Below are 72,089 nucleotides of genomic sequence, written 5' to 3' on the forward strand. Positions count from 1 at the left end.
TTGACGAGCAGATTTTTCGAAGTGCATAGCTACATGGTGTAGCTTGGAGGACTCCGTGAAGCCCTCGTCCCCAAAGGCCGCATCAAATTGTTGGATGAAGGCCAATACTTTGTTTGTGGCACCAAAGGTGCCATCATAGGTGAGAAAAGAGATACTCTTTCCTCCCTCTTTGAACTTCTTGAGATTTTGTGATTTTCGCCATGCAGGGTATGATTTGCGATGTCCTCCCCTCTTATATTCTCTAGGAGAATAGCCATAGCTTTCGTCGGAAGAGGAGGAATGTGAAGAAGAAGGAGAAGAGGGTGACCTCTTTCTTGCCTTTTTCTTCCTTTGTTTCCTCTCTTCCCTTTCGTAGTGACGAGGAGAAGGACTATGAGTTGACCGTTTCCTCTTAAGGAAGTTGGCCATAGTCTAGACTGCCGTCTTCATGGAGCCACATCTTTAGAGGAACTTAGCGATTCACTTCTTTCTCGTTCTTTGGATTCCTTCTCTCTTATGGGAGAGAGTCTTCTTTTGGGAGTCTTATCAAGAGGCCTCCTAAACTCTCTCTCCTCTTGGAGAGGAAGGGAAATCCCATAAGCACGAAGTTGTTGGGTAACTTCGGCTTGCAAAGTAGGGTTGCCCATAGCTTGATGCAACCTAGTAACAAGATAATTGATAAACATGGGGGCATCATCATTAGCACCTTCATGTGCAATATCAAAGTTATCAATGTTCATTCTACTCTCTTGGTTATTTGTCAGCCATGCTAATTATACTTATGTGTTTACTTAGTGTATCCTTTGACAATTCAAAACCTTAGTTTCCACTCCTCTCTTAGCCTTTGAAAATAAGCACTTAAGTATCTACACCCACGGTTCAAATTGGTTAATTATAGAGAGTAGTGGGGTGGGTCTAACATAGTAGAATTGCCGAGGGCTAGCTCTTTTCGGACTTCTTATTGCTCAATAATAGTAAAGCCGTAGACAAGTCTTAAAAGACCCCATTATTAAGACGAAAGCTCCCGAGGTGTGCACCATATCCCACATAGTGGACCCAACAAAACCAATAATAGATCTCATTCCCACTTACCCTAATATAATTAAGAAAATCAACCATTAATAGGCTACTTAAGGACCTCTCTTCTTAAGCAAGAAAAGAGAAACCATATGCTGTGATACCAATGTAATGAAAATGGCCTATGAACTTTGAGAATAACGAAATTAAGAGAATTAAAGTCATAATTTTTGTGAGATCACTTTGAGAACATAGAGGGTGAAGTTAATCGATGGTAGCAACATAAACATAGTACTTAATTAACTTGGCATGAACAATACTTTTGCAAGAGAGAGAGTATTAGAGATCATGACAATAGTTGATGACTGGATTTACTTGGAGCCGGTCCCCCCTCCAAAAGGCGTTTGTATTATAGATTCTCCCATCAAGAGAGACTTGGTACAATACAATCTTTGTGTTCCTTGTGACCTTGGTGATGCTATGAAGATGGAAAGCTTCATGCATCACAAGCATAACATAAACTTTACAAAAAGCATTAACTATCCCAAGGCCTCAAACACCTTCGAAGGTGTTTGCAGTAGATTTTCTTTAGTTTGCAGTTTGGCCTCACAAATTGGCATAATCACAATGCTAAGACCATCAATGGCTCTATTGATCAACAATTATTCACCTCCGGTGAGATTGTACTAGGCCGCCAACCGATCTGCTTTTTTCTATCTTGTGTTGTCCTAGTCTTAGAATTGGGTCAAGTGGACGAGACATTTGTTATTGACTTTTCTCAAAACTTATCTCTAGAATGGATTCATTACTTCACTTCCAATGGGTTATGGAGTTTTAAAAATACCTGTCTATCTCTCACCATTATACTGTCTTTAAGGCTTTGGCACATTTATGTACCAACTCACATGTGTTGCCACATAGTTTCAATTTGGCCCATTGAGGTGCTGGCAATTTTTCTTGAACCCCGACCTCTTTCCACAAACGCCCTTGGGAGATTAGCCCATGAAATGATGGCCCATGCTTAGTATCGTTTGGTGATTGTGACCATGAATTTAGCACATTGGTTTTCGGTATACAAGTAGGGTTGAGGATTCCAATACCATCTTGCTCCTTGGGTTTAGCAACACATTCCCATTTAGCTCACCACCAAGGTATTGTATCTTTGGTGTTATTTTTCTTTATGAAAATTTCCACGAGTTTCAACATTTCCTTCAATTCCACTTGGCTATCTTGAGGAGGGGCCCGACAAAGGACAGATACGGGATCATAAATGAGTTGATCGCCTTTACCTTGCTATGGAATGGGAGGAGCACCTTTGCATCTTGCTCCAAACTTTGTGGCCACTCGAAAATTCTATTGTGAGAGGTTCCCACCTTCGATGGGGCTCCAAGATGGTGGAAAACCTTTCCTTTTGAGATGATCTCACATGACCATTAGAAAGGTCAAAAGAGTCAATTTCTGACAGAGAAATCAATCTTGATTCCTCCACATTGCACTTAGATCCAGAGGTTGTAGCAAACGTATGAACAATCTCCAGAGCCTTCCTCAACACCTCACAACTGGATTTCAAGAACAATGGTGAGTCAACAACAAATAGCTTTGCCAAGAGTTGTTTGTTACCACATAGATCCAACCCTTGAATTGCCCCTCTTGCAACACTTTGTCTCCAACATTGTGGCCAAGGGATGAAAATCGATTGCGAACAATAGTGGGGCTAGTGGGAAACCTTGTTTGATTGATCTTTTAACTTCAAAGGTGCCCACAATTCTGTTATTAAACATCAGCTCCGAGTGACTGCCTACTCCTAATGTGTGTATTAGCTAATAGAGCCAAGGAACAAAGCCCAAAGCCTTCATGACATTGTCAATGTATGACTAAACAATTTGGTTGTACGCTTTGTCTAGGTTAATCTATAAGAGGATACATTCTTGATCATTGAAGTTTGCATACTCAATGTAGATCATTGCTGCCATAATGTTATCATATGTTGACCTTCCTTTGATAAAGCCATGTTGGTGGGGGGTGATAGCTTTATCCAAGAGAGGAGACAACATAAAGGCAACTACTTTGATGATGATTTTGTATGCTATATTCATTGTTGTGATGGGTCGTCGAGGTTTCACATGAGTGCAACGAACAAACTTTGGGATAGGTTTGATGAGACCTCTTTTCACACTTTTATTTAGCACCTTTGCTACAAGAGCTTTGTTTGCCAACTGTGTAATGGGGGCCTTCAGGTCCTCCCAAAATTCCTTGAAGAACTCGGTTGTCCTACCATCCCATCCTGGAGACTTCTCCTAGCCAAGTGAATGCAGTTTAAAGCATTCATCTTCTATAAAGGCCTTCTCTAGTGGGTTGGCTTTTGAGAGTGTTATAGTTTTGTTAACAGTGTTGGGAAGTGCACTCTTGCATCATTCACTTCTTTGGATCGTGCCTAGTATCTGAGGCCTTTAACACACATACTCTGCCCTTGTGGAATAAGTAGCTATCGTCAATGGAAAAATTCTTCCATCGCTTAAGCTCGTCTTGAGTAGGGGTGGAGCTCTGTGTGTTGGAGTTTTTATCTGTGCATGCAGAAACATGTTGATCTGGCTGTGCAGAGACATGTGAGTGTGAGGGATCCCTTCTTAAAACTGCACTCCACACTTTAGCATATGATTGATCTTGTGCACACTTGCCACGTAATGACTTCAAAAATTCACTCTTTATTTTCATGAAAGTAAGTGAATTAGTCTGAGGCATTCGGCTTAGTGCATCCATTGCTACATTATATCGCCCCTTGCGATATCGTAGCTTACAATCATAATCTTGAAGGATCTCCACCCATCTAGCTTTACGACCTTCGAGTTCATTTGAGTAGTAAACCATTTTATACTCACGGTCAAAAACCACTTCAAACTCGATACCATATAAATAAGTGTCGCCACTTTCATAAAGCGTGAAATATGGCATAGAGCTCCCTCTCATAGACATAATAATTTTGTCGAGCTCTATCCAACTTTTTACTTTCAAAGGCTATAGGTCTTCCCTCCTGGAGAAGTACCCAAGGAAGTACCGCACCAATTGCTTTATCACTAGCATCAGTCTCTACCCGTAGGACTCGTGTCCTTACAATTAGTGTATAATAAGAAAGGCTGGTTGAGTGTTTGAGTAATTTATTGCTTGTATGGAAGCTAGTCTATCCGTTGTGGATCCATCTTTGAATGCAATAACTATTTAAGGGAGTATATTTTCCCTTAACTCCATTGGTTTTTTTGCTCATGATCCTTTGCTATGCTTTCTTGGTTTAAGAGCCTAGGGACTAGCACATGCACATCTCCACCCAACCATACCATATATTGGCCCTTGGCCTGCTAAATATAGCCCCCTTAACTGCATGTAGTCTTGGCCCTTGGCTTGACATTACTCTCCCCTTGGAAAAGCATTTTCGACCTCAAAAACACAAGCGGTGATATTTTCATAAGAATCCTTGGCCCTTGGGCACCTGACATTACTCTCCCTTTGGAGGAGTTTTCTCCCTAAAAACCACAAGTGGTGATATCTTTGTAAGAACATTAATGTTTTTCGCATTCCACAGTGGCATCCCTCACTGATCCAACTGTGCATTTGATCAATACACATTCCACTAGGAGGTTTAATGAAACCAAAACATCTTGATTTTCTACATTGTCATCCCTTTGCAATTGTTTGTATAACCAGCTTATATTCAAAATAGTGTGTAGACTTGATTTGTAACTCACTTGAGTACTTTAAAAAAGGAGTTACCACAACTAAGAGGTCTAAATAAATGATCACATTTTAGACATTCTTAAAATACTAGAACATGCAAGAATACCTCTGCTCAACTTTCCATGAGAGTGACATTAAGTCCCTGACTTGCTATCATTTCTCATTAGTAAACAACTCCACCATAACTAGTAATCGAGGTTGACAACCTAACCTAATAATAACCTTTCCAATCAAATTGCTTTACTGCAAATGTACAATCTTACCATATCCCCTAGCATGAGATTAACACTTGTAGTGCCTATCCGCCTCTAAATGACTGCAATAGTAAGGTGTGTTTTCCAACCATTTACAGGCAGTCCTCCAATGATGACTCATAAACTTGGTCATAATTCCTTGCAAAATTGTCGAGTAATCAACAATGTTACGAACAACCAACTTGGTCAACTTTAGAGATTGAATAGGAAATTGAATTAATTTTACAAAGTTTACTCAATTTGTCTATAAGCACCCAAACCGAGCCATGACCTCTTACGGCGATTGGTAGACCTACAATAAATCTTATAGAGATACTACAGCTACAATGCAAAATGCTTCATAAGCTATCAATTTCATGCTGCTCCAAATCTCCTCCAAATCTGCCTTTGCTAAACACTAGGGCCCATTACACGTAGTGTACATGCATCTAGCAAAAATGTATCTGAGCTTGCATTTTCATGACTGTAGTTGCCAATGCTTAGGGCAGATGGTATGCTCATAGCACACATGGAACAAGAGGGTAAATAGCTCTACGAAAAAAATAAAAACTTTCCACGACAATCACTTGAAAGCATTGCTAAAATGTTTGAACCATAATAGAATGTGAAACATAAATCACATCTAGCTACAAACAATGAAACATTTTCATTAAAAATACATAGCCTTGCTATATGCGTAAACAACCATCCGTGAATGTTGATGCAAACAACAGAGCAAAGCTTGAGCCTTAGACAACATCTAATTGCATGTCAGTCTTTGATTTCACTTCTCCTATTTTGCAAGTATTATTATTTGCTCAATGAAATGGAGATCAATGACAATTAATTTACTACAACCCTTGAGTCTCGGCTCGTGAAAGGGAACATTGCATGGTGGAGATTGTGGAGAGCGAGACTACAAAGATTTGAGCTGTACCATGTGATGGCAAGGGTAATGAGGAGAAGGAATTCTCTAGAATTGGAAATTGAGAAATATGTTGTGTGAAAACGCAAAACCGTGCTACACTTCTATTAGTACTTTGAAAAAGTGACATATTAGGCTATATCTATGGAGGAGATCATCTCTCCTTATTTTAAGCACAATTTCCCCAATGAAAAGCCATGAAGCGCATGAGTTTCTCTCCATTAAATTGGAAATTGAGAAATATGTTGTGTGAAAACAAAAACCTTGCTACACTGCTATTAGTACTTTGAAAAAGTGACGTATTAGGCTATATCTATGGAGGAGATCTTCTCTCCTTATTTTGAGCACAATCTCCCCAATGAAAATCCATGAAGCCCATGAATTTCTCTCCATTAAGTTAAAATCTCTTCTTCCAAGCGCCAGTGAGGGAGGACCCCCCCCCTCCGCCCATACGACTCAGGTCTAACTTATGACCATTTGAGTCCAATCTTGGGAAAAATGATTCGTGAGAGACGAATGTCCGGTGAGAAGAAATACAGGTGTGAAGCCAGTGTCTTCAGACCAAAAGGCAATGGCATAACAGGGTTTGGGGTTTTGCTTGACGGCGGGACCTGCGTACACCACAGTCACGCTCTCTAGGGTTTTGGCCATCGTGTCTGATCTCATCGTCATCTCTAACCCGTCAAGATCGTTATCAAGTCACCACGATTTCGATCTTCGCCTGCACTTGTGAGTTTCTGTGCTTTTGCGAGCTACATTGTGCAGCTACGCAGAGTTTGAATTCCGATCGTCTGTAACATACAGTATCCATACATTTTTTACAGGTCGACGCTTTGACGGCATGCTTTTTGATGTGGGTGAGCTCGAAATAGCTGTACATGCAGGTCCTATTCTTTCAGCAGCTTGACTTTTGCTCGTCAGAATCTCTAGCTTTGTATCTGAATGTTTTTTGTTGTCTCAGACATGATATGCAATTGACTCCTGACTAAGTCCGGACGAACAGTGTTTCTATTCAGCAAGCATCTAAAATGGGAGGAACTATCAGCTTTGCTGCTGCACCTCCTCCTCCGATTCCTGCCAATGCTCCTCCTCCTCCTTTACAGGCTACACCAACACCAGAGGAAAGTGAAAAGCCAGAGAAGCCATCTGGAGAAGTAGATTGGCTCAATCTTCCATGTCCCATTAGTTATGATGAATTGCAGCGAGAAGCAATGAGTAAGGTTTTGTTGTTGTTTTGGATTTCTGCCTACAGATCTTCTTGCTTACATTGTCAGCTCAAATTTCTAGGTAGTTTTAAGTTCGGGGTTACCATTTCTCATCTTTTCTACTCATATTGTGATACTAAGCTCAAGCATGGAAGTTGTTAATTTGGACCTAGCTTTGTACGTAAACTTTATTTTATGTGAAATGTCATGTGTGTAAGGAGGTAACTTGAAGGGGAATGTGTAGTGTGACAGGGTTGTTTATTTTCATTGGATCCCTTGGATGGAAATGAACTTTATATTGTTATAACATGATTAGGAATTGAGTTTTTCACCTCATGATCCCGCTTGATGTCCTAAATTTATATTTGTGAATTGCAGTCATTATGATTTTTTCCATATCTATATTACCTTTTTTTAAATGGCATGGGAGTCTTGCTTACAGTGACCTGATTTTTCTGATAGAGGAGTTCAAAATTGTTGTTGGTGGAAGAAATTTTTATTAACGTATGCTATAACATACAGTATTTTAGCCTTGAGTTCATATAAGGCAAGTGAGCTTCAACCTTACTCATTATCTTTGCTGCATCTACGAGCTGTAATTGTCTTCTTTGCTATTCACAAGCTACTTAGATCTTTTGTGACTGTTCCCTTTTGCCAAGCGAAGATGCGTTTTAGAGCTGTTTGATTGTTTCCTTTTTGTTGATTATGGATGGAGCAAGTTCAGTGGATGATGGAGGCTCACTTACACTTTTGGATTGTTCAGAGACATCACAAACTCTTTCTATTCAATGTTCTCATTGATTGTGAGGCTTCATATGGCTAAGTTCATAATTACATGTATCTTAAAAAACCATGACAGTTTGGTCATTTGATTCTATACTTACATAAAAAATAATGATTTTTATCTAATTTTGTGATTAAGTTCTCTGGTCTTTCTATCGGCAAAGATATGATAAGTGGGTTTACATTGAGTAAGATTGTTTGGTTCGAGGGAGTCACTTTCATAGTTTATTATAACACGTTCATGCTCTTTGTTGATCTAATCCAAGTGAGTGTGCCCAAGGGAGATTGTAGAATCTTGCCTGTTTGTGGAAATGCTAGAAGGTGATTTGCTGTCCGAGAGATCATTAAATTTATGGGAACATTTTCAAAGCATTGGGGTGACATTCAAAGGCTGGTATGGCCTCTTGTCTAGCCATAAGATGGGTACCCAAGTGGTGCAGTTTTGTGAAAGAAAGGAACCACATCATGGTAAGGAGGTTAAGAGGGATTCTTGAAGGTTCCACTACTCTCACTATGGTCCCTTCGCGCGATCGGTCAATGAAACACAAAAAGCGTGCGAGACGAGTGACCAGCCCGGAGCTATCCTAAAGAAGGTGAGAAAATGTTATCCTTGCTGATCATGCTTGTTGTGTTGTCCCATCGACATAGCGTCTTGCCATAAAGATGGACGCCCATGACTATAAAGATGTCTTGTAGTGTATTGAAAGAGAAATTTCAAGATTGGTAGGGACGGTAGAGAGACCTTACTATTGTCATTTCCCAAGGTTCCATGGGTAGCCTTGCTAGTGGTTGTGCCTCAAAGGCGCACAACCTCCACCCCTCAGTATTACTAAATGCGAGTCACCCTTCCTCTTGCACCGAAATGGCAAAACAGTCTTCCTCCATGATACATGTTGCGATTGCATTCAATACCTCTAGATGCATGAAAACAACCATCCACACCGAGATGTGAAGCTCATAAGGAATGTGCCAAACTAATTTAAGGGCACATCATGAATGTCCCATAGTATGCCCATCACTCATACCTTGCTCATGTATCCCAAGGTCCCTCTAGTAGCCTTGCTAGTGGTTGTGCTTGACAGGCTCACAACCTCCACCACCCTCTTGATTGCTAAGTGCGAGTCATCTTTCCTTTTGCACCACAAAGAAAAAATAGTCTTCCTTTGCGATACATGTTGTGATTGAATTTTAACACCTCTAGATATAGGAAAGCATTCATTCACACTGAGATGGTAAGCTCAGAAGGAATGTGCCATTCTGATGTGAGGGCGTTGTGTCACAAGACGAGCACCACGTGCCAATAGAAAAGAATTGACTAAACAAACTTTTAGTACTTCAATAACAACTGAACTGAGAGAGAGACGACACGCGACACGAAGTGGCGGAATTCCATCCCAGAGAGTATTGGCCCCAAACCTTGGTGTCCCTTTCGGTATTTCTTTATAATGCATCAACACAGTACAAGCCGGTACTCCAGACTCTGCACCTTCTCCAGGAAGCATGCCCGAGAATGAGCCCATGGCCTCATATTTAAAGGCCCTAGGCCCTAAAAGCAGTTTACATGAAAAGCCTTCAAACTCAAAAGCTTCTGGTCCAAAAGCAATGCCAAAAAGCTGCCATCATAAATCACAAAAATCCGTACAACTGCCACGTCAACAATCAGCGCAAAACGTGGAAATCCGTACAGTGCCAAGTCATCACGTTAGCAGAAAATCCGGAGCATTCATACAACTGCCACCTTATCAGCTTTTGCGTAATTCTTGGTGTGTGTGTGTGGATCTTGCATCATTCTTGTCATGCCAAGGCATGCCCAAGAGAACTTTCCCAACTTCATAATGTGGAAATCGGCTTCTCTATGATAATCTTGAATAGTCACTGGAAGAGCACCAATCAGCGGTACCACTTTCTGAGTTTGCCCTGTGGCTAGCTCAGCTTCAATTTCTCCACCCTCTGCATCATAATCAAAGTGCATTTGCTTCAAGAATTGTGGATGGATGAAGTTCTTTGTAGCTCCTGGGTCATAGAAAATTACGGCTTTCAAACTGTTGACTTTGCCGTATGCTCGACACAATTCGTTTGTACTTTCAAGGTGTATGCCACAGATGTCAAGTACTAATCCAATGGCCGGTTTAGCTCATTTGGCTGGAGATGGTTCTTGGTTTCTGTCGACTGTCGGCGTGGGCGTCGGCTTCGTTGGTCTGTCAGTGCGTTGCAGACAACCAAAATAGTCATGTCCTATTTGAAAGCATCCAAAACATCGGCCTTCTTGTAGTAAGGTATGTCGTTGTTGAGGTGGCAAACGGCGCCTTTGCGGTTGGCTTTCACGAGACTCGAGAATTTGTTCTTTGTTGGCGAGAGTTGTGGTTAGTGGCCGGAGGTTCTTTTGTGGTAAACTCTAGCTTTCCCTTCATCAGTTTGTAGCCAACCGCAGCATGGTCCATAAGCTCTTGCATGGTAGAGACTTGCTTGGAAAGACAATATTCCTGCAATGGTGATGGTAGTCCAATGGTGTAGCGCCCGCACTGGTCCTCCAAGGAAATGAACTTCAAGGACACTAGAAGGTACACGTCGAGAAACCTTTGGTTATAGTCGTCCATGCTTTCGATGGCAAGTATTTTCAAGTTGCCCCACTCTGCCAAAAATTCGGACTTCAAACATAGAAGTCATGTAACTGCGTGCGAAAACTGTTTTGAAAGCTTGCCAAGTCCTTGGAGCATGAGGTTGTGTCGCGATTGAACTCCACCATTGCATAGCATTATCTATGAGAAATTATTCTGCTCGAGAACTCTTGGGTTCTTCTGTATAGTTTCCCAAAGCATAGATGTTGTTGAATTGCTGTAGGAACTGCAATGCTTTCTTTCGATCTTTCACCTCGAAAAAAGTGAAAAATTTGACTCTCGTGCCGCCATTGCATAGCATTATCTTTAAGAAATCCTGTTGCTCGAGAAATCTTGGGTTCTTTTGTATAATTCACCAAAGCATAGATGATGTTGAATTGTTGTAGGAACTGCAATGCTTTCTTCCGATCTTTCATCCCGAAAAAACTTAAAAGTGAAAAATTTGACTGTCTTTGGAGTGGTTAGGCACATATCCTGGGTATGGATAATAAGGGTATCCATATGGGCTCCAACCGTTGTAGCCTAGTGGCAGTGGTGGTGGGGGCAATGGCGGAAGGTTGCTGGTTGGAAGCTCTCCTACTTTCTGGTGCCGGAGGAGGAGGTACCACCTGTGGCATTAGAGGGGGTAACATGTAATTTAAAAATTGTTGAAAACTTTGCAGCATCGGAAGATTTTGCTGAGGATGCTGCGAAAGAATATCGTGAAGCTCGTTGATAAGAAACTGCAAATATTCTACCTAATCCATGAACGCTATGTCTTGGGTTCTTTATGGCTTATGCCCTAGAAGACTTGAGCGGTGAAGATGGGAGCGCGCCCGATGCGCGATGAAGTAAGGATGGGAGTGGCTAATAACTATGGGATCGGAGCACGAAGTTAAAATTTCCAATGAGCTTTGGAAGTGCGATCTTGCTCTGTTTGCTCTTTGGTAGGACCGATATGCTTTCAGAAAAGCACACGCTTGATGCTCTGATACCACTGTCACAAGACGGGCACCACGTGCCAATAGAAAAGAACAGACTTTTAGCACTTCAATAACAACTGAACCGAGAGAGAGAGACGACAAGCGACACGGAGTGGCGGAATTCCACCCCAGAGAGTATTGGCCCCAAACCTTGGCGCCCCTTTCGGTATTTCTTTATATTTCATCAACACAGTACAAGCTGGTACTCTAGACTCTGCACCTTCTCCAGGAAGCATGCCCGAGAATGAGCCCACGGCCTCATATTTAAAGGCCCTAGGCCCCAAAAGTAGTTTACATGAAAAGCCTTCAAACTCAAAAGCTTTTGGTCCAAAAGCAATGTCAAAAAGCTACCAGCGTAAATCACGGAATTCTGTACAACTGCCATGTAAGAGTCAACGCAAAATCCAGAAATCCGTACAGTGCCACGTCATCATGCCAGCGAAAATCCGGAGCGTCCGTACAGCTGCCACATCATTAGCTTTTGCGTAATTCTTGGTGTGCGTGTGTAAGGTGCAACGGAAGTGAATGTTGAACTTTGCTCAAGATGAGTGCTGCGAACTGTGCTGAAGGGTTCCTTTTACTTACGGAAGGGAGAGCCTTCAGTTCCCTTAGTGAGAGAGTGCAATGGACACAAACAAAGTGGTGAACACTGTGAATGAAGGTGCTGAGATCGAGAGATAGAGAGAGAAGAATACGACACCAGAATGTTGTCAAACCCTCCTCCGAAGGCCCCACTCTCTATGGCGAGAGATTGCACAAATCTCTACAATGCTTAGACTTGCTGATGATGTCGACGACGATGAGGACGACGACGAGATGGGCTGAAATCTGAAAATGCTAAGGAAGAGGCTTCAGTTCCCTTAGTGAGAGAGTGCAATGGACACAAACAAAGCGGTGAACACTGTGAATCAAGGTGCTGAGACCGAGAGATAGAGAGAGAAGAATACGACACCAGAATGTTGTCAAACCCTCCTCCGAAGGCCCCACTCTCTATGGCGAGAGTGGTCTACTATTGATTGCACAAATCTCTACAATGCTTGGACTTGCCGATGATGTCGATGACGATGAGGACGACGACGAGATGGGCTGAAATCTGAAAATGCTAAGGGCTGAAATCTGCAAATCTTCATTTGCTGAATTCTGACTCTATGTCAGCGACACTGTCGCTGGCGACGATGCGACGAGGACGCGCTGAAAACGCAGATGCTGAAATCTGCGTTTTCTGGGCTGAATCTGCAAAGTACGTTGGATCTGATTGTGCGGCCGAGAACTGTTGCGGGAAGGTGAGATCTGCGATGTTCGGGACTTCTTCTGCGATGTTTGATTGCTGAAAATTGAAAACGCTGACGCTTCTTGGTGTTCCGTCACGGTGAATTTGCAAAACGCTATGCTGATGCAAAAACGCTAGGGCTGAAAACTGTAAGTGTTAGGTGTAGCGGAATGAATGTTGTATTTTCTCAAGATTATTGATCTTTATTGCTCAAGGTTCCTTTTAGTTCTTAGTGAAAGAGAGAGCTTTCCGTCTTGTAGAGTGCTGTGGTCATGAACAAAGTGGGTGGATACTGTGCGTGCAAGTGAATGAGACTGAGAGAAGGAGAGAGAAGAGATACGACACCGAGAGGTTGTAAAACCCTCCTCCGAAGGCCCCACTCTCGTCGGCGAGAGTGGTCTACTTTGATTGCACAAAGGTGTACAATGCGAATGCAATGGACTGATGCAATGGAACTATGCCGATGACGATGACGGTGACGACGACGACTTGATGGCTGAAATCTGAGGTCTTCTAATTGCTGATTTCGGGACTGTTTCGGTGGCTGAAAATGATTGTTTTCTTTCTGTGGTTATGGCTGAAAATGATCTCTTCCTTCGGGGTTTATGCTGCAGATGAAAACGCTGATGCTTTGTACCTACTGAGCTGCGTTTTAGGGCAGATCTGCACCTGCTGAAAACGCTGTCAATGATGAGGAACACCTGCTGAAAAACGCTGGTCTAGAGGGCTGAAATCGTTGATGATCTGCTGGAAAAAACGTTGGGATGGGCAGCAAGGTCTAGCGTTAGTGCTTGATGAGAAAACGCTTAAGTGACTTGCTATGATGGGGCTGATCTGCATGTGGTAAAAACGCCAGGCAAGGTTGGTTGTTGGCGATGCTGGATCTAGGGACTGGGGGAGGAAACGCCAGGCATGGGAGGTGGATGGCGATGGGTCATAAGGGGGGGTCCTGCGGAGAAGTTGCCTGTTGAGCGGGAAGCTCCTGCTGCCTCTTCTGCCATTTAGTGCTAACTTGGGTTTGCTTATATAGAAACTTAGCAAAATTGCCCTACCTACTTTTGTAGGAAAGTCACTTAAAAATAATAAGTGAAAATCTGAATAAATAGGAAAATAGGCTAAATGCATTGGAAAATTCCCCTAACTGATACGAATGGATTCTGACGGGAATTCCGATGATCATGCTGTGTTCAACCGGAGGATATGCATCTATGCTAAGTGACTGGACATGCACGGTCTGCAAATAGACTCACAAAAGTGCCCGATCACTGCTAATCTAGACTTGACTTGGCTGACGGGAACCCTGCTATGGTGTAGCTTGTCCACGGACACATAGGGTTGGGATGTGTCACGTGACAGTAATAGACTTGGACACTCCAAGTTAAGAATCTACCGCAATAGCACAAATAACCACTTCAAAACAATTCACAGTTCACAGTTGATTCGACTCTGGCCCGATGGAGTTTCGTGCCTAGAGATATTGGCCCCAAAGTCTCGCGCCCTTTCGGTATTTCGTTTTATATTCATCCGTGTTCAAAGTACAAGAGTGCAGACAGGTGCTTACACATAGATTCTGCGTCCAGACGCACTGAGTTGTGAGTGGCCTACCCACTTATTTAAAGATTAGAAGGGGTGCTAAAAGCAGAGCCCCAAAAGCTTCAAAAGCTGTCCCAAAGCTGAAAATCAAAAGCTTAAGAAATAAAGCAGTTTGAACTGTCATATGCTTCATAAAATAGCAATTCTTTTAAAAAGCTTTTCCCAACTTGTGTATGCTTTTTTTAAGCCAGAAGTTACGTAGCCAAAATCTGTCCCAGCTTTTCATAAATTGCGAGGGTCCGTACAGGCTGCCACGTGGCATCTGTTAGGGTTTCCTACTGACACGTCAACCCTTAGGGTTTCCCGCCAGCATACCGATCTGCTACCCACTGGATGGGGTGTGTCTAGGGTTGTGCCACGTTTCACAAAGTGATGACGAGGCTATTGATAGCAGAAATCCTAATTTTTGCCAAAAACCGTAATTTCTACCAGAAACCCTAAAATTTTTGCAATTCCTAATTTTTGCTAGAAACCCTAATTTTTGGAAATCGCGGAGGTGGAAAAAAAATTAAAATAAAAAAAATTTTGTTTTTTTTTGGACGACGCAAATCCTTGCTTTTTGGCTTTGCAAGGAAATTGGAAGAGAGATAAAGAGAGAATATGCTTTAGTTTTTTACTCTCATTGAGAGAGAGAATCTGCTTTTGCTTTCAAGCTTTTGGGGCTCTGCTTTTGGGCATCCCTTGTAACATTTAAATATGCGGTGAGGGCCTCACTTCTCAGAGCATCTGGATGCAGAGTCTGAGAGTGAAACCCTAACCGCTCTTTGTATTCTGACATTGATTTTAATATATAAAGAAATACCGAAAGAGGCGCCAGTCTTTGGGGCCAATATCTCTAGGCACGGAACTCCGTCGGGCCAGTGTAAATCTATTGTGATATGTGAATTGTTTTGAAGTGGTTATTTGGTGCTGTCGTGATTGATTCTTGACTTGGAGTGTTCAAGTCTGTTACACCACGTCACTGATTTGTGACATACCCCCCTCTTGAAAGCATTGTTATCGCCCTCGATTATGCCTGCAAAACAGACAGAAGCCATAAGTTGTCTTAGCAGGCACTAATTGTTAGTATCTGCGCACTAGAAACACACATCTAGCACATGTACCAATCGACAGTCACATCACAGGACATCACTAGACATCACATGACAACACATGACATTCAACATTCATTCGGATCTTAGACCATGATTTATCGGCAATGCAGTTAGCAATCGCATCTAGATCCACTCAAGACCTCATAGATGCCCGATTGACTAACCCCTATTGCAACCATGTCTATTCGAGATCAATTAGATCGAAATGCTGCAGCCATTTTGTTTATCAGTTCCTGCACTTAAAAGCAAGTCAAGAACAAATCAGTTTCATATTCCGGAATTCCATTTTATAAAGTCATTCAACAGAATACTGTCAGTTGTTAGTGTCCCTGAAGCTCAAAGAGACATCCGTGACTCTAGTATTTAAAAATCGATTCATCTGTTGACAAAGGAGCGGAGTAACTTCCCTCTTGTGCAAACCCACTGCACCAGATCTCAGACCAAGCTGAATGTCGGGTTCCATTTGGAGTAGACTATGCTAAACCATAAGTTTCAAGGTAAAGATTCACATTCCGAGGAATATCTGCTAGGTCTTCCTCCTCCATTCGCTTGCATCCATTCCGAAGTAGGTTTTGAATTTAACCAAGAATTGTCAGTTCGCTTTACCTTCTTTCTTTCTTTCTGTGCCAATTTTTGTTTTGGAACGAGTATCTGCTCGTTTTCGTCCAATTCAGATTGCATATCTAGCTTCCCATCATCGGGCACATCACCTTCAAAAGGCTTTAAGAGACTCACATGAAAAACATTGTGAATCCGGCAAGTATTCTGGCAGCTTCAGTTTAAAGGAGATATCATTTATCTTTTCGGAAAAATCAGTTAAGGTCCACACTATCTCATGCTAAGCTTTCAAAGAAGCCGCTCCTTTCCCTTTTTTTCTTTCTCGGATGAGCCTTCCCATATTGTAAGAGCACCCAATCCTTCTCCTTCAATTTCAAATCGCGACAATGGCGATCTGCTGCCTTTTTGTCTTTCTTGAAATTTCTGCAAAGCCTTCCGGACCAAGTCCCTCGTGAACTGGTCGGCTTCAAGGAAAAATCTTATCTTTCCTGCTAAGGAAGGATGGAACCTTCGTAGCAAATTCAAGAATCTCAAATGGACGGTCCCCATCAAAGAGCTAATCGTCTTTCTGTAGGCATATTCCACCAAAGGTAAAAACCTTTCCCAAGTAGTCTTTTGATCCAACATGAGAACAATTGGCTCTCGTAGGCAATGACATTGGCCTTCTTGCATTAAGACCGCATCCAGACTACGACCACAAGTATCACAATATACTTCAAACGACTTCTGCAAGTCCGACAAAGTCAAAAACTGGTCCCGTAGTCAATCTCTCTTTCAAAGTCTGAAAAGCAGTTACCTTTGTGGGTCCCCACGAGAAAGGGACTCCTTTCTGTGTTAAGATATGCAAAGGGGAAGCAGCCTCTGCAAACTTTCGAATGAACCGCCTATAGTACGAACACAATCCCAAGAAGCTTCTAACTTCATGGACATTCTTCAAATCGGGCCAATCACGGATAGTCTCTATCTTGGCCAGTTCCATCTGCACTCTTATTGCTGGCACAATGTGTCCCAAAAAGTGTATCTCTGGTAGGAAAAATTCACTTTTCTTCGCATTAATCATTAACTTGTGATCTCGAAATATCTGAAAGACTTGAAGCAGATGATCTCTATGTTCTGTCTCATTCTTGGAGGAGAAAATGATATCGTCAAAGAAAGTGTCAACAAATAGTCTGTACTCTCGAAAAATCCTGTCCATCATGCGGTTAAATGTGGGAGGAGCATTGGTTAAGCCAAAAGGCATCACCAAAAACTCAAATAATCCAAAAGTCGTCCGAAAGGCTGTCTTGTAGACGTCTCCCGGTGCGATTCGGATCTGATGATATCCACTCTTCAAATCAATCCTGCTAAAACACGAGGATCCTTGCAATCTGTCGAGTATCTCATCGATTCTAGGAATCGGAAATCTCTTCTTGGTGGTGATTTTGTTGAGAGCATAATCGATATACATTCTCCCAGATCCGTCTTTTTTTCAAAATCAACAACACAGGAGAGCAATACGGTGAAGTACTAGGTTGGACAAGACCCTTTTCCAAGAGGTCTTTGGTTCATAATCTCTTCGTTCTGGGCTCGGCTCACACGGTAAGGTGGCCGGTTCGGTGGTGTGCTTCTTGGTATCAAATCAATAGTATGATGTTCAAGACAAGCGGGTGGTAAACCGTAACTCACCTTGCGGGCCCTCGGAAAAGCAAACGGCATGAGTGTGAAGAAAATCTTGGCGTTCTTTTGTTCAGGTCAAAAACATATTCGACCTTTATCCATCGTTCAATTCTCTCCCAAATAGTGAGTAAAGAAACTAAAGTTCATCAAGTACAATCTCTGAGCCCCTGAGCCCTTCATTTGTCAAAGTCGCTTTCTCATCCGGTAGTCAGCCACGGCGTTGTTGTTGTGGTACCAAGAGATTTCAAGTAGAACGTCATAACCTTTGAAGGCAAATACGTAAAACTCCTCGTGTCCTAAACACCCCTGTCATTGCAAACGAAGTTTACCAATGCTCGGTGTAATGGCAACATCCCGTCCGGGTGCCACTCGATCTACCTCCGCCTGTGGCCTCAGCTTATCGGACGTAATTCCAAATCGAGCCCAAATCCAAAAGAAGTTGGCCTTGGCTCCTTCAAAAGAGCTTCCTGTTCTTTCCTTTTGCCCAAAAAGCGGCAAAGTGTGTACTTTCATTCATTTGATTCGGTTCAGGCCCCATGCAATGTGGAACCAGTTCTGCTTTTTATCTGCCTTTTTTGCCACGTCTCTCAGCTGCTTTGGAACTTCGTGGCCTTTCTTCATCCTGTTCATTCAGTGCCTTGTTAGGGCACTTCGCGGAGATATGCCCAATTTCCCCGCATTTAAAGCACTTTCCCTCCTTTATGTAGAGAGCCCTCTCTTGAGGAGTAAGCTTGGGTCGTGCATCCTTATCTTTCTGTTCTGGGTTGCTCTTTCTCTTTCTTCATTTTTCGAAGTCTGTTCGACTCTTTGTGTCATGATCTCATCTGTTTGGTAGGTTAGATTGCCAGAGTGAATGGCAAAACCCCGTTTCGCATGACTCATCAACTCCTAAATGGAAGTTGACTTCTGTTTTAAGCAGCGATCTCTGATCTCTGTAGGAAGACCCAAGGTAAACCGCTCAATCTGTTCCTTGAACGAGGTCTTCTTAAATGAAGAGGCGGGTAGAAAAGAGCTGCAGAATCTCTCGCAATAAGCGTCCACTGTATCTTTCTTGGTCATCCGAAGATAGTTCGAAGCAGTTCGTATATCACGTTCATACTCTCGAGTCCACCAAGAAGAAATAAAAAGCCTCTTGAATTTCAGCCATTTAACTGGAGCAGTCTTGCTTAATAGAAGCGTGGACAACCAAGTTCGAGCATTCTCCTTAAATTAAGAGGCAACTCTTCGAATCTTAGAGTGCTCTGAGTAACGCCCTCCCGCGAAATCGATGTCAAACTGTTGTACAAAAGACAAAGCCTTCGAAGCATCTCTAGAAAACGTGTCAAATTTAATTGACTGTCTACCTTCCTTAAACTCTCGGACTTTCTTGCTTTTATCTTCCAGAAAGTCATACTGGTTGGCTTTATAAAAATTCTTCTTCTTTGCATAAAAGTTGCTGTCATCAGAGTCTGAACTGTCTGTGGACAAGTCCTCTGTAGAACTGTCACTCACGGGGCGAGATTTAGACTTCTTTGCCTTTTTCTTGCCCTTTCTGAAGCTTTGCTTTTTGCCTTTTTGGTCTTCCTTCGCTCGAGTCATATGAGCTAGGAGAACTGTAAGAAGAAGAAGAAGAAGAAGAAGAAGAACTGGGTACTCCTTCAAATCGAACACGCTTCTTTAGTTTCTTTGCCTTTCCAAATGTTGACTGAGGACCCAAATAGTCAGTGCCTTTCTTCTGCTTTTTGCCGTGCTTTTTAGCTTTGTTCTGCGTGTCAAAAAGCTATGCATTTGCGCATCAACCACCTCTTCTAATTCTTTCTCTGTATACTTCTTGGGAGTAGGAGGTTTCTTGAGAGCGGGTTTTCGGGGTGGTTCTGTGGTCTTCTGCCACTGCATGTGCACCTCCTCCAAAGAGGTCTTGCTCATATATTTTGCCATTTTCGGGTACTTGGCAAAATTAAGCCTTTGTTGCTTCGCCGATCAATCGTTAGCGCTCCATCTCTCAACGCTCCGCCTGAGTAGGCCGAGGCGGGCCATACTCCTTGCCTGAATCTTCGTTGTGATCCCTTCCTGCATCTCTGGATGCAGAGGGAGTCGACTGACCTTTGCCTATAGCCATAGGTGCCGCAGAAAAAAAATTAGGGATCGGCTTTCTCGTAGAAGAGAAATGGGCGTGCTCTGATACCACTGTAACAGACTTGGACACTCCAAGTCAAGAATCTACCGCGACAACACAATTAACCACTTCAAAACAGTTCACAATTCATAATTGATTCGACACTGGCCCGACGGAGTTCCATGCCTAGAGATATTGGCCCCAAAGTCTGGCGCCCCTTTCGTATTTCTTTTTATAATAATTTGTGTTCAAAGTACAAGAGTGCAGGCAAGCACTCGCACTCAAACTCTGCGAAAGGACTCTCTCTGAGTTGTGAGTGGCCTACCCACTTATTTAAAGATTACAAGGGGTGCTAAAAGCAGAGCCCCAAAAGCTTCAAAACATGTCCCAAAAGCTGAAAATCAAAAGCTTAAGAAATAAAGCAGTTTGAACTTTCATATGCTTCATAAAATAAAGCAATTCTTTTAAAAAGCTTTTCCCAACTTGTGTATGCTTTTTTTCAGCCAGAAATTGCGTAGCCAAAATCTGTCTCAGTTTTTCGTAAATCGCAGGGGTCCGTACAGGCTACCACGTAGGGCATCTTTTAGGGTTTCCTGTTGACACGTCAGCCCTTAGGGTTTCTTGCCAGCATACTGGTCTGCTACCCACTGGATGGGGTGTGTCTAGGGTTGTGCCACGTCACTGATTTGTGACAAAAACTGTCTTGCGGCGGAAATCTGCTAACGCTAGGATTTATCTGCCGTGTTGTTGTGGAAATTGCTAACGCTAGGGCTGATCTGTTGCTTCCGCTAATGACGGTTCGGATCTGCAATGCAAAAACGTTGGAGGTTTTGTTGCAAGTGAAAACGCTAGCTGATCTTGGTCCTTGGTTGAAAACGCTAGGTTTACCGCCGGTGGGGGGTCTTGTTGAGAAGGTGCCTATTGAAGTGAAGCTCCTGCTGCTTCTTCTGCCAGAAAGTGCTAGCGCTATGTTCTTTATATACTTGCTTGTCAAATTTGCCCTACCTATTTTCCAACAAAAGTCACTTAAAAATAATAAGTGAAAAATATCAAAAAAAGGGAAAATAGGTCTATGCACTGTAAAAATGCTCCTGACGGGTTCTAATGGAAATCTGATGATCATGCCGTGTGCAACCAGAGGATATGCATCTACTCTAAGTGTCTGACCATGCACGGTTTGCGAACAGACTCACAAAAGTGCGAGAATACTTCCTAATCTAACTGAACTGAACCCATGTCATGAAGTAGCTTAAGCACACATAGGGTTAGATGTGTCACGTGACAGTGTGTGTGGTTCCTCTTTTAAATTCCTTTATGTCACTTGGGCCCCATTGGACGGGGTCCCCATAAGTTGGTAGGACTTCTTCTTCTGCTGTTGCTTACTCTTCTTAGGGTTTAGGCCTTTCGGCCGTGATCTGCAAGTTGGCTCCATTCTCTAGGGCTTGACACGTCAGCAGTTTGTGACACGTTGCATGAATGTCCCATAGTATGCGCAACACTCACACCCCTAGTAACTTTGTCTCTTTGCCTCTTTGGTCATGTATGTGATCGGGAGTGTGCGCCTTGTTCAATCATTGGTCTCAATGAATTACATCGCCCTTTGCAATACAAAGAGTTTGTGCATAATAGCTCAGTTATTACAAAGGCCCTTGCCTTGTAATTTCGATTTTTGGGAAGCAATTCATTAGGGTTATTGTGGATGGAGGCTCTGATATCAATCTGTTGGTGGGGTTCACACATGCTTGTCAAGTGTCACACATGGTTTCTAGTTTGTTTTACTTCTTTCTATTTTGCTTTTCTTCCTTTTCCCTCGAAGCTCTTAAAACTAGTAAGCAGACAAGAGCTGAAGGTTCAAGTCGATGTATGCCAGTGTGAAATGGGCCAAGGCGGTTTATGCTGAAGTAAGTTGGTAATGAAATCCGAGGTATGTGTCAAGTCAATTATAAGTTTATGTGTAAAGGGATTCAATGAGAACAAGAATTGTCCTAGGCATTTAAAATTAATGCCGAATAATTAGAGGCCTTTAAGTGGGAATTGGGACACATGAAAATAGATTATAGAAGACTTGCTTGCTTAGTCACCATTTTGGAAGCAGGGGTCCAATCGTTGATTTGATGGTTGGTTTTTGCAGAATGTGTAGGTTTATGTAGTCACGAAGCTTCTCTTAGTCATACTACAAGTCTTGGTGTCACGACCCTAACCTATAGATATAGTTGAGAGGCAACCCCTCCCAACTTATCAAAAGGTGGTCAAGAAATACCGAGAGGGGTGCCAAGGTTTGGGGCCCATACCCTTTGGGGTGGAATTCCGCCACTCCTTGTTGCGTGTCGTCTCTCTCTCTCTCTCTCTCTCTCTCAGTTCAGTTGTTATTGAAGTGCTAAAAGTCTGTTCAGTCTGTTCTTTTCTATTGGCACGTGGTGCCCATCTTGTGACAGTGGTATTAGAGCATTAGGCGCATGCTTTTCTAAAAGCATACCGGTCCTATCAAAGAGCAGACATAGCAAACTGGCGCTTTCAAAAGTCTATTGGAATTTTAGTATCTTCGGGTCTCGACCCTTGACTTATTAGCCACTCCCACCCTTCATACATCGTGCATCGGGCGCGCTCCCGTCTTCATGGCTCATGTCTTACAGGGCATAAGCCAAAAAGATCACTTGCAAGAGAAGGATCCAAGATTTGTTTCGAGTCACTGTTTTTCTCAAATGCAGTGCCATGCAGATGTTGATGTCTATAGCCACCAATCTGCACACTCCAAGGACTTGGCAAGCTTTCAAGAAAATTTTTGCCCGAAGTTGTATGGTTTTTGACATCTTCCTTCGAAGTGCAACTTCTGGCAGTTTGGGGTATCTTGAAATGCCTGCCATGGAAAACCTAGCAGATTGTAACTTGAAATTTCTCGACATCTCTCAGTAGGCGTCTCTTTTCGAGTTGATAACCTTGGAGGTCTGGTGTAACTGCTATGTCTTGGGACGACCACCAACGCCACAAGAACACTGTCTGTCCAAGAGCTGTGGACCATGCTATAGTCGGCTACGACCTTATGAAAGGAATCTTACCCTAATTTTTGGTGCAGGTTTCATGATGGAAATTCAGTCAACTTTTCGAGCTCGGCTAATGTCGAGATTGCTTTTTAAGTTTGAATTTTGTTTGAGAACTTGTTTGGTGATTCTGTTTGAAATGGATGGTATCTGTTTTAAACTTGTCTTGGTGCCGATTTGAATTGTCTGACTTTGGTTTTATTACCGGTTTCAATGAATGGTGATTTTTACTCTCGGCCGGAGTAGTGAGAAATAATGTTTGAGAATGCTTGTTCATACTCGTGGCCCGGACCCTTGTGGTTATTTGTGGGGTGAGTATTGAATGATTAAAAAGTGTTGTTTTTACTCATGGTCGGACCCTTGTGGTTATTTGCCATAGGGGGGGGGGTGTCACAAAGTGATGACGTGGCAGACAGCAGAAACCCTAATTTCTGCCAGAAACCCTGAAATTCCTGCAAACCCTAATTTTTGCCAAAAACCCTAAATTCCGGAAATCGCGGAGGCGGATTATTATTATTATTATTTTTTTTTTGGAAAATGATGAGCGACGCGAATTTTGCTTTTTCTTTTTTTTTATAAAAAAAAGAGAAAAGACTCTCTAAGAGAGAGAGAGAACTGATGCTTTTGATTTTAAAAGCTTTTGGGGCTCTGCTTTTGGGCATCCCTTGTAACCTTTAAATTAGTGGTGAGGGCCTCACTTCTCAGAGCATTTGGACGCAGAGTCTGAGAGTGAAACCCTAACCGCTCTCTTGTACTTTGATGATTGATTAATATAAAAAGAAATACCGAAAGGGGCGCCAGTCTTTGGGGCCAATATCTCCAGGCACGGAACTCCGCCGGGCCAGTGCAAATCTATTGTGATCTTGAATTGTTTTGAAGTGGTTATTTGGTGCTGTCGCGGTTGATTCTTGACTTGGAGTGTCCAAGTCTGTTACAGTGGTATCAGAGCCCGGCCGATTTCTCTTCTACGGGAAATCCGATCCCCGAATTTTTTTTTTCCGCGGCACCTATGGCTTCAGGCAATGATCAGTCGACTCCTTCTGCATCTGGAGATGCGGGCTGGGATCACAACGAAGATTCAGGCGGAGAGTATGGCCCGCCTTGGCCTACTTAGGCGGAGCGGCGAGAGAGAGCAAAATATATGAACCAAACCTCTTTGAAAGAGGTACAGATGGAGTGGCAGAGAATCACAACACCACTCCCGAAACCCGCTCTCAAGAAACCTTCTGCCTCCAAGAAATATACGGAGAAGGAACTAGAGAATGTGGTTGATGCACTGATTGCTCAGCTATTTGACACGCAAAAGAAAGCCAAAAAGCACGGCAAAAAGCAGAAGAAAGGAACTGACTTCCCGGGATATTTGGGTCGTCAGTCGACATTTGACAAGGCAAAGAAATTGAAGAAGCGCGTCAAGTTTGAAGACCTACCCAGTTCTTCTTCTTCTTCTTCTGACAGTTCTTCTAGCTCCTCGGATTCGAGCGAAGAAGACAGAAAAGGTAAAAAGCGAAGCTAGAAGCAACGCTTTGGAAAGGGCAAGAGAAAGGCAAAAAAGGCTGAATCTCGCCGAGAGACTGACAGTTCTACAGAGGCTCGTCTACAGACAGCTCAGATTCTGATGACGGAAAGTTTTATGCGAACAAGAAGAATTTTTACAAAGCCAACGAGTATGACTTTCTCGAAGATAAAAGCAAGAAAGTCCGAGAGTTTAAGGAAGGTGGCCACTCGATCAAGTTTGATACTTACATCTTGTCACAGTTCCACTTCGAGATTGTCCATGTGCAGGGACAGAAGAATGTGGTGGCAGATGCTCTCGGAAACCGTTGGTTCTGGCTATTTCCGCGATACATCATAGGAGCTTCGAGGATATGGTCGATCAGTGCGCCACAGATACAAATTTTGCAGATATTTTCACACGGATACGGGATGGGGAGACAGTAGCTGGATACTCCCTTCGGGAAGGCTACTTGATGAAAAAGACTATGTTGTGCGTTACACAGCCGTTGAGGGAAAAGGTTATGACTGATTGCCACTGTCCACCTTTTACGGGTCACCGCGGCATTGCTACCACCATGAAAGGGGTAGAGAGAGATTTCTTTTGGCGGAGACTTAAGAAGGATGTGGAAGAGTTTGTGCGTAGTTGCTTGGTATGCCAGAAGGTCAAGTTTGACAGGCATAAGGCACAGGGATTGTTACAGCCTTTACCCATACCCACCCGCCCCTGGGAAAATATTGAAATGGATTTCATTTTTTTTGATCTCCCGAGAATACAGAATGATCACGATGATTTTCCGATTACATGGCACGATTGTCTCCGACAAAGACCCCAGATTTATGAGTTTGTTTTGGAAGGCAATTTGGGAGAACATTGGCACGCGGTTGCAGTTCTCGTCATCGTTCCACTTGTAGACTGACGGGCAATTTGAGATTGCCAATTCAGTGATTTTAGATTTATTGAAGTCTAGTATCTCGCATCAGAAGACTCAATGGGAAAAGAACTTACCTTTGGTGGAATTTGCCTACAATAACACGATACACTCTTCGACGGGGAAGACGCCATGTGAGATTGTTGAAAGTGCTGCGAAGGTTTCATCCTTCATGAGCACGAAAGATTAGAAATTTGAAGCGGATGAATATTCGCGAGATTTGGATACGGCTTTTGCCAAGGTTCGCGAGACTTTGCAGGAGTCTCAAGAACGACAGAAAAAGGCAGCGGATCGCCATCGTCGCGACTGGAAATTGAAGGAGGATGATTGGGTGCTCTTACTTCTGAGAAGGCACGCCTAAGAAAGAAAAAGGGAAAGGAGAGGCTTTTTCCAAAGCTTAGTATGTGATACTACGGACCTTTCCAGATTACTGACAAGATAAATGATGTCTCCTTCCGATTGAAACTGCCAGATACTTGGAGGATTCACAATGCATTGCATGTGAGTCTCTTGAAACCTGTTAAGGGTAATGTGTTTGATGATGGGGAGCCTGATGAGCAACCCGCAGTGGAAGAAAACGAGGAGATCCTTGTTCTTGAACAGATTTTGGCACATAATGATACGAAGAAAGGTAAAGTCCGAAGGCAGTTCTTGGTTTAGTTCAAGAACTTTCCTGCATTTGATGCGAAGTGGATGGAGGAGGAGGACCTAGCAGATACTCCTCGGATTGTGAAACTTTATCTCGATGCTTTTGGTTTAGCATAGTCTACTCCAAATGGAACCCAGAATTCAGCTTGGCCGAAGATCTGGTGCAGTGGGATGCACAAGAGGGGAGTGACTCCACTCCTTTGTCAACAGATGCCTCGATTTTGATACTAAAGTCACTGATGTCTCTTTGAGCTTCAGGGATACTGAGAGCTGACAGTATTCTGCTGGATGACTATGAAATGGAATTCCTGATTATGATACTGCTTTGTTCTTTACTTCTTGTGAGTGCAGGAACTGATAGTCGAAATGACTGCAGCATTTTGGTCTGATTGATCTCGAATAGACATGGTTGCAATAGGGGTTAGTCAATCGGACATCGATGAGGTCCCGATTGGACCTAGATGTGATTGCTAGCTACATTGCCAATAAATCATGGTCTAAGATCCGAATGAATGTTGAATGTCATGTGATGTCCTGTGATGTCGTGTGATGTGACTGTCGATTTTGTACATGTGCTAGATGTGCGTTCCTAGTACGTAGGTACTAACAGTCAGTGTCTGCTAAGACGATTTATGGCTTTTGTCGGTTTTGCAGGCGTAATCGCGGTCGATTACAATGCTTTCAAGAGGGGGGTATGTCACAAAGTGATGACGTGGCAGACAACAGAAACCCTAAAATTCTTGCAAACCCTAATTTTTGCCAAAAACCCTAAATTCCGGAAATCGCGGAGGTGGATTATTTTTTTTTTTTTGGAAAATGATGAGCGACGCGAATTTTGCTTTTGCTTTTTTTTTAATAAAAAAAAGAGAAAAGACTCTCTAAGAGAGAGAGAGAACTGATGCTTTTGATTTTAAAAGCTTTTGGGGCTCTGCTTTTGGGCATCCCTTGTAACCTTTAAATTAGTGGTGAGGGCCTCACTTCTCAGAGCATCTGGACGCAGAGTCTGAGAGTGAAACCCTAACCGCTCTCTTGTACTTTGATGATTGATTTATATAAAAAGAAATACCGAAAGGGGCGCCAGTCATTGGGGCCAATGTCTCTAGGCACGGAACTCCGCCGGGCCAGTGCAAATCTATTGTGATCTGTGAATTGTTTTGAAGTGATTATTTGGTGCTGTCGCGGTTGATTCTTGACTTGGAGTGTCCAAGTCTGTTACAGGGGGTATTGAATGATTGAAAAGTGTTGCTTTTACTCATGGCCTGGATCTGGACGGTTATTTACAGGGGGAGTATTAAGAAGTCTGAGCAGTCCTTACTCTCAGCACCTCCAAACGATGCAGGTTGCGGTCTGGGGACGTTTGGTTGTAAAAGGCCTCTATATCTCATGGCCCGCACCTTTTTAGGTTATTTGAAGGAGGAGTGATGAGGGAGTTGTTGAACAGCTCATGGCCCCGACCAGGATGGTTATTTGCGGGGGGAGTGTATATCGGCGACTTTATGTTTCTATGTCTTGTAACATGCATATGTGGGCATTTGTGTTGCATTGTGATGTGCCATTTGCTAAATGTTCCTAATTGGATGAGATTGCTTGGGTATGTAATTTTAGTGCATCAAGACACCCGTGGAAGATCAGTGCGGTTTGGGTGTGATGGCTAATTTTACTACGTCGGAATATCAAGAGTTCCGATCTGGACGAAAGGAGAAGCCAACTCCTTGATCAAAAGAGCCGAAAGGAGAAGCCAACTCCTTAACAAAAAAAATAGCAAACCGATTGTCCCTCAGAATGACCCTCGGATTTTTTTAAAAAGCTGCAGATATATTGTAATCGTGGACAATTACTCGCTTTCAAGAAGGGGAGATGTCACAAACTGTTGACGTGTCAATTCAGTAAAGAGCAGAGCCAACTCTCAGATCACGGCCGAGGGGCCTAAACCCTAAGAAGAACAAGTAACAGAAGAAGAAGTCCTACCAACTTATGGGACTCGTCGGATGTGGCCTCAGTGACATAAAGGAATTAAAATAAAGCAGGACCCACACACACACACACACACACACACACACACACCAAAACTTGCGCAAAATCTGATGATGTGGCAGTTGTACGGATGCTCCGCGTTTTGCGTTGATTGCTGACGTGGCAGTTTTACGGAATCCGTGATTTACGCTGGCAGCTTTTTGGCATTGCTTTTGGACTAGAAGCTTTTGAGTTTGAAGGCTTTTCACGAAAACTGATTTTGGGGCCTAGGGCCTTTAAATATTAGGCCATGGGCTCATTCTCTGACATGCTTTCTGGAGAAGGTGCGGAGTTTGGAGTTCCGGCTTGTATTGTGTTTATGCAATATAAAGAAATACTGAAAGGGGTGCCAAGGTTTGGGGCCGATACTCTCTGGGGTGGAACTCTGCCACTCCATGTCGTCTCTCTCTCTCTCTCTCAGTTCAGTTGTTATTGAAGTGCTAAAAGTTTGCTTAGTTTGTTCTTTTCTATTGGCACGTGGTGCCCATCTTGTGACACACTATTAGGCATTGATGACATATGTGGGGATTGTCTTGTTAATACTATGCATGATGGAGTTGATGGTTATATTGACTTGTGGATGACTACCATGAGTGTATACCTTGCATTTTCCTATAAATGTGAATGTAGGCTTATTATCCTGGATTCATCTAGGTATATCAATTTTTTGTTCCTTATAAAATAAATTTTAGAAACATGAAAAACTCAATCTTCTCAAAAAGTTATATCTAATTTTTGAGATTTTTTATAGAACAGTTTCAAATTTTCAACTTAAAACTTCTCACCAATCTCTTTATGTATCATGTGTATCTAAATTGTGAAATTTTTTCACTTTTTTGCCTTATGCCTAACTAGACTACAGGTATGCGCAATGTGTTTGAAGTGTCATAAAATAAATGCAACAACCCGGTAAGACAAGAAGGCACTAAAGTGTTCGAAGACACTTCAGTGTTCAATTACAGAACTAGTGTTAAGGGTTTTATATGAAATGTTCACCCCTTGTTGGGGGCCTTAATGCCATCAAATCCTAGCTTCGCAATAGAATCTTCAGTTTTTTCAATCTCCTCTAGGCTATCTACCTCTCCCCTTCCCTGTCCTTGCCCCTGTTCCTATCCCTCCCCTATGACCGTTCCCGTTTTGGTTCTGCGTCCATGTTTCTGTGCATTCTCCAAGTAAAGGAGATTGGGTTTGTGTGGTTAACTGATCTTGTGTCTCGTCTATCATCTGTTGCATGTGATATTTTGGTTGGGTTTTTCTTTTCGAAGTTCTGAAGTTATATTGTATCGATGTTTTTGAAAGCTTGTTGGGTTCCAGGCTCAACTCTGTAATTTGGATTGATGTATCTGCCTTGCGTGCTTATAGTTAATTGCATTTGTTTTAGCTCATTGTGTGGATTGGTGCTTTTGTTGAAGCATTTGCTTCTGTTTAGTCAACGAAGTATGCAAAAAGTATGGTTTATATCCCCAAGTAGTTCACATGTTATATTCATGCTACTTGTTACAACTGTATATTACTTTGCAGCTCAAAAAGTTTATAGCCACCACTTGACAACTTGCACATTGCATTGGCTACCGACCAAGATTAAACAGAGACAATTTTCAGTTCACCACATGGTAAGATATGTTTGATAATATCATACGCCAAAAAACTACCGAGTATGAAAGTATGGTACGATAGAAACTATGGTTTTAGTTGATCTTTAATTTTTGTTGATTTAAGGTTGTTCTGTCGTTATCTGTATTTGGAAGGCCTGCTTTTGTGATGTAATGGAGTATAATGTTGTCTATACTGTAAAGTGCCAGAACATTCTATGCACTTTCCATCAACACTCTTTACTTCTTTAAGGTCAACTTCTTGGATGTCCACTGCATCTTGTCCTGCATGCACAAGTTAATTTTTCTGAAAATTGGAGGATGGTGTTTTCAGTGTCACTCAAGCCAGAGCTTTTTGAGGGATTGCGCTTCGATTTTACCAAGCCTCTGAGCCCCAAATTTTCTCTGAGTCATAGGCAAGTCTCTGAAAGCACGTATGTTTCTAACTTTTAAATCTTTTTGCTTGATATTGACTCTTTGATGGTGATAACAGCGTTTATATGGGTTCCCTGGAGATGCCCTCTCAATCTCCTGAGACATTCAAGGTTCCTACTGCACACTATGAGTTTGGTGCAAACTTCTTAGACCCAAAGGTTATGCTTTTGCTATCCATCATGTTTTGATCTTCTTATTCGAAGGGCCAAACTGAATTTTCTTCTTATTATTTTCAGTGCATGCTTATTGGACGAATTCTAACAGATGGTCGAATGAGTGCACGCGTCAAGTATGACATTACTGAGAATGTAACCATGAAAATCAATGCACAGGTTTGTCTTCCTTTGTGAAAATGTTCTTCAATGGATTTGAAGTTAATTGTATTTTTACAAGAACATTAAACTTTTCAAACTTTATGAATCAACTAAAATCACCATATTCAGTCAAATGTTGCCACGATTTCACTAACAAGCATTTTGTTTTGGTGTTGTTTGTGCACGAGTGATTTTGTGTTTATCTGCGCATAATCTGATAGGGGCCAGCTTTGATTTTTTCATTCTCAGATGATGCCATGCCATGATGACATCTTCTTCATATTCTTTTGTCAACTATGCAGAAGTGAAAACTCTCTTGAATTTTTTCCACTTCTTATGTGCTTCTCTGTTCAACAGCAGAGTGGACCACCATGTCTGTGCGTTTTTTTCCAGATAAGACGCCGCTCTTCGTACCTTGGAACGTTCTGAGAAACGACCTCCCAAAAAGCGGATGTGAAAGTGCTGTATGAATTCAAGGGTTGGATGGGTGTCTTTGTAGCCTCAAAACGTGCCAAACTTGACTGATTTACCCCATCCTTGAACTTCTTGGTCTTTCTCTCTCTTTTCTCAGTGTTTGAATTGTCAGATGAGGACGATATCTCCTCCTCTGAACTGCTAGATTGCTTTTTGTGCACTCTAGACTTTTTGTTAGAATCTCCTTTTTTGCTTTTCTTCCTCTTATCTTAGAGGATGAGGAACTGTTGGAATTCTATGAAGATTAAAAAAAAAAAGGGTCATCCGCGAAACGAACATGCTTGTTGGATCTTCTAGCCACCTCGAAAGTGGATTTCCTGCCCAACTAACTTGGAAAATTTGTTGATTTTCTTTTGAGTCATCCGCGAAACGAACACACTTGTTGGATCTTCTAGCTACCTCGAAAGTCGATTTCCGGCCCAAATAATTGGGAAAATTTGTTGATTTTCTTTTTTTTCGAGCGTGCTTCATGCTTTTCATCAACTGGGCTGTCTTCTTTGCGAGAATTTCGTCAAACTCTTTCCGTGAGTACAGTCTGTGGTTATTTGCTCTCAGCTTTGATTTTTGCTTCGTTACTGACTTGAGAGGAGAATGGATGACCTCGTGCCATCTAGAGTGAACCTTGTTGGAATCTCCATTGATTTTCTCCGTTTCCCTACTGGTTCTTCATCTCTTGCGGACTAATGATTGGAGGGTGTTGCTCTATTGGATTCCCCGCGAAAATCCACTTGTGATGCAAAAAGGATCCGATTCTCCATGGAAGAAGAATCGTCTGAGCTCTATTACCACTGTTACACGCTTGGACACTCCAAGCAAGAATTTAATAGCAACACATGAACAGATATTGCAAACAATTGAATGAACTTGAATAGAGAGAGAGAGAGAGAGAGAGAGAGAGAGAGAGAGAGAGAGAGAGAGAGAAAAGAGGAGAGTCGACACGAAATAAAAACCGAAAACAATTGAATGAACTTGGGGGGGGAGAGAGAGAGAGAGAGAGAGAGAGAGAGAGAGAGAGAGAGAGAGAGAGAGAGAGAGAGAGAGAGAGAGAGAGAGAGAGAGAGAGAGAGAGATGATGAAATGAAGTGTTATATTAACGTCTTCAAAAGGCCAAAGTGACCTATGAGACTAGAAAGTTACAATGCGGAGAGAGAGAGAGAGAGAGAGAGAGAGAGAGAGAGAGAGAGAGAGAGAGAGAGAGAGAGAGAGAGAGAGAGAGAGAGAGAGAGAGAGAGAGAGAGAGGAGAGAGAGAGAGAGAGAGAGAGAGAGTCAACACGTAATAGTGGAGTTTTGTCCCCAGTTGCATTGGCCCCAATGACTTGCGCCCCTTATGGTATTTCTTTATTATTGCTTCACAAAAGGCCGAGGGTCCAGCTCACTCCGAGATTGTGGGTCCAGATGCTCCTCAAAGACCCACCCTCAGGGCACTTATAAACAATACAAGGGTTGCCAAAAGTAGAGCCCTAAAAGCATCAACTCCAAAAGCACTAGTTTCTAGTCCCAAAAGCTAGCGCCAAATCTTCCAGCAATCAGCCAACACAAAAAAAGGAATTTCCGTACAACTTGCCACGCGGCAACGGCCCAACGCAATTTACAGAAGTTAACCCCAACCTTCACTCTTTTGATAAATAGGGTTTAGGCCCCTCGGCTGGTGCTCCTGAAGTTGGACAGGGTTAGGGTTTTTAAAACCTTAACCTTTTTAGGCCCCTTGGCCATAACTTCTCCAGTTCTTTGGGATACTTCTTTCAAGTTCCTTGTCCTCTAGGCGAGTCCTTCAAGCGGGGCATGCCACGTCACAAACTTGTGACACTATTGCTACTTGAGTGATCTTTGTTCTCCACTGTTGCCTTGCATATGTATGTGGCATTGCAAGTGCCTCTAGTGTCAGAGGATCTTATCGGAGTCGAGCCAGATAAGAGTCGAGGTGTCCACCGGATTGGAGGTGAGTTTTTGTCTTCATTGCATTGTCTGCTGCCTATTTTGACACTTTGCAGTGTGAGAAATTCAGTTCGTTGGTTCTATAGAGTACGCTCTAATCATGAATAAAGTCTATATAAACTTGCACCCACTCTTGGGCATTGATGATGTGAGTAGGGATGTCATAGCTGTTGTCCAGGCTTTGCGTGATAAGGGTGGCGATCTTATTCTTCTTGTTTGGACAAGCAACAAAGGAAGGTCGCTTATTGTCAAGTTTTCAACTTTGTACTAGTTTGGTTATGTTTTGCCTTTGTTAGGTTGGTACGTAGTAGTTTCTCATTTCACTCTATACCTTACATTAGGATTTCAGTTTTTGTTCTTTTGAAAGTTGTCATGTAGAGTCCGAATTGTAGGCCTAAGCCTTATCCTTGTGAATGTTTAAAGTTGAGTACTTCTTTCAAAGTCTTAGTCAAGAAAGCTTCCGTAAGTCACTTTGCCTATGCTTGTTCTAAACGCATTTTCAAGGGAATAATTTGTTTTTCTCTATTTTTGTTTAGAAACAAATAAGGTGATTCAGTTGTCTTCATTTTTTCTTGTGTCCCATGCTTTTGTGAGTATTTTAGCCTCTCTTATAATTTGAAAGTTTAGACTCTTCTGAGCTTATGAAGGTATATGAGTATAGCTCAGATCGTGTGCTGCTTGGATGATTTTCGTGTTCCCCTGTTATTACTGACTTATATATGGGCTTTTAACACATACTAATGGAAGGAATTTTTGATTGGGCTATACAATTTTCTTTTGTAAAAGTGCGTTTTGATTTCCACTGGACTCAGTTTAGCAAAAGTGAAGGTTGTGTTTCTGTTGAGCACATGGTTAACATGTTTCTCACTTTTTCAGCTCACAAATGAAGCTCATTTCTCCCAAGGCATGTTCAACTTTGATTACAAGGTAAAGTCCTAAAAGGAAGCAATCCTTTTTACTGACTTGCAAGACCTGTGCTCTGATATGCTTTTCAGTGACAGGGTCGGGATTCTCGGGCCCAGTTTCAATTTGCCAACAATGCTTTCTATGGTGGCAATTATATACAGGTTTGTTACTTATGGCACCTAGAGTATCACTCTGCAGGCAATTTTCGTTGTCCCTCTTTGTGCATTTTTTTTTCATAATTGCTATTTTTCTTCTTGCACAATCACAAGAGAGCCTATATTGCTGGATGCTTCTGACACTAGTGGGTGCTCATTTTCTTGAAAACTAGTGATCTGTCAAGAAAAAGGTATTTTAGGACCAGTCTGGGAGATCTTATGGTGCAGTGATTGATTCTTTCTTTAAATGTACTGCAGAGTGTCTCCCCTCATCTGGCTTTGGGAGGTGAAGTTTTTTGGCTAGGGCATCAACGAAAGTCTGGGCTTGGCTTAGCAGCACGGTACAACTCCGATAAAACGGTGACTATTACATCCTTTGAAGCTTCTAGAGAAGATAGTAAGGTCTTTTTGATGATTGTAATGGCACACTATCCGATGAGATTGGCTTATCTTCTATTGCAGATTATGACAGGTCAACTTGCTAGTACGGGATTGGTTGCCTTGAGCTATGTCCAGAGAGTCTCAGAAAAGGTGTGCTTCAATGCAGTTTTGTTTGAATAATCTTGAACTCTTACATCGTGATCTCAATTAACACCTTGTGCTGCTAATATGCCACATAGGTTTCACTTGCAACCGATTTTATGTACAATTTGGCTAATAGGGAGGCAACGTCAAGTATCGGCTATGACTATTTACTCCGCCAGGTATATGACTGCTTGAAGCACCATTGGATGTGCATGAATGAAAATTTCACTCGTTTCCCAACTGATCCCTTCTGGATAGGAAGAAGTTTTAAAATCCAGATAAAATGTTTTGCAGTGTCGCTTAAGAGGAAAGGTCGACTCCAATGGCACAGTTGCAGCTTATTTGGAAGAACGATTAAATCTCGGGGTCAATTTCCTGCTGTCAGCAGAGGTGTGTATGGTCTCATACATACTACACAAATGTAAACAAATTTTATATGTATTTGCATGCACACACAGGCAATCCATACATGGTCGCAGTCAGGCATGCGTGCTTGGTCACTTTCATACACATATATGCTGCTTGCATGCAGGGTGTATGCATGTGTGCTTATGTATGCAGATCCTTGTGCCTTACTGTATGATGCAAATCTGTGTGCTTGTATGTATGCACATGCTCTAAAACTGCATTAATGGCTTTGCTTTTGCTGTACAGATTGATCATTGGAAGAAAGACTACAAGTTCGGTTTTGGTTTAAGCGTTGGAGAGTTCTAGGCAAGCTATGGAGATGCAAAGGTGCTTTAGAAGACAGCTTACAATGTCAGAGCTGGTATCAAAAGCGAGTATGTTTATCCGGGGCAGAGTAGGTATTCAAAGATATTCATAAGCACGCCATGGGCAGAGTAGGTATCCAAGGTATTCATGAGTACGTCGTGGGCAGAGTGGAGCCTTCAATTTTTCCCCGTGTAGTGGGCTCTTCTTTCTTCATTAAATTTTGTGGTCCCCAGCTTGGGGAATCGATGATGCAGTAGCTTGTAGATGTGTAGCTGAGTAGGTCGAACTTCCGGTGTTACATGCTTAGTCCATTTAAGTCACGGGTATCAGTTACGATGCTCTCCGAGTATTCATTCTGTGGAATGTTGTGTAGACTTACATTTTGTTTACTGTAATATCGTCCAAGGGGAAAGCTAAATTGGCCTATCAGGCCTCTATTTGTACTGTTTTGTGGTTCTCTCTCTCTCTCTCTCTCTCTCTCTCTCTCTCTCTCTCTCTCGTGTGCCAGCGCGGTTGGTTTATGTACAAGGATCAATCAGGCTAGCCCTGTTTTTTTTTTTTCTTTTATAGTTTTGAAAGCATCTATCAATACACAAACCTCTACATCGTGATAACATTTTGGTGTGCAGAAGTCATCAACATATTTTGAAGTCACTTTGTCCTTTTATCAGTATTTGGTGTCCAGAAGCCATTAACATATTTTAATTTAAGTGTTATATGCACATTACTTTTAATTATGATGGAGTGTATGACTTCCTACAGCTTATTCTCAAAGCATTTCCAAATGAAATTTTTTGGTGTGCATCCAAAGTGTCTTATGTGACATCCTTACCAGTCTAGTAATGCAACATCTTGCTCTACTTACATGAACCTTGTTTATATGTTGCTATTCAAGACGCATTGGTATTTGATAAATTGACATCTTGCTCTACTTGCATGAACCTTTTTTTATATGCTACTATTCAAGGTACATATTGGGATTTGATAAATTAGTTAAGAGTGACCACTATCACAAGTTTACATAAAGAGGATTTGCACCACTGCCTAATCCTTCTAACAGGGACTAGGTAATTTATCAAAGTGAAACTTTGGAAGAGTTTGTGGAGCCTACGCTAGTAGATCAAGGCAGTCATATGCGTGATTGGATATTTTATGCCCTTGGTTTGTAGCCCTTCTAGCTGGTCATGTGTCGTGTAGTTTTAACCATCATACATCCTAATGATCATGAGTTCGTTTAAATAAAAAAAACCATTTGAGTGCGATGAATGTAGGGAGAAACTTTACACCATGTTTTTACAATTGGACATTCTAATGTACATGACTTGGCCCAATAGTTGGCTTATTCAAGACATCATGACTCATTACCTCCTTAAGTCTTAAGTATGCATGATGTTAGCCAATGTGGCTAGATCCTTCTATGTAAGAAGGCACACTTGTAATCAGTTTTGATCTAGTTAGTTTAAAGGATAATCTTTCTAGTTTTATCCATTTAGTTTGGTCTTTTTCATTTTTAGCTACTTGAAGTAGTGGTTGGCAATTGAGATATACTAAAATATATTCTAGAAATATGTGTCTCAATGCCTTACATGCCTATAAAATTAAGTATGATGACAAAGGGAGGCAACTTGACTTGTTATAACTGTTCTGTATACCTAGTCTTCATGGGAAAGTATAACCATGGGTTGCCAAACTTAGTGATGGGTATATAGGAAATTGGACAATAAGTTGACACGTTTAGTAAACAAGAGCAATCATATCTATTAAATTTGATTATATGGAAAACCTATTTATCCCTTTACTTTTAATACCATGTTTTGGATAGAGATCTTAGAATAAGCCATAACATCTAAAACGTATGTTTCAAGGATTCAGAGATTGACATATTAGCTCAAATAGATGGCTAAAGTCAATCTGTAATTTGTTTGTACTAGATCTACTAAAACCCTATGTTATTGAAGTAGGTCAACCCAACCTGTAGGAAAAGTATTTGCCTCTTGTCCATCACTCATACAACAATATTGTCCCACCACTTCAAAAAAACACATGGGAAAAATGATGCAAATAGTGGTTGCTTATGCGATGCTTTTGTTAAGATCAAACAAGCTATATCCATTGCCCAAGAAAAGCAAAAGGTTGTGGCACATAAGCATGAAAGAACTTTTTTGTTGAAAGAACATGATGGGGTCTCCTCAAAGTGCCCCATGTATACCTAAGGTATACTACATGCAAGAATTGGCAAGGAGAGTTAATGGTCTTCAAAAGCATGAAGCTAAGCTGATGAGACTATGGTCCATTTGAAATTTAGAAACTCATCAATACAAGGGCCTATAGGCTCAAATTGCCTTCCCATTGGCCATTTCATAATGTAGCTTATATTTGGCTACTTAACACTTGCAAAGATCCTCCACCAAAAGAGCCCATAGATGAGGATCCTTCTAAATTTGAAGGTATTCAAGAAATCGTACAACCCAAAAGTATCTTATGTTTGAAAATAAGGTTCTGCAAAATGGTAAGGCATTGCATAAGCATATAATCAACTTGAAGAATTACCCTTTTTAAGATTCTACATGGATGTAGGAACCTCACTTGAAATGTAAATTTTTCTATAAGTACGGAGTAAATTTGCAATTTTCTCCGAAACATTTCTTTTGCTCTAACTGGCTATGTTATGCTTATGACGATAACAATAGTAATTCTTAAGCAATAATAGATTAGTCATCTACTACGAAATGATGTCAAATGCTTGAAGTGAATTAAATGTGAATTTACCAAGTTACTTATCCTTGTATATGCCCATAGTCAAGGGACCATGATTTCAAGGGTGAGGTAATGTCACCAATTTTTTAAACTTTTGGTCTAAATTGAATTTTCTCTCCCTAGAGTTTGCTATTCTGGAGAGTGAAGTAAAAATAGTAGTAACAACGTAAACATGTACAAAGTGCATTGAGTAATGAAATACATAAGTTGAATTGCCCAATTGTGAGAAAAGAAGTGCATGTCTATTTGATATATATATATATATACGAGGGTTGAGATTGAGCATGTAGTAGTGAGGAAAACATGTAGCTTAACTAAACTTAAGGAAGCATTGGCAAACTCAAAAAAAACAGAAAGCATTAAAAGACCATAAAAATTAAACTAACAACTTGATAATCGTGTATGGGTGTCATCCAATTGTGCAAGCCATGTTTGAGTCAAGCTACATAAAAGCAATGTGAATAGTTCAACCTTTCATCTTGCAATGAAGCATCATAGAGTGAAAATGTTTAATATACAATGCACGTCATGCAAAAGTGCCATACAAAAGTATGGTGGAGAGTTGGCACTGTGGTGTCTCCAATAATCATAAGAAAGAGAAGTTGTGCCCCGCCCCGCCCCGCCTCGCTCCATATGCTTTATGTGGTGACCAAGAAAATGCATAGGCATGGGGAATTGGATGCAAATACCAAAACTTGCACTGTTGTTGAGACGGAGTCATGATTATATAGGTGAGACATCTGCTACTATGAATATATATCCTCTTTGTTAGATACAAAACACGCGTTAAGACAAATACAAAAGATGCAGGAGATAGATTTAATTTAAAGAGAAGCTGAGGTAACTTTATGTTCTACGTCATAGACAATGTACGTCTTATTGTAGTGACGAGTTCTGAGTTCATAAGCTCCAACACAATCACTATAGTAGAATGGCTTAATAAGTAGGGTGCGAATACTAATTTGGGGATGCCTCAATCAATAGTTTTTTTGTGAGGCTCCTGGCCATCGGCTTGGGGCTAGGGTAATGGCCTAGATCATGCCAAGTGGCCAACTCTAGGCTCAAGAAACCAACGAAGCACATTAGGCCCACCAAGTAGCCAATATCCATGCCATGTGAAACTGTACCTCATAAACGCCCATTTGAAGAGCTAGAGTGTCTATCATCTCAATCCCTCCTACTCTAGCCTCTACGTTCATCGTCGCTATCACTGCCTCCATATCCAATGTATCTATCGCTATGACCATCATGCTCTCTATGAGTCCTTCCATATGGCTATGATCCCTTTTGCTCTGGTCTCTGCGCTCTTCACCATCATCATTGCTAGCATATCATTGTATCTATTCTTGCAATCATCATGCTCTCTGTGAGTCTTTGACCACTAGTACTTTGCATGCATCTTTGTAATTGGTTGCATAGGATTGGCTAGGTACTTAGTAAAATAATTTTCAACGATTGGCCACATATCATAAAGGATCTCAAACATTTTATGAGGCATATAGGTGTCATATTGTGCGTTTAGCATGAGGTTCCTTTCCGTACAATTTTGTATAGGGCAATGACTTAGATGGCATACAAGGCAGACACCCATAGGCTCATCAACCTAATAAAACTCAATAGGCTTACCAAGTGATACGTAAAAAAAGACGGCACCCATAGGCTCATCAACCTAATAAAACTCATTAGGCTTACCAAGTGAAGAGACATTACGTAAAAAAATAATGCAATATTAGCGTTAGCTTGAAAAATTAATACACCAGCGTAAACTATAACGTTGAAGTAGGCAGGAAGAGAAAACAATCAACAACCAAGGGACAACGCAAGCATAGAGGGAAAGTAGGACTTGGAGATCTCTGAGAGAGAGCCTAGAGCACTCATACCATGTTAGAGTGAGCAGTTGAGGAGAAGACACATGCACACGATAACAACATAGAGAGATAGATAGATAGATAGATAGACAGATGAATTTATTACCTCGAGGGGTCACATATGAACCATGGGACCAAAAACATGCGTGCAACAAAGTGTATCCCCTCACACCATGGAGAGGGAATAGGTTATTACATTGAAATAATGACTTGAATATTGGTAATCGTGCTGCTCGTACTTTCTTTAGCTCTTCACATTTACACTTGTGTTATAATGGGGTAAGTTCCTCTACAATCCAAAACTTAGTGTCTTTGAGAAGGTGTGATTGTTGGAGTAGCCAAAGCCAACCTTCTTTATTCGCAATTCGAGAACGGTATGGCCACTCAGTATGAGCTTGTTGGAGTTCTTGGCGGTGATACATTCTATCGCCTCATAGTTGAGGTTGATCGGCATGAGATTCAAATTTAGGAAGTTGAAGAGCTCAATGAAGTCAACCGTGGTTGTTTCCCACGTTTTGGGTAGTCCACCAATGCGAATCTTGAGGGTGTTTGCATCTTGAAGATGTCATTCTCGAAGCTCCATTGTCACGCAAGTTTTTACTTTAGCAAGCATTGCCGAATGTTCTTGGGTAACCTTTGCTTCCACTTCCTTCACCTTGTTGGTAGCGAGATAGACCATGGAGTCAAATTCAGCCGCAAGTAATCGAGTTGTCGAATGCGATTAAGTTTGATTAAGGCCGCCAAAACAACGGTGAAACTTGGTCACGTTCTTGCAAGGCTCTTCAAGGTGATGGTTTTTGCCATGTCTCCCTAGCGGTGGTAGCCAAGAGGGAAAGATTTGTGGGATGCTTGTGGGTTGTACCCACACAATGCAGCTTAGTGCCGACATTGTGCGATGACTAGTAAGGCTGGATGATGGTGCGATGGCGAGAGTATTCCCTTGATGTTTTTTGTGACCCTCCTCTGCTCGACAGCAATGTGAACAAGTATTAGGTTGGGGATTTTATAATTGCGAGCTTTCATTTTTGAGCTTTTTAACACTTGTATTACACTAACAATATCTTCAAATATTAGTGCGGCATGAGAAAAGTCTACATTAGATTGTGCAATCCTTCAACCACCAAACAATCAAATGTAACATGCATGCATGTCTTTGCTTGTGGAAATGTATGCTCATGCACATCTTTTATTAGCACGAAAGGTAATTTAAAAAAAAAGCATAATTTCTAATTAATTTGATTGAACATCATATTTCGAAAGGATACCAAACAACATACATGTCATCGTCTCTAAGTAGCCTAGCAAATCAACTCAAGAAACATCAAAATCAAACTAGATTCCAAGTAGCAATATGATATGTAAATCATACCACATAGCAAACGTCGAATCACATAATCAAGTCACACGACCACGATAATGCAATGTTCAAGTCATGTGGTCACCATGTACATAAAACACACAAATCAAAACAAGGGTAGCAGGAAACACTGATCCCTTGCCTCTAAAAAAGGTCTTTTTAAAATCAATGTGTGACATGATAGTTTGGAGCCACAATAGGGCCATAATTTTATGATAGACCTTGGGGGGGGGGGGGGGGGGGGGGGGATGGCCAAAAAGATGTGTGCAGTGTGACACAAGATCTTTGATTCAACTTCAGAATGTAGTGAAACTTTATAAGGGTCACGAATACATGAATCCCCTTGTCCCTCTAAGTTTTGTTTGCAATTGATGTCCCGTGCCACATCAATCCTCTTATGCATCACCTCCATGCTGTTCTCATGATCATCCATATACAAGAATCCACAAGCTGCACCCCCTCTCTAAGTGTCATGCCAAGGGTAGGACCAAGCACGGCCAAGGGCCAGGACGGACATGCAGTCAAGGGGGTCCCTATATTTAGAAGGCCAAGGGCCTATATAAGGCATGGCTGGGTGGCGATGAGCATGTTCCAGTTCCCTTGCCCTTTCACTGGTATCAGAGCTCAGGGGAGGGGAGAGCTATAGAGGAGGGGAAAGGACTCTCTCTCTGTAATTCAGTATGAGGCATGGCCTCTCTCTTGCATCGGAGTCTTCTCTCTCTCCCTCGTTTTCAGTAGTAGAACGTGCATGGTCTTGCATGGAGGGCACGCCTTGGTGATCAAGGCGGCTATGCAAGAGGTTGGAGCCGAGGCACCCTGCGTGTGCGACGCTCTTGCTAGGCGGGAAGGCCGAAGCCACAACAAGGAGATCATAGGCACGCGGGCAGGCTCGCTCATAGGAGGAGAAGGAAGCAGTCGGTTATGTCGACAACGCCAGATTTTGGGCTCGTTAAGGTTGCACGGCCCAGCAGGGAGCAACTCCCATTTCAAGGGCATGCGGGTTTGACCTTTGTATTGGGAGATGTGTAAAACTCTGCCTTCTGCGTAGGCTCGTCGTTGCCATGGCTTACTGTGAAGGTATTTTAATACCTTAGGCGGCCAAGGCCACCTGTTTTGACTCAAAATTTGTAGGATCCGTTTACATAGCGGGTGATTCCCACACGACCATTGAATGCAACAAAGTTGTGGGCTTCGACACATTGAGAGCATGAGCACCAAGGGGTTTGAGCGGCATGCAAGGGCATGCAATGCATGCGGGCAGAAAAGAAACAATGACTGAAGGGCATGTTGGGCGCTTCTCATCAAGGATCTTGGTATAGCGTGCAAGGCATACGACAATCTGTTTCAAGTTTAGCCATGCATAGCATGGTAGGGGTCATTGAGAACCCTCGACATGCAAATGTTTGTAGGTCTATCAGCTTAAACCCAACAGTGGATTCAAGGAAAGCAAGGCTTTTGGTTATCCGTCATCGCCAACAATGTTGAGCCATGACCTTCCCGTCAATAATCGCTTCATATCTAATTGAGATGGCGCTCTAGACATTTCCAATGGACGACGGTAAGTACAAATACATGTTTCTTATTCATTTCAATTTTGCAGAAGCTTTTGCATTAGTCAACACAAGCTCCGAGAACATTGCTTCTGGTGGAAGGGGAGCTTGTTCCAAGAGATGTTTGTCAAGGACAAACGTCAAGGTGTAAGTATGACCGACCCTCAGTTACAACATAGTTGTTTAGTAGTATATGCATGTACAGGCATGGCCTGTGGCTTGAAGATAAACCTATTACTGTATGGTCAAAGTACTCGTCTAGACCAATCATTAACTGCAATTCTAAGAAGCTATCAAGCAGCTAGCTCGGGCTTGACTTCTAGGCCAGTTGTCTGCCATTCATCCAATCAGGCAAGCGTGATTTGACATCATGGGAGCAAGGCCCCATCTACAAATCCTCAGAATACCAGTAATCACCCCATGCAGATACAAGGTACATCTCTTGCAAGTATTTTTTTGTTTTTTTTTTGTTTTTCACTACAGTGTACAATTCGACAAGGTTGACTATCTGTGAATGATCGACACAGTTGACTTTCTTTTGCTATGACATCTGTTTGTTAGCATAAATATCCTTTGACTATGAGCTCTCAGGAACTCCATACGTTGTTAAGGGAAGCAAGGCTTCTAGTTCGGCATCTTGCATTGAGATTTTCCCATTTGGCTTATGCTATGAGCATAAAGAATTGGAGGAATTAGTTAGTTTGTCTGCATGTTATTTCATTACATGCAAAGAGGGTGTAAATGATATACGTGACAACTCTCTCTTGTGCAGCAACTATGGCTATGAGCCATCTTCCAACGAGTTTTTCCTTCAAAATTTCAAGACAACTGTTTACAGCAAGTTGATCAGTTTATACAATTTTAAGTTTTGCTTATTTTTCCATGTTTTCACATTTACTTTGGAAAATACTGTCGGTTGTCCAAAGCAAAGTGCTTTGATAGTTTCACGTGAAGCAAGGCTTCTCATTCGTACCAAGATGGTGCCCATTGACTTGGCATCAAGGTCATTGGCACACACGTTTGTGGAACTGGTAAAATGGGAATTTATGCCCACATTTTTGATGTGGCACCATCCCGTTGTAATGTATCACTACCAGTACGGACTGTGCAAGGCACTTATGGTTTGGCTCTCATGCTTGAGACCGTCATATTAGCCAAGGGCTTAAAATTTTGCATGCACGACATGCTAAGTAGGTGGATTCAATTCTACCGCCTCATGAAATACGCTTCCGCTATAACATCAGACACTCTGTCTCATGGACAAGATAAGTTATGGATTGTTTAACATGATTTTTGGTTGCTGTCAAACGCACAACATCACTAAAAAGAACCTAATTTTAGGACCTCATTCACATGCAATGTGCCATATTTAAGTTCTCCTCGTACCATTACGCCCCCTCCATGGTCGGCGGTTCCGTTGTCATTTCTGTTACCTCTCTTGACGAGAGCGTCAAAAAGACAGATTGTTGCATGCTTATAGGATAAGCTGCACTCTAGACATAATATGCACAAGAGCATTGGCACCAACTATACACGTCATAATAGTTTAAGGAAAGTTCCTAAGCCCCGCATAGTCTCTCTCTTTCTCTCTCTTAATTCTCTCGAAGAATAATGAAAACTTTCTAAGATGCTCTTGCTACATGTTCTGCTTGTGAGTCAGCCTGAGCCAAGGTGCTCTAACTCTCAGCTAGAAATTGGCCAAGACGCCATCCAACTTAATCTTCATTGGTTCGTCGATTGAACACTAATTGACATAAGGGCTATGAGCCACACAAGCTAGCTAAGAGCCATTATCAGATCTAGGGTAAGACCCAATTGTTGGCATTCCTTAGGTGATTGTTCTCTAGCTTGCACCAATCTACCCAGTGGAGTCCCCATCAATGTTAATGGCCAAGCAAGAGTCTTGCCATTCCAGATCTTTTCGGTGTTCTGTAAGCACTACATGTTACACTCGAGTTGAGTTTTTGATAAGCTTCAACTCACATCAGCTCATCTCTACCACGGAGTATAGATGCAGCGAAATCAGTTGCGACAGCATGGCTGTCCATAAGAGCTATGCATCTCACTTGTGTGGATCTCTTGTTCTCTCTAAGCACTATGAGTGTCTACGAAAGCACAATTTTGGAGTAAGACCCAGCGGGTGATTACTAAGTAACTCCATAGGCATCGAGGATCACAGTTTGATCCATCACAATTGTACTTTCAAGGAAAGAAGTCTGCGAACTTCCAAGGGGTAATGGACAAATTCAACTTTTCAAGTTGATTCTCATCATTCTGTACACGGTTAACTTTGTTGGTTACTGTTACCTGTTTCTACAAAGGGTCTTACCAAGTGGCTTGACTAGGTAGATTCTACCCAACGGGTTTGGATTGCGAAGGCAACACCCAGGGTTCCCAATGCAATGTTGCTTGGGTTTTTCAAAGGTTGGAGACATACTTATGTGCATTTGAATACGGGTAACTGAACTTTCAGTTCAATCCCCAAGGCCATGCCAAGGGCATGTCGAAACAAGTCTTTTGGGCCGTAGTGTCCAATGTACATTATGTTGTTATGAATCCACTTGTAGGATTCGATTTGGCACATGTTTTCACATGGGATACAACATGGTCTAGGGACTCAACGAGTTCGGTTTAGCCAGTGTGGAGCAATGAATGAAGGTCCCTGTCACTCTTGTCATAGAGTGTTTAGAGTTACCTCCACACACAAGTACATCTTGTACTTGTAGGTTGTTCTTTTTTGAGACATCCTTATTTGAGACATATTCCACATGTGGCGAATATGAGTCTCCAGGACTGACACTGACGCCCACTATTTCAAATATGTGTCACGACAAAGTCCCTAGGTGCTAGTCACATCTGTTTTCTAAACCATTTTTAGCACGACGTATCAGAAGCAATTTCATGGCCAAAAATTTTCGGATACTTAGAATGACTTGTTCAGGTACAAGCACTGCTAAACGACATTACATATGGTTGTTTATACATCTAGCAAGGCTCTAAGTTGTTAATGAAAAAGTTTCATTGTTTGTACCTAGAAGTGATCAATGTTTCACCTTCTATTATGGTTCACACGTTTCAGCAAGGCTTGCAAAAGATTGCAACTGAAAGAATTTAGTTTCTTTTCAGAACTATTTACATTCCTTTTTAATGTGTGCTAGGCGCATCACATTCGCCATAAGTATTGGCAAGGATCACCATGGATATACAAGTTCGGATCTGTTTTTTGCTAAATGCATGCACACTAGGTGTTATGGGCCCTAGTGTTTAGCAAAGGCTGATTTGGAATGGCATGCATATTTCTCAAGTTGTTGCTTATGAAGCATTTTGTACTCTATGTGCAATATCTCTATGAGATTACTTTTGGGTCTACTAATCACCAATAGAGGTCATGGCTCGGTTTGGGTTTTGTGGCTTTTTCAAGCTAACCACGATGGTTATTCCGGACATTGTTGATTCCTCAACAATGTTACACAATATTGTGATTCCCATTTACCAGTCATCTGGGAAGAATGTCTGTAAACCGTGAGGGAAAATACACCTCAGTATTGTTAGTTATCCAAGGGGATAGGCAGATTACAAAGTGTAATCTTGTGCTAAAGGATATGCAAAGTGTGTACGTTAGCACCAAGCGATCCAATCAATAAGCATATATTGCTCTACTTGGAGTTTGCTTACTATAAGTTAAAGCATGTTTGCGACTAAGTGTAGTCTCTTCATGTAGAAATCAAGTTCTCAACCTTGAACACTAGTTATGGTGGGGTTGTTTACTGCTAGAATTGTAAAACAAGTCAAGGACTTAAACTTGGCTGATGAATTATGTTAGCAAGTTACTTTCATGGAAAGTGAAAAGAGGTACTCTTTAGGGTACATCTTTGTGTGATAACTCGTTTTGCATACTCATGTGTGTTCTAAATGGAGTCTACACACTATGATTGGATAGGAATCGGCAACACAAGACTGTTGCAAATGGACAACAATGTGAAAAATCAAGATGTTATTGTTGGTTTCATTGAACCTCCTGTTGAACCGTGTTCCGATCAACCAAACAGTAGGATCCATGAAGGATGCCACTATAGAAAACATTACTGTATCATCACTCTTGTTTTTGAGGACGAAAATGCTTTTCCAAGGGGGGAGTAATGTCATGCCAAGGGTAGGACCAGGCACGGCCAAGGGCCAGGACGGACATGCAACCAAGGGGGCCCTATATTTAGAAGGCCAAGGGTCTATATAGGGCATGGCTGGGTGGTGATGAGCATGTTCCAGTTCCCTTGCCCTTTCACTAAGGCATACCATCCAAGAAAAGACTAAGTGGGAGTAACGTATGGCTATCGTTAGCCAATCAAATTGCATAAAGTTAGAATACAACATTTAGGAGCACACACTTCTAAAAATACTATCTCAACAATCATACTATGAACATCATATGTATCATCATACACACCCATAGTCAACTCCTAAAGCATAAAATTGAGATTTATGCTTAAGGGAATAGATGGATTAAAGAGGTATCCGATAGGAAATGGGTATTGCAAATAGAGTTATTCCAATTGGGAGAGCCAATCTATAACGAGTTCTAAGGTGGCTCACCGAGTAGGAAAAGCATGGGTGGTGAGTTCTTCCAAGGAGGTTCCTATAGGCCTCCATTTGGCATTCAATACTACAAATTTGAGAACCTTGAATATACTTGTGATGTCAAGCTTCACTCATTTACTCATTCATATCTCTAGTGGATGTAGTACTCACAGAAAACTTAAGAGTTTCATTGTCATGTGAAACAGTGGATCAAATTGCACCCAATTGATGTTAGTAAATACAATCAAAACTCACACACAAGGCAATTTTCAGCTCAACCCCGAGCTCAACACATAAGCCTGCCATTGATGATAAAGAAGGCAATGGGTAGTGACATGCTCCAATCATCAAGACATATAGATCTTAGTTGCACAAAAAGCTATATATAATTGAATCCCGATAATGTGATGACGAAAACTTGCATTTTCTCAACAAACCATTATTCCTTCTAGCACGCACAAAAACTTGGCCACAAAGCCTTAGAGAGTTCTTGACTACATAAAATCTAGCCCTTGACCACTGCACGCATCTCCTACATGAGATCTGCAACAATAGACGGTATCTCCTTGACCACAACATTGTAAAACCTTTGAATGTCTTGTATCATCCTTTCGACATCCTTGGTAACAAAACTAATTGCCGCTCTCTTTCTAACTCGCATCACCTTTCTAGTTGGCAATGGCATTGACTGTTTGGATCAATACCAATTAATCTGGATTGACACTAATTGCCACTCTGTTTCTAACTCGCATCACGTTTCTAGTTGATGATGGCATTGACTATAAGGATCAATACCAATTAATCTCCTCCAAATGAATGCACATCAACCTACACACGATCCTCAATAAATGGAACAATTCATTAAGATAGCATTGTTGTTCTAAATATATATTGTCAAAGGTTTTGACTTGTGAGTTGTTTAATGTTTAAAAGCCTGTTGAGAAGTGCATTGCAATGCAAAAGTGCAAGAAATTAATTGATGGGAAATTCAAAGGCAGTAGATAGTTTAGTGAAATGGTGCCTATGTCCATCTTAGTGAGTGCACACGCGTGTGTTAGTGGAAAATATTAAAAAAGAGATTGATGAAAGTCTACCAACTTCTTAGGGAGGGCTCTCCATGCAGCTGCCATGGCAATGCTCTTCGATGTAAGCCACAAGTGTCTAAGGACCCTTCTTGAGCCCAAGGTTATCACAACAAGGGATTCACCCCGTTTTTTCTATGTATGCAGAGCTAGGCTAGCTTGTGAGGGAGAAGATATGGTGCCCCTCCAACTAATTAGGAGTCATGCAATAGCAGCATGACATTTGAAGAGCATGGATTGGAGGGTAGTGGTTGATGCTACTGATGTTGATGCCTAGATGATGGTAATTGTCAATTGAGAGAGAGAGAGAGAGAGAGAGAGAGAGAGAGAGAGAGAGAGAGAGAGAGAGAGAGAGAGAGAGAGAGAGAGAGAGAGAGAGAGAGAGAGAGAGAGAGAGAGAGAGAGAGAGACTCAAAGAGCTTATTATTATTAGAAACTTGTTGAGAGTTAGAAAGCTTATTATTATTAGAAACTTGTTGGTTGCTAGCCTTGCATCTAGCAAAGACTGCAATCAGCAACAATATTGAAGTTATGCTCCGTTAATGTCCACCCATAAGATGGGGTGTGCACTTAAGCTCTGGGGACAAACTTGGTATCATAGTTCCGTTTATTGTTAGTAGTAGGGTTCTCCAAAGTTCCCTTGCCTAGTGTCAAAATGGCTTCGACAAAGAAGCAAAACATGTAGAACATGGCGAGGTGGCCATTTTTGAGCTCCTTCACCTTAAACTTAACAAGAGTGTCAAGGTCATCAGCCAGGCCCAGGGGGTCGAAGTATTTTTGGGACAGGAGCCACACCTTATGAGGCAAGCCCTTTCCATCACTCTCAATGAGCTTTGATGGTGCTTCTCACACCCCAAGCCTCCTATGGTGAGCCCATGCATGCACACATGCTTCCTCCTATTGCTAATGGTGCCATAGTTTGTGCCATTCACCATGCTCAATGGCATACCTGCTACGCCACCACCCATGCGACCAAGACAACCATCGATGTTGCTGTCACACCATCTCTAGACGAGTCTCTTGAGGCCAATACCATCACCAAACCTTTCAAATTAAAACCTGATGCACCCAAGAAGGTTACGTTGTTGCCGCATCACATGATGCTAAAAATGGTGTAGCTAGCAAGTGAGGATGATGATGTCGCAAACCCTCACCAACTCTTGATAAACCATTGATGTGATATCTCTCTGCAGCTCCCATCAACGCCACGTGGCAAGCCCAAATGGCAAGAATGCTCTATGCAAGAACCACGTAAGGATTCCCGAGGTAGTCCAATTTGCCCTTTGAGAAAATTTGCAATCCAACCTTAAGCCAGAGAGCCTCTTCAAAGGACACATTCAAATACTTTTGTGCAATCTCTTGGAAGATGCTTCCCAAAGCTCTAAGCATGGCCAACAAGCTGTGGATAACCATTAAGGCCTCATTCTTGGCAAATGCCTTCTGCTCTATAGAGGGGCCATCGGCGTCCCATCCTTAGTCACCAAGGAACTCGCCCTTGAGGTACAAAGGGGTCTGGGCACAGAAGGGGGCAAGGTACTTGGGGAAATTGGGGCCATACGTCCAATAGGCAGAGTTCATGCTCACTCTGGCGTCCGCTATAGGAGCCTTCTCGTGAAGGGCATCATTAGGGAAAATTTGGACTCTCAAAGGGGCCATATAATGATGTTTGACTTTGTCTCTCTTGTCCAAAATGGGCAACCTGATGAAGTCCATGAATGCTTTGTCAAAACCCTATCAACCAACATATAATTGGATAGATCTTATATACTAGGTTCTAAATCCCCAAACTCCGACAAATTTGGAGTTGATTTGTAGAAGTTATGGCCTCCCCACTGAAGACGGAGTTGTGGACTTCTCCACAATAGTAATTTTGCACAACCAATTTTCTCTCTTCATCTAACCTCTCTAGGATATATAAATGCTCAACTAAAGGGGTACCATCCTAACCTTCTTATGAAGCTACTCAAAGACTAGGAATGAAAAACTCCCATGGAATAACTATTTCTTGGTCATATACCATCTTGAATGGTATAAAATAACTAGTCACTTTATAGGCAGTACGATAAGCCCATAGGCAGACATCAACTTCAAATCCCATTCTGTGCGATGAGCCTCTATTGTCTTGGTTAAAATAGAGATTAGAGACTTGTTGGTGCTCTCGAAGACCATTTTCTTGTGGGTAATAAGGTGTAGACTTATGGTGGGATATCATGAAGCTTGTCGTCGTGAGTTCCCTTATTGCTTCATTTATAAAATGGGTGCCTTTGTCACTCACAATCTCAAAGGGACAACTAACTCGTGTAATAATGTTCTCAAAGAGAAACTCCTTCCATCAGCCTTGCGTGTTGCCTTAGCTTCCACCCACTTCATCACATAGTTAGTGGCAATATCGAGATTGAGTGTTATGTGTTGTCAAACTCGTTATCGAAGTTATGGCCTTCCATTTATAAGACGGAGTTGTCACATCAAAGAATAGAATCTTCTTAAATATAAGGAATCTAATGGCATGCTATATATTTGTGGATAGATCTCAATGAGTACATTCTAATTCCAAAAGGTTTGATAAGTTTTGACTTTATTTGTAAAAACTTTACCGTGCACCTGGTTTGGACAAGAGAGAGAAAGTCAAAGTCCTTATAGGTCCCCTTTGAGAATCAAAATTTTCCCTAATATTTGAGAGTCCAAATTTTCCCTAATACCTTGGTGGCAAGGCTGTTGCACAGGGTAGCGGTGTTGGAGATAGACACGGTAGTGAGGGCAGCCATGTCGCGGGACGAGCTCTACTAGGAAGCTAGATCTCACAGTGCAGTGCGTGATTGCTAAATTGCTATCGATTCTTATCTCTCTCTCTCTCTCTCTCTCTCTCTCTCTCTCTCTCTCTCTCATTCAAAAAAAAGAGGGGGCTCCAACGTCCACGCGCGCAGACGATGGGAGGGGCTCTTGGGCTTTCCCCTTTTTTACACAAAAAGAAATTGTATACATAGAGCTGATACTTCAGAGAATGCATCCATTAACTCTCTGTCAAATCACATAAAAAAGCAATTTTTTTTGTTTGCATTCTCTTGAAATTGGTAGGATCTTGATTTCATTGCGGTGATCACCTTCGACGGGATGTAACCATCGCACAACAGCCTAGCCACAATAGCAAGCTCTTTTCATGCCCCTCTCACCGATCCGTTGACCAGCCTTACTTGATTGTAATGATGATACTTCATGGGCCATATTGGCCACCAAGAAACAAGGAAGCATGAATGCTTCAAAGGTGCACACGACCAGGCCCATAGGCTCTTGACTCCAGCATGTGTAGCTTCTCTCTCTCTCTCTCTCTCTCTCTCTCTCTCTCTCTCTCTCTCTCCGTCTCTCCGTTCAGCGCATCTGGAAAAGGGGTGCTAGAGCCCCCCCATCATCTACGCACGCACGGATGATGGGGGGACTCTAGTCCCCCCTTTTTTTTTCATATGCACAATCAAAGCGAGGTGGCCAAATATTTTTGAAAAGAAGGGGGGACTGGAGCCCCCCCATCATCCGCGCACATGTGGATAATGAGGAGGCTCCAGTTCCCTTTTTTTAAAATCGTGAAAATGGAAAAAACATGTCAACGATAAAATTATTTTGAAAATATATTAGGGTTAGAGCTCCCCCATTGTCCGCGCGCATGTGGATGATGGGGAGACTTTAGCGTTCTTTTTTTCAATCGTGAAAATTGACCCAAAAAAAAAGTTCAAATTGGACATTTTTATTTTTGGAAAAAATGGAGGGTTGGAGCGCTCGCATCGTCCTCGTGCACACGGATGATTGGTGGGATTCAGTCCCCTTTTTGTCAAAAATATTTGACCACTTTTGATAATTTTTTAACCCACTATTGAGGTTATTCAAGGCACATGTATGATGGAGGAGGCTTTGATGCCCCTTTTATAAACCTCATTTTTGCTCATTTGGACTCATAACACATGGCGCAAGAGCTTGAGTTGCATGGCACGACATCACCTACAATAGGTCGACTAGGCATCGAGAGAGTGCTCCTCACAATGGGAACCTGAGCTACTATGAACGAGGCCTTTTGACATGCTTGGTGGCAAGGGCATGTGGTTGCCAATAGGTAGAAATAGGGGCAATCTTTGGCTCAATGCTATTAATGCAGAGATTGCAAAGTTTGCCGTAGCCTTCTAGAGAGTTGTCTAAGTGCAAGCATACCAGATGGCCCTTTTGCTTGTTTGAATTCAAAAGTTGTCCTTTGATTGCTTTCTTAATACTAGAGGTTCGATTCGCTTAAATTGCCAAATAAAGAGGCCCTCCTAGACTTCATTCTCTTCCTAATGTCAAGGAGATCCTTACAAACAAAATAAAACGTCCATGTATCCCCTGACAGTTTCTGGTGCAATGGGCCATTGGTAAATCAAAGAAACTCCTTTTCATGTCTTTAATCCCACATAATGATCCTCTTTGTCTCTTTGACTTCTTGCAAACTTGATGAAGAAATCTACTTTGCACCTCTTTCAAATTTGTACATTTTCTCTTGAATTAGCAGTCCTTTTTTATCTTTATCTTATAATGCATGTAATTTTGTTATTCTAACATCACACACTATGGAGACAACTTTCAACTATGAACTGGAGGGGATGCAGTTCTTGATGTTAGTTATTTTATCAGAGTTGTTTATGTAATCTTGATGTTAGCTATTTTGTTAGAGTTGTTTATTTAATCTTTTTGGATACAATAATTATTACCCTTTTGATAGGTCAACCACCTATGCTTTGGTCGTTGCTCACCCACAACATTACCTTGAATTTAGCTTCACAAATTTATTTCCTAGGGCTATCACAAGATCATGATAGTTTTGTTTTGAGGTTGGCTCTTGTGCCAGTTCCCTCTATGTATTTTTTCAGGATATTGTATCGGTTATTAGTATGTTTCCCTACACTATGGTATTATGCAAATCTTCCCACTATCTACTTCATTATCTTCACTTGTATGCCATCCACATGGTTTACCATCCATGTTTTAGTAAGTGTTAGTTGTTGTGACCCAGTCCCTTTGATCAAAATATAATAGCGATAAAAAGCTCATAAATAAAATGCACTCGTGGTTCTTTAAGTGAGCTGGATAGCTCTTGCATGTCTACTGCATATGCATGTGAAGTGTTAAACTTAGAGAGATACTATTATTAGTACTTGAGTATTTTGTGGCATGTTCAATGAATTGGTGGTTGCTTGTTACATTCACAAAGTGGCACAATTGCAATATTGAACGGATGTGCATAGTGCGATGTATTGGGACATGCAAGCATAGAGGAGGGTCGCCATTGCAAGTGTATATAGACTGAAAACATCCTCCATGTATAGTGTTTCTCCACCATTGCTTGTGGACAATTGCCATGCACATATGACATTTAGTTTAAGAGAATCTTGTATGGACATTGAACTTTGAATTCCCCTGTTGTTAGATGTATGCTTTGAGGTTCATACATTGCCAAATGTTCAAGATTAAAGTTGAGACTTTGTGAAAGTTATGTATGTTCTTTGGTGTCTATCATATGTAAAATGCGCGCTTTTTGGTTTAGTATTTTGTGCCATTAAAAAAAGTCTCTAGATTAAATGTCAAAAAGCTCGCAAAAATTGTTTTGATTGTAATAGCTCAAAATCAAAAGCTCACTAAAAGAACACACTCTGCTATGCTCAACATGAATATCTTAAGCAAACGACAATGAGGAGATGAGCTTGGGGCCCTACTGCGATGCTGGGGTCCGACTATGCATCACATGAGAGAGAGAGAGAGAGAGAGAGAGAGAGAGAGAGAGAGAGAGAGAGAGAGAGAGGGAAGATAGCAAGTGAATAACTCGAGAGGAAGAAATGATAGGGGCTACATTGATATATTGAGCCAACTCTAGGTCAAGAGAAACCACTAAAAATACTCAAAATGAACAAAAACTAGGAAAAAATATAAATCTCTTCTCTTCTGTGTAGTACCCTTTTTTGTGTGTTTTCTCTTGACCTAGAGTTGGTTGAGAAAAGTAGAAGAAGGGTAGTAGACACGGGCAACATTGATATATTGATCCAACTCTAGGCCAAGAGAAACCATTAAAGATAATCAACATAAACAAAAACTAGAAAAAAATATATGATGGGTTCTTATCTTTTGTGTACCCTCTTCTGTGTGGTACCCTTCTTTTGTGTGGTTTCTATTGACCTAGAGTTGACTGAGATACACAAAAGAAGGGTAGGTGCATCACAAGAGATCTCTTCTATAAATTAAAATGGAACCAATACATTGCATTTCATAAATCCCTTCAAGGCTCATGAAAACCGCAACAACCATAGAAATGAACAACTACTCTAATCTGTGATGTTTATTCTACATGACTTAGGAGACTAGTCACACAAAGGGAGGCCTTATTCCAACATTCACCCCATAAGATCAACTATTAACAAACTTGAGAAACTGACAGAAAACATGTCAACACGTGGACGAGTCTGGCAAGCCTTTTGAAACAAGAGTAGAAGCCCCCTTTAAACAACACCATAGGGTGTGTGTACTTCTCTTTGAAGATAATCACAATGGACAACAAATTTAGACCCAACCACAAAGGCATACTTGGCTGCACAAAATAATGATTAGCCAACAAAGAAAAAGCTGTCATGACAACAAGTGTTGCACAGCTAACAGACATACTGACAGGGTGGTCTTACCTTATGCACATGCATAGGCAATGTCTAAAACGCATACAACTTTTATTAATTGGACAAAAAAAATCACAATCTGTGAATGAAACCATATGTGATGTACCTACAATAACTATGAATAGAACCATTTTTCACCTTTTGTTATACTCGAAGAGATGTGTAGACAAGAATTGTGAGTAACATGTTAAAAGCATCTGCCTTCACCACTTTGAACTCTCACACTTTTGAACTTGATCTTTAGATTTAGATGCATCAATTCTTACATGCATATGTTGTGAATATCATCAATAACACTAGATCTTCCACTTGCTTTTGAATCCTCTCATCAAAATGTCCAAGTGCAATTATGATGACAACAAAATACTCCTTCATAGCTCTATTGAAATAAACACTAACTACCCAGATGAGCTTGTCAATAGAACTTATCACTGAAAAAATATCACCGCATATTTGATGCACAAAAGAGTGAGACCAGAATCGACTAAATCAGATATGGAATTCCGAGCCATTTCTAGCCATGGTTGCCTCCTCAAAGTGCATCCACAATGTTGTTGTGTGAAGAGTCTCTTGTTTGAATTCCAAACGACCAAATTAATCGGCTAAACTTAATTACTAAAAAACCTTTTTGAAAATAATGAAAATCTCAAATCAAAACAATGTTTCTTCATAGATGACTATCGCTTTGCTTTGTGACAGAATGTAGGTGCTGCAACAATGTCAAAAATGGTTCCCAAGGCCTTATTGTTCCTAAACAACGTACAACACCCTTAAAGAATTCTAAATGACAGGGTTAGTCAACTCTCTCTAGAGTCCATGATTATGTTAGTACCAGACACACAAGTGACACATCCCTTTTTGAGATGTACAACTAGAAACGCTCAAGGCAACCATTCACTCATACATTCATGCCCATTGTTTGGGTATCAGCTTCCTTTTATCCTTACTCACAATACCCCATTGTACTTCTTGAATCTTGCTTCTTGATTTTAGCTGCCCATGGCTACTGATTGCCCTTTTTGGATTTTCATCACAAACATTCTCCTCCCTATACCGCAGTTGACATGGGTGGTGGGCTCGAATACCAAAGGCAAAAGCCCATGAATTATCTGGTGGTTGATCTCAATCACTGTCAGATTTTGGCATGAGATCTAGCTCTTCCATTGGGCCCCAAATCTCCCCATTTAGCTAGAGTTCTAGCCCTCTTTTCCCTCGCGATCATGTCTTGATTTTTTTGGTGTGTGTCTATGATCCGCATGAGATCTTGTTCAGGGTCAGGGTGCAGGTCTCTTTTACTTGCTTGTCATAAGGTTCTCCTCTTTTAGTTCCCCAATTTCTAGAATCTCTATGGTCTAAGAACTATGCCAAATGGAGCGTATGTGTAGGGCTTTGGCTCTTTCAAATAGATGAAGCCTCTGGTGCTTGCGTCTCCCTCCCTTCATGTATTCTACCACTGCCGCATCAGATCTTATCCTTGCTCTTGCCACCTAAGTGCACTAGTAAGATGTTGCCACCAACCTGGCTGAACAATTGGTTTCCACCCTTGCTTTTAGCAGCCTCTTGGCCATCCACTACAGATCTAGGTCCATACTTGTTGTTTCTTGCTTTTCTAGTTGCATCTTTTGTGCTAAAATGTGTTACTACAACACAATTTTACACAATTTGACTAGTTCGTTTTGATGCTAGGCCAATTCTGTGAAGATGTCCTTGAATGTGTCCCCCTCTAGATTTTATTGAAGTATCTGCTTGATGACCTTATGGTTTTCCTCCATTTTCTTCCCCCATTCAATAAATATCTCCACCAACACCACATATTCTTCTATTGGCTCCTTGGGCATAATATTTGATAGAACAATTTAATTGACAATGCTATGTCATACAATAGTGTGGGATTATTTGGGAGTTTTTCTATGCAAGTTTCCATGAAGTACACCTCCTCCTAAGCCAACTGGTACCATTGCTTTAGCAACTCAATAACTTTGACCATGCATTCCTCCCAAACACTTGCATCGTTCTTTTATGGTGAAATCTCCAAGCTCTGTATTTCTTGTTCAAAGCCCGCTTTCTTCTTCAGCTGAGCTCACCATTTGATTTCATCAATAGTTTGTTTAGAGTCTTCCATACATGCATACTTTGGACTCTCGCCCAATAGTAATTCAACGTCCATCTCTAGACTGAAGGTGGTCCACTTGGATTGTGGTCCCATTCCTTTGTTGGAATTACCTTGGGCGGTCTTTCCAGTACTTGAATACATGGCAAATGTGGGGTAATTGGCATTTGGTTTTATCATGGGGGACATTGCCCTGGCCACTTCTTGAAGAAACTTCTGATCATGTGTTTCAATTTTGCCAGTTTCTCCTCATATTTTAACCCCTTCCTTGGTCAATTTGCTGAGCTTGGCATTTCTTCAGAATCATTTCAACTCTTTTTGTTCCTCTATTTAATTGTTGATTGATTTGACAATGAAAGGTTTCTTTTCATACTAGGCATCAGCTTGATTACTCTTTATCTGCTCTTCAAATGTTCTCTCTTGTTTTATTCCGTGGTGTCTTCCTTTGTTTTTTCCTTGTCTGGTTCCTCCTCCAACTCAAATTGCCTATTATTTTGTTGCTTATTCATCGTTTCCCCTGCTCCTCCTTCCTCATCATCACTGTCTTTATCTTCCTCATCCTCATCCTCATCCTCATCTTCATCTTCATTCTATTGTTGGTTGGTTACCTCGTTTCCTTCTTGCTCAATTTTTGCAATAGCTCATGACTATGCTGATTGATCCACTTCCATAGAATTTGGCATGAGGGCTTGTAGCTGATCACTATTCACCTAGATCCCTTCCTCTAGGTTTACCTTCATGCTCTCTAATATACTTAGCAATACCACCAGGTGGAAGTAGTCTTGACAATTCTTGGCCTTGGCGGTTTCTTTCTAAGCCATTTTCTTGTATGGACTCATCTCCTTCTAAGCCCGCAAGACCCATTTCTTTTTGGTCTTGGCCCATTTCCTTTTCTTTGCCTCCTAATTTTCTCTCTGTTGTTGCAAGCACTTCAATTGTCCCTCTAAATCCCTCACTACTCTTCTATTTGTTTTTGCATGCCAGCTCCTCCTTTTCCTCATTGATTTTGGAACTGTATGACCCCTTAGCTGTTTCCTTGAACATATGTTGTGCTTGGAGGGTCATAGTGTTTATGGCCACCACCAGTGCTCTAAGTCGTGTCTCTAGTTCCACAATTGGATTGACTTCTTCCTCTTCCAGGGTTATTACTGACATTCTATCAAACAATATTATGCCTTGGAGGTCATCTAGTGCCTTGGTTCTGAGCTGCGCTTGTGGATTTGGTATTTTGTCATATTACTCTTCCCAAGTCTGCATTAAGCTTAGTTCATCATTCTGCTCTATTTGTTGTACTATCATGTATAAACCCAACATCCCTAATGCTTCAAACTCTGCATGCTCCACTGCATCAAGTTTGGCTACCTTGATGCACATAGCCTTTGGGATGCTAGATGATGCAACCATAGTGCATATTTGCAGAAATAGGTTTGCAGTGTACTTGCTTGTAGCAGAAGAGGAAGAGGAATAATGCGAGGAGTGCAGAGGGGAGGTGTATAACCGTTAGAGTGACCGTTAGCTTTAGTCCTACCTAGGTTTCTTGGGCCCCCTTGCATGCAATCCACCATTGATGCCGGTGCACATAATCCTATCATTAACAACAATAAAATTATGAGAGTGATAGTGTATGATGGGTGGTTCTTAAAAGCTAGCCATCGTGTCCCTTCCTTTGATTCTAGCCTGATTGTTTCCACATTGACATTCTCTTGCGATTCCTCTCTTTTGTGCTTGGCCTATTGTCATTGCTGCCGCCTAGCCCTGGTCACTATTACCTCTTGTGCTGGGCTTTGGTGAGTACCAGGATATGGATCCTATCGGCCTTCCTATCCCTCTTTAGCTTGAGGAATCTCATGAGGAATGTAGAGGGGAAGAGTGCATAGAGAGAGAAGGAATAGCATGAGGAATGTAGAGGGGAAGAGTGCACAGAGAGAGAAGGAAACGATGATTGTGCATAACCGTTAAAGTGATTGTTTTGTTCTAGTCCTAGGTTTCTTGGCCCCCCTTGCATGCGATCTGCCATCGATGCCCGTGCAAATAATCCTATCATTAACAATAATAAAATTATGAGAGTGATAGTGTATGATGGGTGGTTCTTAAACGATCGCTGTCGTGTCCCTTCCTTTAATTCTAGCACAATTGTGACCACATTGACATTCTCTTGTGATTCCTCCGTTTTGCGCTCGGCCTGTTGTCACCAAGGAAACTTAGATCTCAGTATTGTAGGGGCAAATCCCCAGTAACTAAGAGTTACGGGTGGCTATGATAATTTTGGATACTTACATAAAAGACATGATTCATCAAGTTCCCATGGGGCCACCAAGCGGGGTTGCCACTTTTTTTCCTAAGCTACGTCTCCTACATGTTTAGAATTCAAGTTTGATTTGGCAATGTTGATGCATTTTTTTTTTCTCAAACTTCACCTTTGTGACATTGTGCGCTCCTTGCCGCACTGTCGAAGCAAGGGACTTGCCAATACACCGTGTGCGAGCCACAAACGGCTCCAAGCACACAACAAGCCTAAACTAGCAAGCTCAAGAGAACAAAGGGTGTGTCACTCACCGCTCTACGCTCGCCTTCGTGGTGGATTCCTCGCCGCGATGAAGAAGAAGCTGCAGTCGTGCCGCGCTCAACCGCCTCGCCGCCGTCGTGCCTTCGGAATGCTCGATCGCACACACACTCTCCCTCTCTCTCTCTCTCTCACACACACACACACACACACACAAGGAGGTGAAGAAGAAGAAGAAGATGGAGATGGAGCAAGAGCACTCTTCTATTGCACAAATGAGAGAATGAGTAAAAATTAGGTTTAGTTGGCTTTTATAGGAGCTCACCCCATTCACACTTGGGCGCCCATGCTTAACCAACTAATCCCTTGAATGTCCAAGTTAAAGTGCGCCTCTCATCGGCGATCACTCTACCTTTCCCTATTGGTCCGACAAGCCCGATACCTGACTCTAAATAATACAACGTTTATAGATCATAGGGTGTCCGTGTGCCATGAGGGTTAACAGACATGTAGTCTTGAGTTCGATTTAACCATACACTTCCACTTTTGCTAGACGAACTTGGGACTTTTTTGCATCATGCGATTTTCACTAAGGTTTCAATGTGAGCATATTGCTATGATACATGCATGGATTAATTGTTAGTTTTTATCTATAAGATGATACTTTTTTGTTGCTAAAAATATTTTATGTTCTACCCTTTTGGCTTCGGTATTGTATCGGTCAACATAAAGTATGGCAAAGAGCCCATTTTTAAGTCATCCTACCCATGCTATGGTATGGATAGTATGTGACAACACACTTATATCCATTGACCTTTTGACATGTCAAAGGTAAGAACATGCTAGTTCAAGTTTATTACATTGTATACATGTGGATTCATGGTTTCCCAAGCTGCAATATTATAAGGGTTATGACATGCTTATGTGAGTATGTGGATGAGGTATACTTATAGCCAAGTGCTATTCCTCTTCCATCACCTAGATGCTAAGAGTTTTCCAAGTACTTATTCCTTTTCAAAGAAGCTAATTGTGATATGCTAAAAGTTTACGAAACTATAAATTTGGTTGTGCCAGATTATCTTCATGCAAGTGCTTAAGAATGTTTGTTATTTTTTAGACCAAAAAGATTCTAATGGATCTTTTGTTCATGCCTTGTGTTCAAGGCACTAAGTGGTAGCATTTACTTCCTAGGTTTGTGTTCTTTTTGGCATGGTTGTTTCACATGTCAAGAGGCCTTACAAGTTAAGCTTGGACTTACGTAATCTAAAACTACTAGTACAATCGGCGGCTTCGTCGCCTCTCTCTCTCTCTCTCTCTCTCTCTCTCTCTCACTGTGCTCCCGGAGCTGCAGACCACACCCACCGCTTAAAAGAGGTTCTCATGCGTGGCGGAGGGGGATTAGATTTCCCTCCCCCTTTATCCTTAGTATAGATAACTCACAAACCATTACAATTGGATTTGGTTTCACATAGACCACATTCAAAAATTGATTAGAACCAGTAAAGAAGGTTTCAATTTCAACAAGGATCCATGCCAATGCTGGTTTAAATGTCTACTCTAGTGCAAGAGGTTAGGCAAAGGACATTTGACATGTATAGATTTGATTGGAAATTGCAATTGAAACTTAGTCAACCTAACTTTCTTTCTAGTCCTTGGTCTAGTTTCTAAGTATTTTTAAATAGAACACCTAGTATATGTGGTATGATTTTGAAACGTTTGTTTAAGGAGAATCTTGTGGGGAAGCTAATAGAGAGTTTGTTAGCACATTTGCAAGAGTGATTTTTTGTTGACAAGCTTTCAAGAAGAATTGACAACAATCAATAAATTGGGTGGTTTATAGGCTATGCTTACAAGCATGGCTTGTATTCTCTCTTTGTCTTGGTCTATTGTAGGCCTACAAACCACTGTAAATTACCTCGATTTATCACGATTTTTTCAATTCAAGTTTTGAGGTAAGTGTGGCTTTAAGCTAAGAGCAAGCAACAAGGGAAATGAAACTATTAGTCAGGTTCTTCTCTGTTGGGATAAAGGCGTTGCGTTTTTACTCGGGGTCGGACATTTGGTGTCCAATCATCCACGATGTGTACATACATTAACCTTATTCTTCATATACCAAAGAATAAAGGGCTCTTTATACTTGGAGGCTTGCTCCACCCACATAGCTGTGCACTCTTCTTCTCCTCTTCTTTCTCTTGCACTGCACCGCGCATACACGCATCCGTGCACAACACTCGTTCAATTGGTATCAGAGATTGGGTGCTCGGGACATTTATGACGGTTTTGTTGCGGCATTCCCGGATCCAATGAAGCCGGAAGCGTAAAGCTTGGCCATGGTAGCTTGAGCTTTATAGTGTTGGCGGATCAAAGCGGTTCTGTATGGATCTGGCAAGGATTGAAGTGGATCTTGCGTGTGTAACCCCTCTTGAGAAGGCATACAATCTTGAGGGAGCTTTGAGCATCTGCTGCAAAGGATCGACAATTGAAGAGCTTGGGCGAGTCTACAGAGCTTGTGGCATGTGAGCCTTGGAGAACTTAGCAAGGCTTGTGATCAGCTCACATATGAATTGGGTAGTCAATCCAGCAATGTTTGGGAGCACTGTAGTCGAAGGCAACAGGAAATCGAGCATAAACAAAAGCTTTGTAGGAGAAATTGGGTTGCCATGGCGGATCTGAAGCGGGGTATTTGGGGGGTATGTGGTTACACACACACACACACACACACACACACACACACACACACACACACACACACACACGCACGCACGCACACACATAGTGCATCATTTTGAAATTCAAATTGCAAAATTGCGGGCAACAACAAGCAGGAAATCAAGCAACAAGAACTGGGTACCTAGCTGCAATTAAAATGGGGAATCGACAAACTTGTAAGCCTTGCAAATGGAATCACGAGCAAAAGCAAGGCAAATTGGAAGCGTTGACAAAAAAATGGACCAAGCAGGGCAGCGTGGGGATTATGGTAGAGCTCACAGAATCTGCATAACAAGCGGCAACATGAGCAAATTGGGGCAGATTTGCACAAATAAAATTTCCGAGCTGCTTGAATCAAGCAAGGCAAGCAGATTTCTGTAAGCAAAATCGACAACAAGCTAGCATTGCAATGGAATCAAGCTTGCAAAAAAAACCAAGCATGCATCAGGCAGCATTGGCTATGAGAGTAAAGCAGACTGAAATGCATGCTTGGCAATTAGCAGCCTTGTGGCAATACAGAGGAAGAGAGAGGAACAAACTGAAGCCTAACAACCAGAAGAAGGAAGTGTGTGTGATCCACACACTCGGGCGCGCGCGGGCGCGCGCACACACACACACACACACACACACATAAATTCCAACAATCAACATAAAAAAGAAGGGTGTGTTCACACACTTAAAAAGGAGTTGAAAGAGAGAGAGAGAGAGAGAGAGAGAGAGAGAGAGAGAGAGAGAGAGAGAGAGAGTTTTGGAACTCTCGTGGTCGCCGAGAGAAAGAGAGAGCGCGTACGCTCGATGCACTGTTGCATGTTGAATCACACTTCTACATGCATACACTCTTCCACATGCTTGCCCATTATTGGCCATCGACATCATAATTGCATGCATTTCAAGTTGAGCACTCCCCTCTCATTACATGGCATACACACACGCAATGTTCTACTCTTCTCAGCCCCTGCAAGCCGGAAATAGCACAGGGATAGCACTCGAGAGTTGAGACTGTCCCCTCAACCCCTACAAGCATCGCCTCCTACTTCATTGTAGCACTAAAGTAAATGGAATCTGGATACGCTAAATACAGTTGGAGTAATGCAATACATTGAGCCCATGCGTGTGCGTCACTGCAGCTTGAACAATTGCAGATTAGGCCTATAACAGTTGTTGATAGCTACCAGTAGGCATTTGTGTGTGTGTGTGTGTGTGTGTGTGTGTGTGTGTGTGTGTGAGAGAGAGAGAGAGAGAGAGAGAGAGAGAGAGAGAGAGAGAGAGAGAGAGAGAGAGAGAGAGAGAGAGAGAGAGAGATTCCAAGTAGTCCTACCAGAGGGATAAAAATCTGCAGTCGGCACAGTCTGTGAGGGTAAAACTAATTATGAAGGCTTTTACACTAAGGGTGGGTTCACAATGGGACGACGGAAGAGAACCCCTAAAACGCCATCTTCCGGGTGGAGGATGTGCATTATTTGCTCTTCCACCGGCTAAACGTTCACAGTGGGGAGGGTGGAAGCGAGAAAGGGTGAAGTCTTCCGCCGCATGGTGTGAACTTAAGGGATGGGCGGAAGGTAGGCTAGAAGACAAATAGCTGGGGTTTTTTATATTTGAAAAGAAACTTGGAAAATTAAAAAGTAATGCCACCTAGGCCTTTTCAGCACACGTGGAGGGTGGAAGAAAAGATGGGGGGGGGGGGGGGGGGTCGGAAGTGGAAAAGCAAGCATCTGTCGTGCGCTGGCACCCCAACTGCATGCTTCCACCGGGCTATGTGAACGCAGAGTCTGACGTGCGCGAACTTGATTCGCTGACAAAAAGTGAGCACTTGCTGCCTCCGCCTACTGTGAACCCAGCCTAAGTTTTGTAAGTTCTGTCACCTTCAAATGTAAAATTTAGTGAAGATGGATAATCATGCGATTAAAAAAAGCTTGGAAGCTTATCACAAACTAAAAACTTTTTTCAAAAACTTAGCAAAATTCCATATGATTAGAAGCTTCTCACCATGCTGGAGCTCTTTAGCTTAGGGATTTAGGACACATCGATAATGACGTTGTAGCACACACCCGAGTTCGGTCCCCTTAGGCATGATCAAAGAAAATAAATGCAGTAGCGGTGCGGCCTCCTCTATGGGAGCAGCGTATTGTACAAACCGCATCAACAACAAAGAAGATTATGAGTCTCTTTGGCAAATCGGTGCCCCTCATGGAGGAGGCTTCAACTCACACGTCCCTTGTGCAAGAGGAGCTAGAGAAGATTATTAGGCTCTTTGGGCAGTCGGTGTCCCACATGCAGGAGGCTTCGATTGATCGACCTATTGCCCCATCGCCACATTGTCTCGTACCCTCTACTGACCTCCGTCACGCCCCCTATGCAAGAGAATCTAGAGAAGATTATTAGGCTCTTTGGGCATGCGGTGTCCCTCATGTAGGTGGCTTTGATTGATCCATGTGTCACCCCACTGCTACATTGTCCTACACCCTCTACTGATCTTTATTTCAGCTACTAAAATCTTGATTCCATGGAATTAGATGACCTGCCAGCAACGAAGTGCCAATTTAGATGCCAATCCTACGTCGTTTGCACGGCTAGGGCCATTGAAGCAAATTAGCTAACAAGCTCTCCTCTTCAACCTTAGCCTTTGCCTTTGCACTAGTCTCGCTATGTTAACCTCTCATGCAAGCTTCTAGTGAGTGATCCTCATCACCAATCATAAAAATGGGGAGAGAGAGAGAGAGAGAGAGAGAGGTACCGCAAGTGCAAAACAAAAGCCCTAGGTTTGAATGCAAGGCCTCTATTTGCTTGACACCATTTGGGCTTACTCCTACCATGGGAGTTTACCCATATTCCAAAAGTGAAAAAGAGCGGCCTTGCATTCAAACTTGAGACTTTTAAATGCAAGGCCTCTCTCTGCTTGCTGCCATCCGGCACACTACTACCACGCAGACGAGAGAGAGAGAGAGAGAGAGAGAGAGAGAGAGAGAGAGAGAGAGAGAGAGAGAGAGAGAGAGAGAGAGAGAGAGTCTGCAACCAACCTAGATGAGTCAAGGTTGAAGCACCTCATGGTAAATGCACACAATTTAATGGGATCCTGAAACATGCACACCCCGATGGAACTTGGGACATAAGAACACACCAAGAGTGGAAAAAACATTGTAGCATTGACACTTGCTTTTGAATTTGTAACCTTTGACGATCTATTGGCTCAAACTGTTGTGAAATAGATGCAAAATCGCCACAAATTTGTCTGCAAAGTGACCAAAACAAAAAGCTAAGAAATGTAGGGCTCTCTCTCTCCCTCTCTCTCTCTCTCTCTCTCTCTCTCTCTCTCTCTCTCTCTATGTAGGGCATATGTAGATAGTGTTGGCATGTCCAGATAGCACTGCCGAAGGTGGTGCCACCCTTGCCTTCGGCGGCATTGTACTAGTGCTCTTAATGAACCCTTCAAATGTTTCCAAATTGTCATGATCCTCCAAACATCTATACTGATATAAAAGGGGGAGCGATCCCCCCTCGACATGTGGCAAGAGCTCCTTCATCTGGCATGTGTTCCCTGCTGCCCTCGGCCACACACGTGCGCGCACGCACACGCGTGTGCGCGCACGCACACACACACACACACACACACACACACACACACACACACACACACACACACACACACACACACACACACACACACACACACAGTGTAGGCGGGAACTGTCCCTTAGAAGTCCGAACAGTGGATCAGTCACACCAGCAGTAATTACCGCAGGCAATTACTACAGTAACTCCTGGAAGCTGTAAATAAGACCCACTACATTGTAATCGGGCTTCTTGCTTCTTAGTTCCTTGGCTTAATTGCTTGTCTTTTGGCTTTAGCTCTCTAAGCATTCTCGAGTTACGAGCTCTTCGCCTCTAGCTTCACTTTGTCATCATTATTTTTGTAATCATTTGAGCTTAAACCCATTACACAATGTACTGACTGTCCTTGAGCTATTAATCTAAATCTGCAAATACTTTTCCAGTTTTCTAGTATGTCTTTCATCTCAGTATACTATTCCAGTTCAATTAATTATTCAATCCAATAAGTTCTTTACTCCAGTTTCACTAACTGAACTGGCGACATAACCAATAGCTCTAAATTCTAACACTGGAATCAACTATCTGAAGAGATAAGCTCCAATTCCATTTTGGCGATCATGGTGGTTAGAGCTGTTCGCTCTTCAACTAGAAAACTCTTATCTCCCAGTTAGAATTTTTAGCTGTATTGATGGTGCCCAAAGCCAGTTGTGGTCGTAAACCGTCAACCCGGTTAGGCACTAATTCCAACCGCGTCGACCCATTAGGAGAAAGTTGGACTCACTTTTTGGCCGTGTAAGAAGTGCCACGTCGGCTTAGAGAGAGAAAATGAAAATGTTAAATTGTGCATTTTATGTGATACTTTTCTGCGCAACAAAAAGCCAAAATGACATTCTTTGGTAGGTAGCCGCCGTTTTTATCATTCTATTCTTCGTTCTCTTGTCAGGAATCCAACTAACCGTATGACTAATGATTTGAAATGCCAATTTACAAGCGTTTCCTCCAGAAACATAAGCCACACGAACTCTATCAACTCTTAAGTTGAGAATATGACCTTCCCTCCCAAAACCTGAGATATTTCATGAGTTTCGAGTCTCCATCTTTTTCTCTATCAACTCTAGGAATGGAAAACGCTTCTTTCCTTGATGAAAACACTAATTTGAACTTGCAATCCTTAGCCCTTTATCTTTAACACTTACCCAAAGAAAGAACACACATCATCTTCATGTTGATGCATTGCAAGAGTACGCACCGTCAGAAACGTAGGAGGGAGTCTTTCTTATCTCAACGGGAGAAAGAACTTAGAAGGACAAACAAGGAACATCATTTGGAGTTGTGGACCGATGGGTCTATTTATCCAAAGGATCCTACGACAAATGCGCCACCTCCCTTTGCTAATATCACTAACCTCCTACATTTCACAGGCGATGGCAAGGATGGGCTATTAGGATACACCGAACATTTGGAAATAAGAGGATTGAATGCGGAAAGGCAAAGAAACTTCCTGGTGATGGAGAACATGCAGCTGAAGAAACTTAATGAAGCATGCTCTCAAAAGATTTCATCAAACAAAGAGACAATCCAAGGCCTTGAGAAGAAGATCACAAGTTTGCAAGAGAAAGACACCGTGCTTGGTAGTCGGAAAAAAAAAAACGAGATCTGTGCAACATTGAGAACATGAAGGTTGGCAGTGGTGGCCTGAAAAAACGAATACGAGCTTTAAGGTAACTCGAAGTTTGTTTCTTCAATGTTCTTCACTAAGAAATGGATACACTTTCCTATACATGATCATAACGCATGGTGCTTTTTTGGCAGGTCTTTACTGCATCCAAACTTGAACGGTGCAGGCTTCAATGCCAGAGTGCATTACAACCGTTTAGTTCCAAAAGAAGTAGTTGAAGAGATGATAACTCAGAAAAAAATTTGTAAGTTGAAAGGGAGGCTCCTTACCTCCTTCATGAACGAGAATCAGCTAGAACCAATGGAAGTGCAAGCAATACTTGATGAGAGTGGCATCTCGTAGATGGGATACATGGCACTCTTCAAAGCACTAGCTAAAATATCTCAAAACAAACTACAGAGAGGATCATTACTGCCAAAGCCATCACATGCAAAGGCTGCTTGCCGGCACGTAAACGATGAGGTGTTTGAGAAACTTGGGTCACCATTCCATATTAAAGAACCGTTCTTAGCAAGGGCGGCAGAGAGGTACAGTTTAACGAGCACAACAACCTCTTCGTTGATCTTGAAGCATTGCAAAGGTATGTTCACTTCTTTGACATCAGTCAAGAGGAGTGCGGTGGGGTTCTCAAGTTTGTTTTGAAGCTCGACGAGTGCGAGGTCCTGAAGAACAAGAAGCTGGAGAGATTCACCATTACCCTCATGAACAAAGCTCTGGATCCATCAATAATGAAAGAGGATCCACAATACTTCAGCGTGCAATCCGAAAACAACATTCTAACTCTAGGATCATTTCAAGTAGACTTCGTTCACTCTATCATAACAAAAATATTGATTATTTGGTTGTTGATTTTGTGTTTTCGTTTTTCACTGTAGGTTGATAAGGAAAATTTTGAAATCCTTGATTGGGTTTTAGTCAAAACCAAATTCCTTCTATCATCAGTGAACAAAGAAACGGAGCCGTTCTTTCAGTGGAAGGATTTGGTGACTACATAGTGGAATGGCACATGGCAGGTGACTTAAAGACTCTTAAGTGTATGTACAACATAACACACGGAGTAGTTGTGGAAAATCCATGCTTATATTGCATGGCTGATGCACAATCTCTTGAGAGTGTGCAATGGAATAGTGCTCCCAACAGACATCTTCAAGATAAGACTTTTAAACCAGTGCTTGATATTCCTCTGAGTAGAGTTCATGTCTGTACACTTCATGCACTCTGTTGAATAATTGAAAAGGTGGTTCATTTGTACATATGTTTTGCATGGAAATTAAAGCCAGAGAGTGAGTCGAAAAGAGTGATCAAAGCATTAGAGGGAGTGCTCTCAGACATTGGTTTGCATGGAGGCAATGTCAAAATCGAAGAGGACCCTAAGATGTCTCAAAGTCGGTATAAGGTACCGAGGAAAGCATCGATAGGCAGAGTGAAGGCAAGAAGGTTTCTTGGGTTTAGCTTCAAAGATTCAGATAGAGAAGAAAGGAGAAACCTGTTCAACAAATGGAAACAGTTACGTAAGGTGGTTAAAGACAATGCTGGTGGTGGGGCAATCCAAAATCACAAGGCGAACGTGTGGAAATCACTAGATAAAATTTTCCACTACGTTGAGCAGCATTCTTGGGACCAAAGTAAGCTCACATCACATTTCAAGCAACCTTGCTAGATTGGAAAAAGGCTTACCTTACAATATCACACATTACATGGTGGGTTGGCATTCTACTTATACAAAACAAAATTTTAAATTGTACTCTACTGACAATTTTGTTTTATTTCAATGCAGCACATACTGTTCAACCATGGTCCATATTTTACCAAGACATACGGCTCACTATCAATATGGTCCACACAAGGCATGGAAAAAACCCACTACATGGCAAGAATTGGTTATTCTAAGCACACTAGACATGGGGGAGGAAAAGATAAGGCCAATAGTCTATTAGAGTTACACCAATGGACTTATAGATGACTAATTCATAGAGCAAGGCAGAAGGAACTTCTTAAGAGTTCAAAAATTACACGCTCTTTACAACACATCCGCAAAGAGAAGAAACAGATGGCTTGGGGAGCTTCAAATGCGGCGGAGCGCCATGCGAGGTGGTGACGATCACGAGTCAGGAGCGGGAGAAGATGGACCTGAGCCCGTTGTTATTATCCTCTTTGATGCACGTCCTTCTTCCTCACTTTGTACCTCTTCGATGTGTAAGCTCTGTAGACGAGCTCGTTCCTCTGTTAATGGCAGCATCCCCATAAACATCAGGTGTCTTCTTTCCCTCAGAAACAGCCGCTTGTTGTATGGATCTAAGCTTTCCGGGTCTTCAACCCCTGCAAACCAGAGCCTGAGCTGTGTAGGACATGAAATAGGGGGCTTTGAGTGCTTGGCACCCATACCCAATGCCAAAGACGCGTTGTCATGTTGCGACACGTACATAGTGGGAACGCATGCTACAAGATCTATCTTACTATTTTTTAGATCCATAATTATATTTCCTATAATGTACATATGCATATGTAAGTATAATGATAAGCTTTCTATCTCATCCTATTATTTATCTCAAGGGTGACGTATTCTTACTTTACCATCAAAAAGTACTATGGGAAAAGCGTCAATAGCTCCGCCTCTTTAACTTGGGGCAAAAAACATTGATTCTTTCTTTCTACCATCTCATTATTATATCACACTCTATCTAGATCCTATATCTAGGGTAATTTCCAATCTATATATATTCTATGTATTTTTCTTATATTTCTTTTTAAATAGCTACTAGGAATCAAATCCTAGTGGGACACTAGGTGGCATGATTTCAAAGATACACTTATCTTAATGCATTATTGCAAGCTTGATTACAAAACTTTGTCAAGGAGAAATGTCATGCTTTCATATGGCATGAGGTGTCCATTGGAATCAAATAAAAGTGTAGGCTAAGGGGACCACAAGAAGACTTTTGTTGCCAAAACTGTACCCTATTTTGATGCATATAAAAAGGAAGTCGTAGGTAATGAGCTGAAGTTTCTGCCCATATTTTTACTTTTTTATTTGGAGCCACGGTTGAGGAGATATGATCAAAATACTGGATCCCAGTCTGCCCACATCATGCAGGGACATCTCATTTCCTACTTTTCCAGTTTCTGTTCACACTGGCTCTTCTCTTGTTGTGTAAACCCTTGGGGGTTCCCTTCACCTATAAAAGAGGACCTCTTCTTCCTTGAAAATCACTTAAGCATTCAAGCCATTGATGAGAGGAATTCATGAGGGAGTGAGTAGTAATGCCAAATTGTACTTAGCCATTAACATAAGCCTAAGCCTACAGTTTCTCCTAGAGGAAGACTAGCCATTCTTGCATGGTATCCTTGGAAGATCAACTCTAATCAAAGAAGGTCTTGGACTTGGCGTATCAATCAAAGTTGAATTCTCCCCTCTTCTTCTCTCTCCATCAATAATGTTGCCGAAGGGTTTGTCAAGTAAGATGTGTTTTACATTGATGTTTTCTTGATTTCTTGTTGTTTTCTTTTTCATTTCTAATCCAACATATATATATATATATATATATATATAATCTCATCTCCTTAACCAAACCTACTCTCACTCTTAGTAATTCATCCTCTCTACAAATTTTAGGTTCTCCTTGCTACAGGTACATCTCTCCCCGCAGTATCCTTATTGCCTACGGGCAAGAATAGGGCTTGGGAGGGAAACTGTCTTCTCTTCTCTTCCCTTCTCTTCTCTCATATCTACATTTTGCACATACTAGAGTTATCCTAGATGAATAATCCACATGATGATAATTTCTATCTCTTTCACTCTGTACGATCTATTAGAATTAACGTATGGATTAGCCGTAAAATACACTTTCAACAACGTATAGTGTTTCTCTTTGGCACAGAAAGGCTAAATGAAATGTTTCTATCGTCGGATCCCATTATACTACCTCTCATAGACTATAACGTTTCTTTTGACGTAAGCGTAGTTATCTTGTTATGAACCAAGAGGATTTGTACACACAATTAATCCCAATCACTAGACAAAATATATATATTATGGTAAGTACAAAACTACAATTTCAAAGAACAATTCGTAGCCTAATTTGGTCAATCAAGATTGAATGCCATTAACTCATCTATTAACCTTTCATATTACCCATGATACGATATGGCCATAGCCTTGATGTTTTCATCTTTGTGTTGTTTTGACACTCTCTTTTGTGTTCTTTTTTTGTGTGTGTGTGTGAGTACAAGAGACAAAGAGTGGGGCTTCTTTGATTGCACTTCTTTCCAAACCCTAGTCTTCATGGCATCTATGGTTTAACTCCTTCATATAGTTTTTTTTGAGTTCTCTCACAAACTCTCACAGCCATAAGCCTGGTGCTTTCTTAGCAAGACCGCAAAATTTCTTGACAGCGTAGAGCAAACTGTTTCTCAATCAGAATTAGTCTTTCTGCGTTTAGTGGGAGGGGGTGCCCACCACACAATCTTGTAATAACTTTCATTGCAAACAGTGGGAACTTTGCATTGTCATCGGAGTATTCCTTGTGGTATATTATGATCTACATAAAAATTGTAATGAATTTATGGGCTGTAAGTGAGATGAGTACAATTGCCAAGTACTTGAATTGTTTCTACAAACCTTTTTGTGGTTGAAACGCCCGATGTAGTGAGACAACGCCGCATCCTTGCCTTGGACTCCAGCAACAAGCCCTTGCCGTGAGCCTCCCGCTCTTCTAAGGAAACTATCGTCATACACTAGTACCCGTCAACAAAAAAAATGATCATGATATTTTATCACTGGGCCA

At 41.8% G+C, this 72,089-nt stretch overlaps 1 protein-coding gene and 1 pseudogene across 1 annotated transcript; one reads left to right on the top strand and one right to left on the bottom strand.

Annotated features, from left to right (window-relative positions):
• Window positions 1-6,530: 6,530 nt before the first annotated feature.
• Window positions 6,531-35,331, top strand: LOC147431355 (mitochondrial import receptor subunit TOM40-1-like). The gene is made up of 13 exons (XM_086493956.1): window positions 6,531-6,612; window positions 6,708-6,767; window positions 6,845-7,098; window positions 29,766-29,847; window positions 29,925-30,024; window positions 30,103-30,198; window positions 33,467-33,517; window positions 33,592-33,657; window positions 33,910-34,011; window positions 34,114-34,182; window positions 34,272-34,355; window positions 34,471-34,566; window positions 34,831-35,331. The coding sequence occupies exons 3-13, from the start codon at window positions 6,912-6,914 to the stop codon at window positions 34,888-34,890; spliced, it is 993 nt and encodes a 330-aa protein (XP_086350082.1). The 5' UTR covers window positions 6,531-6,612; window positions 6,708-6,767; window positions 6,845-6,911; the 3' UTR covers window positions 34,891-35,331.
• A 13,318-nt stretch (window positions 35,332-48,649) lies between these two features.
• LOC147431356 (chlorophyll a-b binding protein 13, chloroplastic-like) lies at window positions 48,650-50,844 on the bottom strand (annotated as a pseudogene).
• Between the last annotated feature and the right edge of the window lie 21,245 nt (window positions 50,845-72,089).

This window comes from Adiantum capillus-veneris, chromosome 21 (assembly GCF_014529385.1).
Source record: "Adiantum capillus-veneris isolate H3 chromosome 21, ASM1452938v2, whole genome shotgun sequence".
NCBI classification, from domain to species: Eukaryota; Viridiplantae; Streptophyta; class Polypodiopsida; order Polypodiales; family Pteridaceae; genus Adiantum; species Adiantum capillus-veneris.

What these genes read in the sequence shown, in the direction of transcription:
- LOC147431355 (XM_086493956.1), top strand. Translation starts at nt 6,912, where the DNA reads ATGGGAGGAACTATCAGCTTTGCTGCTGCACCTCCTCCTCCGATTCCT. An exon ending in AAATTTTCTCTGAGTCATAG is followed by an intron (nt 29,848 to 29,924) that starts GCAAGTCTCTGA and finishes TGGTGATAACAG; the next exon opens with CGTTTATATGGGTTCCCTGG. An exon ending in ATGACTATTTACTCCGCCAG is followed by an intron (nt 34,356 to 34,470) that starts GTATATGACTGC and finishes AATGTTTTGCAG; the next exon opens with TGTCGCTTAAGAGGAAAGGT.